Source organism: Raphanus sativus, unplaced genomic scaffold (genome assembly GCF_000801105.2).
Source record: "Raphanus sativus cultivar WK10039 unplaced genomic scaffold, ASM80110v3 Scaffold0235, whole genome shotgun sequence".
In the NCBI taxonomy this organism is placed as follows: domain Eukaryota; kingdom Viridiplantae; phylum Streptophyta; class Magnoliopsida; order Brassicales; family Brassicaceae; genus Raphanus; species Raphanus sativus.
Genome location: NW_026615555.1, coordinates 1 through 50,736, shown reverse-complemented (window position 1 = coordinate 50,736; position 50,736 = coordinate 1). Strand labels below are relative to the sequence as shown.

Here is a 50,736-nt window from a genome sequence, read left to right as displayed (position 1 = left end):
ATAATTATTTAGATATCTATAGATTTTTAGTTATACACCTCCTCATTTTATTGATGTGGTTACTTAAGCACTTAACATTTGATATATTTCATTTACCTTCATCATTATTATATGTTACTACATTATTCCAACTAATATATCTATACTATTAAAGCAAGATCCTATTTTCAAAATTTTGGATTCTGCCTTTGGGTTTTTATCATATTTACAAGACAATACTATTTTCTTTTTTAAATATTTGGATCGTGCATAGAATTATTTAACAATTTCGTGATCAAATATGAATATATACCTGAAATTAAAAAGAGATTATGTTTTTATAATAACCATTTATTCATTTTCTTCAAACTACATTATAAAAAATTCAACCAAGTTTTAAGAATCACACATTTATTCAATTTCATATAATATTAATAAGTATATGAATAATTTAATCAATTTTTAAAAAATATTATCAGATTTTCTGAGTTTTTATCGGATCAATTGGTATCAGGTCACGGGTTTATAGCAAGTTTTTGTTTTTACTGAGTTTATCGATTTTTTAATTAAATTTTTTTTCATAAAATACAAATCTAATTATATACGGATCGCCAGATATATCAGTTCAACTATATATCTGATCACGGTTTTGTAGTAAGTTTTTGTTTTTACTGATATTGGAAGTTTTCAAGGCTCCCAAGTCAAATGATAGTATAAAAGATTGTCGAACCACAGAGAACTAGAGATCTATAGCACTAAGAATACACAAACTCTCCTAATCTAAGCAAACGAGAAGATGATGATGGTAGCAAACTACGGTCCTAGAAATATAAACAAGGTGATCTCAAATCCAAACTAGAAACAAATGCAAGAACTCAATCAAATGCTAAGGTGGACTCATGGGACTAGGGACTTGATTTTGGGTGACTAAGATCCAAGCTAGAGTGGCAAGCTATCAATCAAACACTTTCCTTATGCCTAAACACAACACTAAACAAGCTCTATCTCTAGATGAATGTTCTTTTGCTAAAGCAACTCAAGCATCTAATCTCTTAGGTTGAATGTTACTAAAGCAAACATGGAGAACAAGCTTAATAGCAATCTTAGCCTCTTTAACAACAAATCTCTTTGGCAAAGTAGACTAAAAGCATTGAAGAGTTGGTTCAGACATTTCATCATACACCTTTCGGGCAGGAAATGTCTAGGGATCTATTTTAGTATGATCAAGACTAAAATAGCATTGAGAACCCTCAACAAGCAAAGAAATAAGTAGATCTAACATTAAACACTCTAGATCTTCATTAATCACCCTTAATCACCCTAGCCCATGAATCCAAAATGTGTCTACTCCCTAATCTCCATGATAAACCTCAAATCCATATGAGATTCAAGGCTAATCATGTTAATGATTAAGAGAAACAAGATATAAGATGAAGATTCCAAATTCCTTAGAATGATAAAAGATTCAAGCTTTTACAAGATGAGGCAAAGTCTAGAGAGAAAATGAGATGATTACAAAGATTAGGTCTACAAAGTATTTATAGTAGCTAGAAACATAAGGATAAAAGAGTAAAAACAAGTCTGATAAACTCTCAAATGCTAACTATGAAAATGGTCGCAACTGCCTTTTGGCGCTGACAAAAAGCCGTTGAGGAGTGCAGAAACCCGCTGGGATATGCACACCGGCTTCTCGTCACGTTCACCAAGCCGCTGCAACATCTCGAAGTCGGGCAGGGAGGGTCGATTTTCTCCAGCGGTCTGGTGAAGCCGCTGCACCAAAAGCCGCTCCAACACTTAGAATTTTCAGCAGAACTTCTGCACCGGCTTCTCGTCAGGACGCCAGGCCGCTGGGTGACGCTAGGCCGCTGGGTGATGTGCATCGGCTTCCTGCAAGGTCAAAATGCCGCTGCCTGTCACATGAAGCCGCTGGGACACTTGGTCATCACACCATGAACTCGAAAAACACCAATCTTGCCTCCAATCCACCTCCAATTGCTCCAAAGTCACCATTTGGCATCTCCATCACCTGATAAGAACAAATGCAATGCAATGCAAACTAAACAAGTCTAAATGCTATCCTAGATGATCAAAATGCATGATAAATGAATGATAAAATCTATTAAAAACACAAGATATCAACTCCCCCAAACTTGTCCTTTACTTGTCCACAAGTAAACTTTCAAGAACTTATTTGGAGAAGAGGTTTGAAAATGAGAGCTTATAACCAAAAGAAACACTTTCTAGCCTTCAACTTGACATCCTAAGGAAAATATAGCAAATAGCATGAGCAAGAATTTTTATTACACTCTAGCTTCTCAAGACCTATCCATACTCCTATACTTCTACACAAGTTGCAATGCTTATCCATCAACAAGCTCTTTAGACCAACTCTCACATTCATTTATACAAACACATAAGGTGAATACTTGCAAATGGGCACATGATCCTAATCATTTGGCTTGGTGAACAAAGTGGTCAAATGTGAATGAAAACAATGGCTCAAATAAATCATTTCAAAGTGGCAATCACTCAAGAACAAGGAGCTTGATCATTATGCAAAATTTATCTAAGACCAGGAGCAATTTATGCATACATAGATCCATTCTCATCATTCTACCCTTTCCTAAGTGATATAACAAGCTTCACCCCTATTCACATTCATCCCAATACCCAAAGTAACCCACTTTATCACACTCACCTCATGAACTCTTTAACAAAACCATCTAAGGATCTTTTATTAACTTTCCACAACTCTTAGCTCTATCTACCTTCCCACCATCTTATTGATTCATCATTTTGTATTTTTTTTTTTTTATATTGGGGGAAGGTTCAAATAGACTAAATCTAGAGATTTCTTATTTTTGATCCTTAGTGGCTTCTTTTCTCAACTTTTTGATCATCTTTCTCATCTTTCTTTTCTCCCAAACCCAAGATAACAAACTTTAGAATAAACAAACCCACTAACCATCCTAGATGCTAACTCAAATGAGGATCCTATGCTAGCAAGAGATGAGAACAAATCTATGTCGCTCCCAATACTCTCAAGATTTTGCACATGACAAGCTATCAAAAAGAAGGCCTCACTCAAGCAAATCAATGTTGGTCTCAAAGAATGGCTAAGGGTTTAGGGGTAGGAGAGTTCCATTTGGGTTAACAAAGGATAATGAATGGAATAAGATAACCCAAATGCGTATGAGATCCATGATCAAGTATGCAAGTGCCCATATGCAAGAGAGATTAAGTTCATTAAGTTCAAGTTCAAATTGGAGTTGGCTTTCAAGAGCAATGCCAATATCAAGCAAGCAACATGTTTCAAGAAGAGAGTTCAAGGCTCGAAACTTACAAGCTCTTTTAAGAGATGCTCAAGCTATTTGATATGTTTAACTAAGGTGTCAAATTGAGTTCTAGACATGTGCTCTTTACAAGGTTTCTCCCAATGCATGAATGCAATATAAATGCTTCTAGAATTTTTTTTTTTTTATGCAAATAAGTATGCAATGCAATGCATGAGACTCATGACAAGAAAACAAAACAAAAAACAATGTGAGATAGTAGACTCTCCCCCAAACTTACTTCACACAGTCCCTTGTGTGAGAGTAAGCTCAAAGAAGAGATCTAAGGGAAGGAAATAAACATGATAACTAATTATTTACAAGGGTAGAGTGGCACATACTTGGAGTTTATTGTCTGAATTGGGTGGTAGAGGACCCTTGGCCTCTTGTTTGTTGCACCGGTAAACATAGGCTGAAGTGGAAATGAAGACTTCTCTTATCTAGAGATACACCCAACCTGAAAATCTCAACCATACTTATTAAACAACTTAAAAGAAAGAAAGATAAAAAAAAATATATACAATGGATAAACATGGGACTTCCTCCCAAGTGAGCTTGTTTTAAGTCTCTAGCTTGACTTTGTGTGCATGCTAATCATAGGTATCAAAAGGCTGAGCCAATGCACCTTTGGTCCTTCTCCTACAAGAACAAGAAACCAAGTGCGCAAAGGAGCACACTACTGTCCATAGAAAATAGACAGATTTTTCATCAAAGAGCTTCACTATAGATGAATCATGAAATATGAGATGCTCTTTGATGTTTAAATAGGCATGAGAATCAAATGCATTTGGTGGAAAGATAAAGTCAACTACTGGTTCAAACGAGGTTTTAACAAAGTAGTCAACTCTATCTCCATCAACTGAATAAAACACAATGTTCACATTCTCATGATTATTTTTGACAAGGGGGTTTTCTATCTCAAGCAAGAGCTTATCCACATCAAGCTCATCCCCTGTATCAGCAAGAGAAAGAAGAGGTCTAGGTTCATTAAGAATCAAAAACTCAGATTCGAGATCAAATGAAGCACATAGATAGCTCTTGTCAAAACAAACTTCAATATGATCTCTAGCAAGCTTTTCTATTCTCAACTCATCTAGCTTCCTAGTTTCACATATCAGATCAAGACATTCATTGATGAGCACAAGAGAATCATGATCATGGGCAATGTTTTCACCACAAGGCGAGCATATTTTCTCAAATTGAAGTTCTAAAATGGAAATTTCTATACCTTCCAGCTGGAGTGGTGGAGCCCAATCCATTACCTCTTTAAGGTCATAGGCAACATTAAACTCATACTTTGTAACCTCCCTTCCTTCAAGCTCTGCTCGATCCTTAATAAGCTCCAACCGGATCCTTCGTGCTAGGGATGTCTTTGCCGAACCTGGGTACTCCTTCTGAAGCTCATATAACATCACAAGTTGTGCTGGTGTGAGTATACTTGCATCAAAGTCATCTTGAATGTGATATTCAAATGTGTCTTCCTCTTCTTGTGGCTCCCCATGGTAACTTGAAGCCATCTCTACAAATAAAAAAAGCTAGAAGAAAAGGTTAGTAACTGTACAAAAGCAAAACAAAGCAAGAAAATAAAGCTTAGTCTCAAGAAAGATTGAAATCCTAATGATAAATCTACTAGTTCCCCGGCAACGGCGCCAATTTGATATTGGAAGTTTTCAAGGCTCCCAAGTCAAATGATAGTATAAAAGATTGTCGAACCACAGAGAACTAGAGATCTATAGCACTAAGAATACACAAACTCTCCTAATCTAAGCAAACGAGAAGATGATGATGGTAGCAAACTACGGTCCTAGAAATATAAACAAGGTGATCTCAAATCCAAACTAGAAACAAATGCAAGAACTCAATCAAATGCTAAGGTGGACTCATGGGACTAGGGACTTGATTTTGGGTGACTAAGATCCAAGCTAGAGTGGCAAGCTATCAATCAAACACTTTCCTTATGCCTAAACACAACACTAAACAAGCTCTATCTCTAGATGAATGTTCTTTTGCTAAAGCAACTCAAGCATCTAATCTCTTAGGTTGAATGTTACTAAAGCAAACATGGAGAACAAGCTTAATAGCAATCTTAGCCTCTTTAACAACAAATCTCTTTGGCAAAGTAGACTAAAAGCATTGAAGAGTTGGTTCAGACATTTCATCATACACCTTTCGGGCAGGAAATGTCTAGGGATCTATTTTAGTATGATCAAGACTAAAATAGCATTGAGAACCCTCAACAAGCAAAGAAATAAGTAGATCTAACATTAAACACTCTAGATCTTCATTAATCACCCTTAATCACCCTAGCCCATGAATCCAAAATGTGTCTACTCCCTAATCTCCATGATAAACCTCAAATCCATATGAGATTCAAGGCTAATCATGTTAATGATTAAGAGAAACAAGATATAAGATGAAGATTCCAAATTCCTTAGAATGATAAAAGATTCAAGCTTTTACAAGATGAGGCAAAGTCTAGAGAGAAAATGAGATGATTACAAAGATTAGGTCTACAAAGTATTTATAGTAGCTAGAAACATAAGGATAAAAGAGTAAAAACAAGTCTGATAAACTCTCAAATGCTAACTATGAAAATGGTCGCAACTGCCTTTTGGCGCTGACAAAAAGCCGTTGAGGAGTGCAGAAACCCGCTGGGATATGCACACCGGCTTCTCGTCACGTTCACCAAGCCGCTGCAACATCTCGAAGTCGGGCAGGGAGGGTCGATTTTCTCCAGCGGTCTGGTGAAGCCGCTGCACCAAAAGCCGCTCCAACACTTAGAATTTTCAGCAGAACTTCTGCACCGGCTTCTCGTCAGGACGCCAGGCCGCTGGGTGACGCTAGGCCGCTGGGTGATGTGCATCGGCTTCCTGCAAGGTCAAAATGCCGCTGCCTGTCACATGAAGCCGCTGGGACACTTGGTCATCACACCATGAACTCGAAAAACACCAATCTTGCCTCCAATCCACCTCCAATTGCTCCAAAGTCACCATTTGGCATCTCCATCACCTGATAAGAACAAATGCAATGCAATGCAAACTAAACAAGTCTAAATGCTATCCTAGATGATCAAAATGCATGATAAATGAATGATAAAATCTATTAAAAACACAAGATATCATTTACTGAGTTCATCGATTATTCAATTAAAGATCTTTTTCATAAAATACAAATCTCATTATATACGGATCGCCAGATATATCAGTTCAACTATAAGTCAAAGTCGAATATAAAAACACTACTTTAAACTCAAACATTATATTAGAACAAATTCTAAATTATAATTTTTCCAATCAAAGAGTTTTAAATTCATGTAATTTTTTTCTCGAAACCGTCAACAAAGAAAATATCTGCGCTTTTTAAATCGCGGATCAAAGTCTAGTAACCTAGATTAAAAGAGATCATTTTATTTTTTTGTCGGCTCGTACGATTATTGTTGGTATCATTAATTTTATAGTCTCGTAAGAACATCTATGATTTAACTTAATTAAGAACAACTGCAATTAGGAATCCAATAGTGGAGTTCTTAATAGAGCATGTCAAAAAAAATAACAAAAAAATGGAAGAAGTATGAAAGAGAAACATTTTTTTTTGTAGAATATCTCAGTGAGAACTTTGAAATATTCTCTTAAAAATATAAGTCATGTGTCAACATATAATTTTTTTTATCTTGTTAAACAGAATAAAATCTAAGTATGTTCTATAATAAATGTAATAAAAAAAATGTTATTTGTATTTAAGACATTTGAAGATACTACCCATTGAAATTGCTCTAAAGGCATGTGCATCAGTCATATTTTGAAAGCAGCTCTAGCTATTAATATTAATAAAAGAATAAACAGTAAATGAATGAGTGATGAAAAAGGAAGAGCATGCTCTCGATTGAGAGCAGTGTTCAATGTTGGTAAGAAACTACAAAGCTATTGGTACAATTTTATTTTTCTTTATAAAGTTCAATTTTTCAATCAAATAATGAATTTAATAATGCGAGATCCCACACTTACGAGAAACTGAACGATGATGGTGTTCTAAACTCCCAACTTAATTAGGGGGCTTATTGAATCAAATATTGTACATTACTTATTAGTACAATTTACGTTTTCCTTTTAAAGTTTAATTTTTCAATCAAATAATGAATTTAATAATGTGAGATACACACTTATGAGAAACTGAACGATGATGGTGTTCTAAACTCCCAAATTAATTAGGAGGTTTATTGAATCAATCATTTGAGAGAATTCAAGATTTGAATATATCCAAAAATATGAGATTTGAGTACATCTTACAAAAAATTGTTACAAGTTTTATGGGGTTTTGAAGAAATTTTAGAGTTTTTGAAAAAAAAAAACTTTTAAATTTAAAACTTATGTTGATATTTTTCTTTTTATGAAACATGTAAATATATATATTTTTTAAAATTGATTTTATAATTCTTATTTTTTTTTCATTTCAAATAGTTTGTTTTTAAAAAAAAATTGAAGTAAATTTTTTTATTTTTTGAAAAAGTTTCAAATACCATCATAGAATGTGATATTTCGATCATTGTTTTTCACTATAAAATATAATCCAAATCCTACCAAGTTCCATTGATAAATTTTATTGACAAAATCCATATTTTTTAATAAGTTAGAATTTGGAACAATTTATACAAATGACTAATCCAATAAACTTAAATTTCATATAGAATTTGCAATGTTACATGCAATAAGAGAAGATTTGAAAAGAATGTCCTCTCAAATATTTAATCCAATAAAACCCTTTAGATTTTAGACTATGTTATATGTCATCTTAATAAACTCGCAACTCTCAAAACATGTATATTGGTGGTGTCTACAAATAGAATAGCAGTCTAATTAAGTAATATTAGTGTTTCGTTATAATTTTCTTATTCAATACATTTTTAATATTTAACTAAAACATAAATTATTTATTGATAAACATGTGACAAGAAAAATATAATTTGTCGCCATGATTCTACATTTAGCAGCGGAAATGCTGTGAATTCTTATAAATATATTTCTGAAACTAAAAACCCGCTAAATCCAACATGATATATTGATCACGTATATATGATATAAATATGATCACATATATATGATATAAAGAAAATATGTTGAGTTCTATCACCATGGCAGTGCCACTAGAAAACATTAACAGATTGGTCAACTTGGCGGGAAGGTTTAAAGCAAAACATTAGGAATATATTATATTACAATTTACACCAACTATACATACTTTGTTTTAAGAAAAGAAAAAACATATACATGATTATGTAATTGAATTTGATTAGCTTTCGTTGGGTATAAGATTGTTTATGCGATACGTACATTCTTCATTAATTAGAACGTACCTATAACCTATGCACCAGCACAACCTACAACATGTTCTATTACCAGCAACATGTTCTATTACCAGGGGCGAAGCCAGAAGTTTCATTCCATGGTGCATTATTAATAAACCAAAACATAAAAAGAAGAGAAAGCAAACATGAAAAACTATGGGTGCATTATATGCATAACATGATTTTAATCATTTTATCTAACAAATTTAAATAGTTTTTCATAACCGCGAGTTAGTGCTCAGGTGTTATGAAGTGTTTCAGGATCTAAGAAACCTCAATTTGAATCCATTGCAACTTAAATTATCCTGACTCGTGGACATACAAATAATAACAAATGTTTTCTGCCGATTAGAAATTTGGAAAAGAATCCATTTCTAGATTTCATTTCCCCTTAAAAATTAGTCTATGTTTCAGCCTTTGATACTCTCACGTTAAACAAAAAATAAAGCTCTAATAGTTTTAACCACAAAATTTTAAACTTTAAAGCACCTCCAATGGAGCTCTTCCCATTCCCATTGGAGTTCTTAATATATGTATTATGTATATATATGTATATGTATATATTATAAATATGGTACCCATTACCCATAACCTCTACCTTCACCCCTAGCTATTACTTAAACTCATTTGTGTCTCAAGTTGTGTTTGTGTATGTTCCTCGTCATTTGAACACACCTACACGTTCCACAAATTCATTTAGCTCCTTAATCCTTATATATATATATATGCAGAAGGACGTTATTATTCCACAACGATGCGTCTTAGGCGCTAGATCTCATGTGAATATCATTTATGCTTCAATTATATTTAAAAAACTAATCCGTAAGACTTTCACTTTATTTCGCTGGTTTTAATTCTTTATCGCATCAATGATTGCATTTTCTAGGTAATCATATAAGCAAAACCTATATTGAACGTCAAAAATAGTGGACAACAAATGACCATGATATCATTCTTTATAACGAATGTATAATAAAATTTGGTTTAGTGTACCATCTATCTTATTAAAATAGGAACATTACAACTTTTTCTAGGTGGATTTTAAAAAAATAGACATCATATATTTAAATTAAATGTTTCATTCTTTATATATAATACGTACCATAGTCTAACTTTACATTGATGTATTTCCTTAAATACAGTTCTTTTTTTGTCCATATTCCATATATGATTTTTACATTTATTATAGGTCAATTTAAATAAAATATATACTAAGAATACTAAAAATATTAATCGTTCTATAATTACCCTATACAATTCATTTTAAATTGATCAGTATATTTTCATTGGCCGTATTAATTTTATTAGTACGAATAACATTAGGTAGATAAATCATAAACACATACATAAATATATGATTATTCTTATAACTACGTTGGGCCTAATCTACTTTCTAAAAAAAATAACACATAGCTTCATATATTGTTTAGAATATAGTAATATTGTATAGTATTATACTTATACAATAATACTAAAAATAAACCAAACTGAAATATAATATATATCGAAAATGCTTTGAACCATTACACACAAAATATATTAGACCTCAGAGATAAAATTCACTTTGAAATTACGTAATAATTATTTTAAAAAATTAAATTTCGTAATGTACAAAAACATAAGTTTTATATAAAATTTTGTGTTACAATAAAAAGACACAACTCGCGCTTGCAAAGTGTTATTTTTACATACGAAAGACAGTTTTGATATTGTTTTTTAAACACAAAATTGAATTATACAAACTCGATACTATATAAAACTAAACAATATAGAATACATTTTAAAAATAAAACACGTGCGGGTGTGCATATGTTTATATATATATAAATATATTATATTACACATATTTTCATATAAATAATACCCCAATGTAAGTTTTTTATGATAAATGTTGAAAATACAAAATATATAGCACTATATATTTTAAATAATATAGAAAAAATCTACTTTACGTTATCATAAAATTTAAAAATCAAATTTAGTAATTAAACACATTGCTTATTTAAACATATTAGTATACATTATTATTTACCAAAATTTTATATTAACACACATTACGATCATGTATAACATTTAGTAAAAACAAAGATAAAAAAAAATTAACTCCCGCTCGGTCGAGCGGGTCATGATCTAGTAAGGTCTTAATATCGAAACACAAATAAATAGTATATGTGCATATAGATTAACTATCATTTATTTGGCATGTCTCAAAAGGAACTACGTATATGTGAGTTAGTTGTATTAAGAAAATACAATAATTCAAATTACCTTTTCGGGAAACTATGCCTGTCCGTACGAGCTCCGGTATGGCTTCAATCATACGGTAAGCAGCGAACATCACCGGCCAGAACCCGGCGACAGGAACACCACACTGATCAGCCACTCTTATAGCCCACGAAGCCAATAAATCGACTACAACACAAGCCACACCCATGTCTTCTTGTAGAAGGATCCGTTCGAGTTGAGACGGCATGATGTTCTCCATCGACTTCTCTATGGAGAAGAAGTCCGAGGGAGGTGCATCTGGATGTTCTTGACCGTCAGATATGGCCAGAAACGTGATTCCAAGATCATCGTTAGTCGTCGAGATCCGACGGTGGATAGACTCAGGAGTCATAACGACAGGGGAGAAGCCACGGCTGAGGAAGGCTGATGCGAGGTGGAGCATCGGGGTGACATGGCCTTGCGCCGGGTAAGGGATGAATATTATCTTTGGCTTTTGTGTTTCTTTCATATCTTTTTCTTGCCTTAGAATTTTGATATTTTCTTCCTATATTTTTGGAGTTGTGATAATTGATATATACTGCTAAATCTATGTGAATTCGGGTTATTAGAAGATTATTAATTTAATTATTGCAAACCATGCATGTGCTATTGACTGGACCAATCTGTAAATTTGTATGCAAAATATATATCAGAGTACTTCTCATAAAATGAAGGTGTGTTCTCATAACTTTTGCAAAGTATATAAGTAACTATTTAGAAAGCAAGACTCGTACAGGTTTCTAAGGAAGCTTTTGTTTTCTAAGGAAGGAAGCTTTTGCATTCCACTTATTGAAGAAAAAACTCTTGTATTCCAGTTGTTGGGCTGTTGCATGTACAGTGCTCATTTAGTTCATATATTATATCTTTAGCGACATGTTTTTCCCGTTTACGGTATGGACCACCGTTCTATCTTTGTGTACGATATATGTATACACAAAGTAAGAATATACGGTGGCTGGCGGTAGCTGCCAAAAGAAAAAGAAAAATTCTGTTTACATTAAAAATGAGTATTTGTATGAAATGGAAATCATGCACTAAATCGAATATACAAACATCAAGTGAAGTCAAAATAGTGGCGCCTGTGAAGTCAACAATCCTCAATAAACATAGAGAAGTGGAGGGCATGTTGTTTCCAGTGATCCAAAAAGATCTCAAAGTATATGTCGAATCTTCCTAATTATTTTGATTTACAAAAGTAAACTGTTTATTAAAATATTTATGAAAATAATTAACATTCATAGCAAAAGAATTAAATTAATTAAAATATAAAGTTGCACTGTGCATATCTAGACATATTTGTAATATTTGTATGGTCGATTTGTTTACTAAAAATATGTCTGATTTGTTTACAGAAGTAAAATAAATATTTGATTTGCTAAAAAATCTTGTAAAGTAGCTGGCTAGATATGTTTATTAAATATACGTATTTTAAAAATAAAAGGTTTAAATTTAATTTTTATGACTTCAAATGAAATGAATAGTGATGATTGATGACTGTTCTGGCCATTTATGTTGTCATCACAATATGATTAATTCGAAATATGATTGGCTGGATAAACTTTGGATTAAATTGAACAACATGTGTTTTAGTTCGGATATTTGGTTAAACTTTATAGTTATGGTAATTCTCTCAAATAACTTTTTTAAAAGTTTTTTTCACAAAACAACATTAGAAAAGTAAAACGATCAAAATAACACATTTTTATTTTAAAATTTTTAATTTTAATTTTAAAATTTTTAATTTTAATTTTAAATTTTTTGAAATTTGAAACTCATATCCAAAACTCACCTCTTAACTCTAAACCATAACTTTAAATTAGTTAATCCAAAAGTATAAATACATATTATACACTTTAATATAACCTCATTTGGTCATTTTTTTTTAGAGTTATTTTGTGAAAATAAACTAAAAATAACTATTAAAGAGAATTTCTCTTATAAATTATCCGAGTGGTATTTTAAAACCAAATTTTCTAGATCTAATTTCATTCGTGATATTCCTGACATACATATTTCAATCAAAAACATGATTTTTTTAATTGCACATGATAAAAGACAGCCGTGCATGGGGTGTAGTTACGTACTCATGAATTATATTAACGTGCCATGACTTAAAGGTAGATGTCAGGTCAATAACGTCCAAGATTTAGGGTTGACCGGTTTTTCTAGTACCATCCGCAAACGCAGCTTTTGCGGTTGATAACGGTTGACAGCATTTCAAAACAATCATACAAACCATTATAAATTGCTTCAAACCGCTCCGAACTTCTTAAAATCAAAAGCTGGTTCCAACTAGCGTTTGCGGTTGCGGACGGTTGTGGTTGGATAAAAAAATACTAAACTATTTTTTCTAAATATTTTAAAATTTAAAATTTAAAACTAAAAATGAAAATATTATAAATAAAAATATATACACATTTTCATATATTAATTTAAATTCACAAACAATATAATATTTTTATAAAAACTTTAAAGTAGCTATTCATCATAATTTTCAAATGTTAATATAAATACATCTATAAAGATATACACATATAAAAGAAAGAAACAAATATTCTTTAAAAGTTCTTATATAAATCTTCATAAAAATATATTAAAATTATAAATTTCAACTACTTAAAAATTTAAAAAATAAACTTAATATTAATATTAATCATATTATATTAATAATTATTATATTTTATCACAATAGTATGTTTTTATATTTTTATAATATTATATATGTTTATATTAATAATTTATTATTAAACCGCTACAATATCTCATAATCAACCAGTCACAAACGTCCCACAAACGCAACAATTTTTAAACGTTACGCCTGTCATTCAAAATGCCATATAACGTTTGAAACCGCAACTATCCGCACCCGCAAACTCCCGTATCCGCGACCGCAACTGCTGCGTTTGAACCAGTCAGGCCTTAGTAGGTCAACAAGCAAAACTAGTTAATGTTCTGCATATTAATTGATAGAAAATAGTTAATATTAATAACTAAAATTACAAAGATTAAGAGTTGATTAGCTGGATTAAGAGTTGGAAAGCTGTTGAAGAAGGAGATTCATATATAGTAGAAGATCGATATGCTTGCCCCTGCTGATTCCTGATTTCTGAATTCTTTAAAGGTTCCACGCGGTGAGTTTTAAAGACCGATCCATCTCGATTTATATTGTCATATTGATAAAGAATTATTTGAACCTGCTCGTATATTCGTTGGAAAAAAACATTCTTTTTTTTTTGAAAGAAATATTTTTTGGAAGAAATATGTTCTGCCCAAAATCAAGAAATGGTTTCCACTGTTAAAATTTTTTATATAGAAAAGATGTGTATCGTGCTTGTATCTCATTGTATAATGTATTAAGGGAAATTAGTATGTCTACCAAAGAATTATATGCTATTTAACATACTACCAAAAGACAACTTTAGAGACACTGTTCATTATTTTCTTAGACACTGCTACCCCTATGTCGTTTCATCTCGGCGTAAGAACACAAAATCTAAAAAGAAAGATATGAAGTACATAGTTATGGATTTTGTCAGTACTTACTCCTAAAAAGATTCTAATAGATTTACTAAATCTCCCTCTTCTCTCATAATTAATATCTTCTCTTTCTCTAAGATATTTCATCCGCAAACTTCAATCTTTCTTCTATTTTTCTCATCGTTAACATTAAAGTACATAACCAAACCCCATTTTCTTCAAAATCAGTAACTAAATGGAAGGAGAAGAACTCTCAGCATCACATCTCCCCATCCTTGAAAGGATTTTCGCGGTGGGGCACAAACCCGTCGGCGTTAGGGTAACTCCATACCACAACTCCTTCCCATTCAGTGACTGCGTGCGGCAACTGTTGTGGTGGTGACTTCACTTGCTCATGCGTTTTGATTTCATCCAACCGGCGAGGAATTCATGAACTATTACTTGAAGAGAAAGATTTTGGGTAAAACTGTAAACCTCAATGCAATTAGGATTATTGATATTTACAAGCATGAGTCTTGGAACTTTTTTTTCTCTTTCTTCTTTTTAACGTATCTTGGTTTGGATTTTTCTGTGAGAGAGAGAAGATGCTAAGACAATTCCTGGTCATCCCATCTTCTCAATGGCCAAGAAAATACTTGCTCAGATGCAAGTATAGTCTTAATGTAAAATTTCTCATATGGGTTTGTGTTTATTTTGTTAACTGATCCATTTTAGACTTTTTAATGTTGTAAGATATTGGATCTGTGTTCGGAAACTTTGTTGCGTCTTATGTAAGTCTGTGGATATAATGAAACTTAACTGTCCAAGTTTTAATGTAAATTGCTACTATTGAACATAACCTTTTACTCTTAATAGGTATCCTATGTGTCAGCTACCATTTTCTATTTTACTATTAGATTCTTATTATGTATCTTCTGCATATATAACACTGTCTAATATCTCCGAGTTTTACTCTCAAGTTGTTATCCATGTTAGCAAATAAAATATTGTCTATCATTTTATATGTATGGCTAAACTAAAATTCAAATTGACATCATTTCAGGAATGATAGTTTTGAATCCTTTATAACCGGCTATATATGTTTTACACAATCTAAGATTTAATATATACATTCATGATATATTGTAGCCGTCTACTACTTCAACTAATAAAAATGATAGGCTGAAACTTTTTGCTAGATTTAATATGTATGACCAAGTTAAAATTCAAATAACCATTACTTTCAATAATAAAATACTTGAATCATATATTACCGGCTAAAACTCCTCTATGCACACGCTAAGATTTAATATATACATACATGCTATATTGTAACCGGCTAAGTTATCATATTATCATAGCATAGCTCTTTGATATATCATATTAGCTCTTCAATACGAATTAGTGGAACTTCTCAAGCTCATCTCCAAACTTGTTTAACAAGATTAGTTCACTATGTCACTGAACAAAGTATAAGACAACTAACTATGATCTTTGTGTTAGTTCACATCTTGTCACTGATAAGTAAATGAATATTTTTGTAAGAAAATTAACAAGCCAAAAGGGAAAGCAAGCCATGATAAAATTTCTTATAACCAGTTTTTGTAAAAACCATCTCTCATCGATTTCAAGAAATTTTCATTGCTAATTCCATATTTTTCTGAAAAAATGAAGTTCGATATATGGCTAAAGTTTGAGTTTAATCACGCTTGTAAAAGCTTGGGAATAATTTCTTACGAAAGTTTAAATGATATAGGCAACAAACTTGTACAATAAGTCAATTTTATTACTTGATAACATATTTCATCATTGGTTACAAAAACATTTAACAAGCTAAATGGTAAAACAAACGATGCTAACATTTCTTATAACCGGTTTTTTAAAGCAATGCCTCTTGGGTTACAAGAAATTTTATCAATCCAATAATAAAAATAACCAGCTAACCTTTTCCGTAACCGAGGACACACCCAAAAGATATTCTTGTAACTAAATGGTATATCCAACCAACCAGAACTTTCCAATTCGATCATGTGAAGAAGAAGAAGATTACAGTTAAAGAGATGTATATAAGTTTACTTAAAATTTGAAGCTTTTGCCTTTTGTTAGAACCAGTAGGTTGTCCTCTCATCTTTTTAACAGTAGGCAAGATTCCTTTCCGCCGGAGCCACCACCGTCTCCACTAGTTTGACTAACGGTGAAAAAAAGTCCAAGAAGAAAACACAGTGGCGTTTCGCTATTTTCTGGTCTGTATTTTCTAGATTTACCTCTTATCTACTTCACACGCTCACTTCCAGTCACAGGCATGTTCATGTTCAAGCCACCGGCTGAGTTTTGTTGGTACGGTTGCTCGTGGGATTGTAGACAGCGGTCTCGTCGGCGCCTGTTAAAGCCAAATATATGTTCTGAGAATATGTAAAATCAGAGAATGATGGCCACGGATTGACCTATGTATTGTATGTCTTCGTTTATTGAGGTAAGTTTAGCAAATCAAAACCAAATCTATGCATAATCTATCCAAATCTAAATAAATCTTTTTGTCAGCCTAGCCTAGAGTTGTACGTCACCTAGTTTTTGAAAACCTATTCGACATTTAATAAGGTCAGTTTAGACTTTAAACATAAGTTTTCAGTCTCACGCGCACTGAAGTTATACTGTTCTTGGCATTGCCCAAATTTAGCCATTTTCCATTGTTTTTAAGCAAATTATCCCATATATTAAACGAATTAAAGTGTTAGGTAAGCAACGGTAGCACGAAACAAATATATACCAATATCTAGAATGAGAACCCGACCATGTATTCAAGAAAACTACTTTATTTGACCCCCTAAATTACTACATTATTTTATTTAGTAAAATTAGCTAAATCTAGTCCATTAAAACTGTCCCAACTCCCAACACTATATTCTTAGAGCATCCTTATCTAGGATTTCTTAAAGTGGGATTTTTAGGAAAATATAAAAAACTGTTTTTTAGTTTTTAACTAAAAAATTAAGAAATTGTTCCGCCCTAAAAAATCCCGGATAATGATACTTTTAAAGATTATCGTATCTTTTTTTAATCGTATTCACAAACAATTCCAACATGTTGCATCCCAAATTATTAATAGGGCTATTTGTGAAATAACCAATAAATAATCTTTTAGAAAAAGTTAATTTTGCAAAGTAACGTACTCGCACTTCTTGTGCGACAATAAGAAGATATTTCAAGAAGTCTATTTATTACAAAATTTTTCAAGAAGTCTTTTATGAATTTTCTTAATTTTTATAAAATTTTAATCAATTGCCAGACTAACTTAATTATCAGAAAATACTTCTAAAGAAGTTTTTAAAATAAATTTTGACAATTCTATTGTTCATTCATGTGTATACATCAATTTCAGACCTCATAAATTTTATATCTTTATTGTTTATAGTGATGAGGTTAACAATATTCTTGTTTAATTAGTAGTCTGCTATAATAAATCTTCTGAAGATGGTGTCTTATGTTTGCTAATGTCTTTTAATACTATTTTCTGCAGATTGGTTCAATTAAAAAAGTTTACTATATAAGTTTGATGCATAAATATTTTGCTTCAGATATTTAAATTGATGTATTTTTTGTGTTTGAAATTTTGTGATAATAAAAGTGTGAAATATTTGAAATTTTTTTATGTTGAACTTGTATCAAATGCTATTTTATTATATTTTTTTTGTATAATAACTATAACTTGTTATCATCATTATTATCATCCAAATTACCCAGAATTGGTAGGGGCAAATACATAAGACTCTCCTTTAAGCTGCACAATTATAATCTTAATAAAATAATATACAATGAAGACAATAGTTTATCGTTAAAAGTTAGAATTTGAAGGAATGAGTAAAGCATACTCTAAGCGAGAACTAAATTTTTTTAGTCAATACAACCACGATTTATAAGACTTCACCGAAAAAGTTTACTAAACTAATATTTAAGTGGGAAACTAAAATTTTTAATGAAATTTAAATGTGAATTTATAAGTCTTCTAATTCGCAGTCAAATTTCATTAAAACTTTAATTTTTCCACTTAAATATTAGTTTAACAGACTTTTTCGGTGAAATCTACTCGAGAGGTATATTAATGAAATCTGATATATAGTTTTTAAATCTCAAAAAAATACATTTCAAAAATGTTTAAAATGGTTTAAAACATAGAAATTTCAAAATAGAATTTCAAGCTTAATATATATATATATTTGAGTCTAACACACACAAAAGTATAATTTATATTGTTTGAAACTAAAAATTTACAACTAAAACAATAACAAGATATAAAATCACAATGAATTTAAATTTGGATTTTTTTTTGTTTTAACACTCACAAGATAAATTTGGAGACAAAGGTAAATCATGATAAATAAAATTTTAAGCTAAACTAATAAGTAAAAAATCACATTAATTTGAATCTATAATTTTATTCTGATTTAACACACAAGATACTCAAAATAATTGGTGAAAGATATAAGTTACCAATCTTGACAGTTGCATAGAAGAATTCTCCAGAAGCATACAATAGCATTACAATCTGGCATACTTCTGAATAAGTTTGATAATGAAGTCCATAGTCCGACATATTTTTCTCAGATCTAAAAACATACATATCCAACAATGGCTTCAAAATAGAGAAATTTATTTATGATTAAATAATAACTAAAACAATTACATTAGGTTGTTTATTCAAATTTAACACACATAAATACATATTTAAAATTGAGAAATTGCATCTCATACACTAAATTTTTTTCCTAATTAAACGAATACCCTAAATCCCACACCATGATACATTCCTCCATAGACACAAACTTTTCACATCATATACATTTTCTTAATTTCATCATTCTTTTAGTATTTTAAACCAATTCACTCTTTAATTTCATCATTCTTTAGGAGGAGAAGATGAAACCATGGAGTGAAAAACCTGTAAAAACAAGATAAATTTGTGAGAAAGACATGAAACAATTATATGAGAAATTAATATAAATTTTGGTGTCTTCAAGTTCTAAGAGTATAGTGAGAATTTGGAGAGTTTTAAAGCAGAAACATTATATTATTCTGCAGCCATTTGAAATAAATTGAGAGAATATATTAATTTTCTTTGCATAAAGAGATAAAAATAATAATTTGGTTAAAAATAATTTGGCAGTTCATTGCAGTTTAGAAGATTTTTGAATTTGTCTCCTAACTCTAAACTTACCTTATATTTGACTGCTAATGCATAATTTCTCGAGAAGTCAAATAGTTTAACTAGATAGCAACAAATATTTCGTAAACATATAATCAAGTTATAAAATATTTAGTATGTACCAAACTAAACATTTATATATGAAATTAAATTTTAAAAGAAATTTAAAAGTCCAAAATATAACTCTAAAAATATCAATACTTCAAGAACATATACTCTAAGAATATCAACATTACTAGAAAATATATCACCAAACCCTAACCAACAGACAATAATGACTCACAATTTATATTTACTCATCTATATGACAATAATTTAATTTATTTTTATTAATTTACATTATTTATATTTTTTTTATTTGCATGAATTTAATTTATTCTCTATCAAAATATTTCTTTCAAAATTTGAATAAATTTTAAATACAGGAGTGAACTTTTTGAGAATTGTTTTCATAAAAAGTTTCATATGGTTTATAACCGTAAAAACATATATGGATTTTTGTCTAGTCATATGGAAAATCTATAATTTCACTACTTTTAGTTTAATTTTCGCATTTGATTAAACTTATCGAATTTATTTACATTTAAATTTCATTTTGGGGTCATTTTTCGTAAATAGCCATATCTTATTAGATGGATATATTAAATTGTTGAGAATTCTGAAATATGGCAGTAAAATAGTTTGATATATAGGTAGGTGAAATTATAATAATTACCTGTATAATAAATTATTATTATTATTTTATTCTACTTAAATAAAATATATAAGTGAAAATATTCATTCTAGGAACATCCACATTGCAAATATCTAAGAGATATCAAAAACCCAAACAAATAAAAAAGAATGGAGAGAGAAGGACGAAGCATTTTTGCATTAGAAATTCCGGATGTCCGTAACTCTACGAATCAAGACAAATACTAATATGCAATATTTATATTCGTGAGAAATAAAGTAAATCACAAATACTAATATTTTTAAGAACATATATCTGATCCTGATCTTTTATATGCATATATATAAGTATATTTAAATAACTATATATAAACTATATAATTATTATATTTATGTGAATTTAAAAATATTTAATATTGGCTATTTAGTTATTAAATTTTATATAATAAATATTGTTTGTTATAAATAAAATTATTTATATTATTTGATTTTTTTTACTTTTTATCTTTATTATGTGATAATCATATTTTTTATTTTTTATGAAGTAAAACTGATAATCCGTACGAATAACTGAAATAACAACAAATATTCAAACCTTCAGATACTTGAAATCTCACGAATCGAAACTGATAGTATTTGTGTGGGACAGAGTAGATCACGGTTAGTCGATTTTTTTTGAATATCCTGTATGTTTCCATGCCTAACTATCATTTATAAGAAACAACAAAGTCATCGGCTGAGCACAATCATAATTTTTATTTTTTATGAAGGAAAACTGATAATCCGTGCAAATAACTGAAATAGCAACAAATATTCAAACCTTCGAATACTTGAAATCTCACGAATCGAAACTGATAAAAAATGTAAGTATATGTATGGGACAGAGTAGATCACAGATAGTCGATTTTTTTTTTTGGATATCCTGTATGTTTCCATGCCTAACTATCATTTATAAGAAGCAACAAAGTCATCGGCTGAGCACAAAAAAGTCATCGATTGATGTCCCAACTTTCAAATCCACTATAAATAAGATGACTCGTATGTTTGTCTGTTTACTCTGCAAATTTTTATCAATACCACAAAATTAAATGAGAATTAGATTCAAGCTAAAGTTTGTCAATCAAAATGATATCACCTCGTCTCCTTATTTTGAAATTGCGTCAGGCCCACGCCACCTTAGATTTTTAACTAATATACATACTTAATAATTATTTAGAGGACTTCTAAACAAATACAGTATAAAACTGCAATTGGAAAATTTTATACCTTTTACACAGATATAGTGATATCTCAACCATCTTTAATGAATGATATTCCTGCATATATATATAGCTGTCGCAAAATCGAAATTGAGCTCTACTACGTAGATTATAATGTTATAGTTAATTTTTTTTTTGTAACTTTAATGTTATAGTTAATATTCCTTTCAATTTCAAAGACTTAATATTCGAATCTTGTAATACTTTATAAATTTTAAACAGGTTACGCGTAATTGTATGGACCATAGCAGAATTTAGTAAATTAATGAGTTAGGTGTTTATTGTTCACACACGGCGTTGTTAGTACATTATTTGGTTGTCTCAGACATAAAATGCCATATATATATAAATAATTATTCACATTTGATGAAAATATCAAATACAAATATTAGAACACCAATTTCATAAATTTGTATAAAATAATTTCGATGAAAAATATATATAATTATAAATGATCAACCACAAATCAACATAAACGCAAACACAGTATTTTTTTTTCTTTTTTTGCAACACACACAGTAAATTTCATAACTCCTGAGTTTTTTCTTTGATAATTCGAGGGTGTTCGGCGGACTGTGACCCAACCGACTAGTCCTTTGGGTTTTAGCATCATGTCATTTTCAAACATATATAGTAGTAAAGAAACTACTATTAGAAAAAAAACTCATGAGTTTTCAAACATATAGCATCATGTCGAACGCTGGATCATATAATAGTAACTAAAGAAACTACTATTAAAACTTCAAAACTTTTTTTTTTTGTAACTAGCAAAACTTCAAAACTTGAAAAACCTTCATAATATATATCACTTTTATTAAGTCATGTAAGATTCTATAATACATAAATTGAATTCAACCACTCCTCTCCAATAATCTCAACAAGTCCACACCTGCTATTGTCGTCCGCGTCTTCATAACCTCTAGCTATTTATATAGAGAAATTCTTGGGTTCACCCCTATAGTGAACCTTTAGGTTCACCCAAACAATAGGATTTCGTCATTTCATATTCGGTATCTTTTAAGAAAGGAAACAAAATATTATCAAGTTTTATTATATTTTTAAAATAAAAAATAATAGTAGTCGTAAAAAAAATTATATTTAAAATACCGTCAACAAAACAATAAACCATAAACTTTAAATCATAAACCCTAAATCCATGGTAAACTCTTGGATAAATCTTTTTAGGTTTTTTTTAAAAAAATACTTTTTTAACACAATCAGCAAATTGGGTAAAACTTAAACTCTAGGATTTAGAATTTAAACTCTAGGATTTAAAACACTAAACCTTAAACTCTAAATACTAAACCCTTGGGTAAACCCTTGGATAAATTTTAAACTCTAGAATTTAGAATTTATCCAAGTGTTTTGGATTTACCAAGAGTTTAGGGTTTATCCAAGAGTTTAGGGTTTACCCAATGGTTTAGGATTTAGGGTTTAGGGTTTAGTATTTGGTTGACGGTATTAAAAATATTTTTTTTTAAATATGTTTTTGTTTACAATTAATATTATTTTTTATTTTTAATCTGAAAATATAATATAATTTGACAATATTTTATTTTCTTTTTCAAAAGATACCGAATATAAAATAACGAAATCCTATTGGTTGGGTGAACCTAAATGTTCACTCTAGGGGTGAACCCAAGAATTTTTCATTTATATATATACATCACCAACCCTTGACAACTATTTTCTTATAAGACACATAATATTCGTCCTCTTTAAATTAAAACCACAACACTCGATCTCTTCTTCATAATCCTCAGCTCCTCACAGCTTATCATTAAATTAAAATGAATCAACCCGATCACAGCACATATTCAGGTAATCCTCTTCTGAAGTCAAAAATTTAATTCAAGATCGATATACGTAATTCCAACAGTTATTCCACAAACATTAATTAGTTGTATGCTTACTTATTTAATAATCTTGTTAGCCATAGTGGAAAAACCTCTACAGGGGCCGTACACAAGCCCTCCGCCTCTTGGTTATCCGACCAGAGATGCTATGTTGGGTGATCCTAAGGCGGCCGCAGTGGAGACAAAGTATAAAGGAGATGGGTTTTGGAAAGGATGGTATATATATTCTTTCAATTTTCTTGTATACGATTACGTTGATCAATCTATTGCAAAATATTCAAATAATTAAAATATGGACTGTTACGTACGTTAAAGAAATGTTGTGTGTTTTAGGTTTTCAGAAACTGTTGCTATTTTAAACAAACTCATGCATGTTACATAAAATTCTGAAGAGAAAAAATGGACAACTAATCTAAGTGGTCTTGTCTTTGGCAGTTGTGCTGCTATCTGCTGTTGTTGTGTTCTGGACGCATGCTTCTGAGACTTCGGAGTTTATGATTTCATGCACATTATTGCTCAATAAAAAGAAGTTTGTAGCTGTTTTACTTAATTACTCTATGTGGAATATACTCTGTGGATGGTTGTCGTTGTTCTGTTTCAGGTATATTAATAAGTGATTGTATTATATATCAAAGTGAATTTGGTTTGTCGAACTGTATCCATAGAACAGGTCAAAATTAGTACCAAATGGATGTGACACGATTCCTCACGCAATTGTCAATAAATTAAACGAGGATTGGGAATGGCTAACCCACATCGAATAATTAAGTTGTTGAAGTTCTTTGCTTTGGCGTTGTAGAACCGGCCCTTAGATTTTAGGAGCTATAGGCAATTTAGTAAAAAGTTCTCTTACTTCTTTTTAAAAATTGGAGATCTATATGTATGTAAATTAGGGGTCTATGTCTATGTAATTTTTTTCAAAAAATTTTGGAAGAGGGGTTTGAGATGAATATTTCATTCGACTTTGCCAATGACCGGTTCTTGCCCTCTCTCATTCAACTCACGGCCAAGCTTCTCTTTTTTGTTCCTCTCTTGAACACACTCTCTTTTGTACTCACTCACTCTCTATGTTTCTTTTTTTTTAAAAATAAAAACTCTTATCTGTTTCTTTACTTGTGAATCATCACCACACAAGCACACACACTCTCTACACTCTCACGCTTCTCTATATTATTAAAAGAAGAGAGCAAGCGGTGTATGTCTAAAATGTTATTTCTCCGAATCTTTTCTTTTTTTTAAGAATTGGATGTCTTTTCACTTGCATAATTATAGTAGTTTTACTCTAACTACTATACACTTGCTTACTTGCAACTCTAGGCTCAACAACTCTCACTTGAATCTTACTTCTACTAACCAGTCTTAACAACTCTCACTAATTCTTCTTAGCTAAGCTTTTTTTTTTAACACTTCACTCATCCTCGATAGCTTGGCCAACTAGTATCTTTTCTTATTAACTTAATTATTTGTGACTAAAGTCACATCTCAACTTTACCTTTCTTGTTCTTAGTTGGCTCCTGCCTTTTCTTCTCTTTCTTGAGTGGTAAGCTATCTCTTTCTTCCACTTCTTCCGTCTTCTTCTATGACTCTTTGGCCACTTCTTATTGTTCGTCTTCTTGAATGGCAAGCTTCCTAGCTTCCACTTCTTTTGTAATTTTTAATCAAAGGTTCAATTCCAACACAAGTTAATTCAACCAGAAAAATAAAAGTAAGACTTAAAAATCACATGGTGAAACAAAATCAGTATATAAAAAATTAAAGATTATTACATGAATAAGATGATGTTTGAAACAAAACTAACATTATATAGTTCTGAACTTATTATGAAGTTTGAACTTAGTTTTTGTAAACCAGAAAATAGTTTTTTTTAACGCCAAAACATTGTTTTATTGCACGAAATCATTTGTGGAGGAAGAAAACTTGCACGGATATGATAAATTGATTTGATTCCTACTCCTTTGGTAACCAACCAGAAAAACCTTTATCAACCCAACACCTTTTAATCCTCTAAGCCCAGCCCATGTTATATGGGCCGAATCAGATTAATTTCATTTCCTTAGGGTTTTCTTCACAGCACACACTATAAATAACCAAAAACCTAATCCTCTCCGCCGGAAAGAGGGAGCTTGGGAGAGAGAGAAGAAGCCATGGTTAAGTTCCTAAAGCAGAACAAAGCGGTGATCCTCCTCCAAGGCCGTTACGCCGGCAAGAAGGCGGTGATCATCCGCTCCTTCGACGACGGGAACCGCGAGCGACCATACGGACACTGCCTCGTCGCAGGACTCAAGAAGTACCCGAGCAAGGTGATCCGCAAGGACTCAGCCAAGAAGACGGCGAAGAAGTCGAGGGTCAAGTGCTTCATCAAGGTCGTGAACTACCAGCATCTGATGCCTACTCGCTACACATTGGACGTGGATCTGAAGGAGGTGGCGACTCTCGAGGCTCTGTCTTCGAAGGATAAGAAGGTGGCGGCTCTTAAGGAGGCCAAGGCTAAGCTCGAGGAGAGGTTCAAGACTGGGAAGAACAGGTGGTTCTTCACCAAACTCAGGTTTTGAGAAGTTTTATCGTTTTTTTCTGTAATGGAATCTACAGTATGCTTTTTGTAGTTTGTCGGAACATGTTTTGGATGGTTTAAGACTTATGGTTTGATATTTGATTCTTGGAATTTTTGTTCTTTTATTACGATCATTTGCTATGTTTTTGCTTTAGTTAATATATCTTCACTGGTTTAGTAATTTAGTTGGAAAAGCCCTAATCTGGTTTTTAGTTTTAGAAGTTATCGATTGATTGTTACTGGAATGGGGTTTCTTTGTAAAGCATGCTTAAGTTGTCACTCGTGAGGGTGTTGATTGATCTAATGGTCTTAGACATAAGAAGATGATCACCAACTGCTTTATGAAAAATGAACTTATCTTGTCCATTTTCCTCTATGACAGGAAACGTTTTTGATAAGTAAATATGTAATTAGTCAATGATAAATTATTTATGTCAATCACTTCCAAATGTTATGAGAAATGTTTTGAATTTCACAGGTTCAATAAATATTCAAATTAATCAACCTTGTGGATCTTGATCTTTCTAATTTCAATGACAACTTGCGTTCGGTATTTACAATTTCTCGGATATTTTAACCTTACTCAATTTGTAAACAACAATAGTGAGATAAGGCTCGGCAATAATCACTTGAGTTGAAAATTGCCAAACGCATATCTCAACAGCAGCCGTCAAAAGGACACAGAGTGTTGGAATTCCTGCCAAATCTGCAAGTAATGGTCCTCCACTGTAGTGAGTTATGGGGGTCAATACAGTATCCACCTAATGTTGCTTCTTTTTTGACATATCGCATAGTGCCTTTACGGGAATCTTTACCGTTAGGATTTCGAGGTGTATACGCACTCAAGGAGATTGTTCTGAACTGAAGTACATTGGTGACCATATATACCCATTGGCCTTGATGATCAAAGGAGGAGAGATGGAACCTGATCTTTCATGAAACAGATTCCGAGGAGAAATCCCTGAATAGGTTGCTCTACTCTCTAGTGAAAGCACTTGTGGTGCCATTTTGCATAGACTCTGATGCTCGAGAAACAGAGAACTAAAGTTGGATGATTTATTATGCATATAACTGAAAATGTGCATGTGCAAGATAAAGGCAAACAGTTCAAGAAGAGAGATAGGAGATTCTAGACAACAACTTTTGGTTTATTTGCTTCTCACTTCTTTTGCTGAGTCTTGAGTTCTTTTACCCTCTCTTCTGTAGCTTTCAGTGCTTCCCCGTAGATAGTTATCAACTGCAAAAATGATAAAACGCCCAATTAGAGAAAATTAAAGAGAGAGAGAGAGAGGGTTGGAAGATAACTGGTCACAAGAAAATGTCTCAAGAAAATCGTAAATTCACCTCATCGATCTCTTCAGGTGAGATAATGAGCGGTGGAGACATCATTATGCTATCTCCTGCAACGCGGACTAACATCCCGCGCTTCTGGCACTCGGCTCCAAAGTATGCGCCAACACCTGGTAACATCAGTTGAAAATGGTGTAGGGACTTAAGTAAGATAATGAGTTTAGGAGAGGAGATACTTTTTGTTTAGTCATGAGAGAGAGAGAGAGACTTTACCCCATTCTGGTGGAAATGGTTCGTTTGGTGACTTGTTGTCTGTAAATTCAGTCCCGAGTATCAAACCAGTTCCCCTTATCTGAAAAAACATCACAAAATGCCTGAATGTTTAATCAAATACTTCAAAACAAAAGCCGGTGAGTAAACTATACCTCTCCAATAATAGGACTAGTCTTGGCAAAGGCTTTAAGACCATCTTGAAACCTTGGGGCAACTGTGGCAACGTGCTCTGGCGTGTTCCTCTCTCTGTAATATGAAATATTAACGTCAAAAAAACGATGATAAAGAAGAGAGAAAATTAATAATCAACTATGTGAAAGATTTTGAGCTTTTGGCAAATTGCAGTTTTAAACACAGTATACTTGAATGAACTAGCAAAGTGACAAACTTACTTGTATATCTTTAACGCTTCAATTGCTACAGCACATGAAACTGGATGACCAGAATAAGTAAATCCATGCGAGAAAGCACCTGAAAATACCAAAAATGGTTTGAAGATCAGAACATTGGATTGTAACCACGTTGAGCATAACTAAAAACGTACCTAGCTTGTTGCTTTGAGAATAAATGACATCTGCTACTTCTTGACTCATAAGAATGGCTCCAATCGGCATATATGCTGAAGACAATGCCTGCATATGTATTTTAACATTTACCAAACGTCCGGGGAAAGTTGTAAATAGAGATAGAAGGCTACTAATCAGTCTCACCTTAGCTAAGGACACAAGATCTGGCTTGATGTTGTATTTGTCACAGCCAAACATGGTCCCGAGCCTTCCGAATGCACATATGACCTTAAAAGGCCAAACAAAATACAAATGGTTAACGAGATCTTTTCTTCTTGATCGATTTTGGAGTCATGGTTTAGTTAGATATGCACATACTTCATCTGCGATGAACAGGATATCATACTTCTTAACAACAGCTTGAATCTGCAGTACAGAAAGAGACCAATATTCTTGGTAGTTAGTACCAAGAAACAGCATAATCATTGGATAAATGTACCAGCAAAGTTTATGGATATGACCTTTTCAAAGTATGTAGCAGGTGGAGGTATCACACCACCAGCACCCATGACTGGTTCAGCGATAAAAGCACCAATCTAAGTAAGAAGACATTTTGTGTTAGATTGAGATGCTAACATCATCTTTAGCGATTATAAAGATGGCAATTTTTCGTAAGTAATGAATTGAATGTTTACTGTTTCTGGTCCCTCTTTAATGATGAGATCCTCTAAATTCTTGGCTAATCTGGTTGAGAACTCCTCTTCCGTTTCACCTATACAAACGATCCCAAGGTTAGAATCAAAGATTACTTTTACTTGTAAATTGGAAGCGAGAGTCACTCATACCTGGAAGATGAAAACGCCAGTAGTGAGGGCAATCTGTGTGTAGCACAAATGGTGCTGGTAAATCAAAGTTTTGGTGCAGAGCTGGAAGGCTGGAAAATAAAACGGATTACATTTGTTAAGTAAGAAAAGAATCTTTGGCACTTCTTCTAAAAGAGGTACTATATATTTGATCTTACCCGGACAAACTTGCTGATATTAGAGTGGAGCCATGGTACCTGAAAATCACAACACAGCACTTATAAGCAACTTCAGTTGTTATAAACACAAAACGACAAAGCAAATATCCTTTTCTCACGATTTCTTTCTTGCGATAAACTTTTTCTTCTCAGGCCTTCCAAGTGCGTTATTGTAGTACCAAACAAGCTTGACCTGCATATACATCACATGAGATTTTAAGAGCTAATCTTATATGTCAACTGCTTAGGAAATAGAACGGTGTATAGTTATGGAAACCTGGGTATCATTGGCCTCTGATCCACTGTTTGTAAAAAAAGCTTTGGCCATTTTGTTAGCAGTGAACATGTCTAGAAGATCCTTGGCAAGATCCTGTTTTGCAGGAAAAGATATCAACAGTGATCAAATTCTCTTTTTTATTAACCTATCAAGTATACTGCCCTCCCTGAGTGTAGAAAACACATTATGACAATGACACCAATAAGGAAAATTATGAGAGTACCAGAGAAGGCTTAGTAGTACGGTTCCAGAAGGAGTGATAAAAGGGCAAGGTTTTCAACTGCTCCACGGCAGCAGAAACAAGCCGTGGCTCATTTCCTCCTACAAGAATTTGGGGGCATAATGATTAGATCCATGAATGTACAAAGAGAAACATCAAGTCATATAATTCAGTAAGGAAAATGAGGAATAATACCCAAGGCAGTACACCAAAGACCAGCGAGAGAATCAAGATACTTTTTGCCATGGTCATCATACACATAACTTCCCTGTAAGAAGAACAAAAGGAAAAGAATGTAACACTCTAACATTGACGAATGTATTAATCAAAAAAAAGAAAAGAAGGAAGGGTGACCTCGGATTTAGCAATGATCAAGGGATGTAAATCAGCACTCTGCCACCCAGCTGTAAAAGGTGCCAGCATATCATGCCCTTTAGACCTGCTTAGAAACATTATCTCATCTCCACTATTCATCACAAGCTCATAATAAAGCCTTTTAGTAATTTACAGAAAATCAAGAAGCATGAAACTGACCCAACTATGGTTTGCTTCTGGGGTGAAGCCTCTGTAGTAAAGATCCTCGAACCAGACGTGTATTGTGAAGCAGCATACCTGCTCTGCAAAGTAACCTGCCATATAAGAGAAAGGAAGATAATATTATCATTAAGAGGTTTGAGCCGAGAAAGATGGATCACAATCACTTTTTTTTAAGTTGGTCTATAAAAGAAAATTCCTTACAAGATCACTGTTTGGGTTATTTATTATATAAATTAATGAAAAAGGTTCCCTGATTACTGGAGAATCCCCAAAAAAAAGAAAAGAATACTCCTTTTTTTTCATCAAGATCCATGTCAAAGGATGGGAATATCAATTTGGAGATTCGAAAAAAAAGACAGTTTAACATTCATCTGAATACTGAACTACTAATAACTAAGTCGATGATATCGAGATCAGAGAACCTGAGAGGAACGAGCCATCCGTCGGAGGCTGTTGATCACTGCCATTTCTCCTTAAGACAGAAGAAACAGAGAGTGATGATCAGAGAAGATGTAATCTGTCGAATGAGATGAGAGTGAACGTTTTTATTTTGAGATTGGTTTTTAAAGAGATCATCTTCTTATTATTATAACACACATCTTTGAGTTCCATTTGATTTTGAACTATGACGTGTCATTGAGTCATTATTGTTTTACATTATTTTAGTGTTTTTTGTTCACACAAAATTTAATTTTGGCAGCCATCATATAACGCACCAACTAGGCCAACTGGTAGATAAATTATATAAGTACATTTCAAATTTGGTTACATTATATAAAATAAAGTTAGTACGAGAAAATTAATTATGATTTCATACGGTGGAGAGGTAAAGGATAAACTGTAGTGATTGGTTACCTTCTTTAACATATGCACCAAAAGATTACGGATTGAACCATAATTACTACTTTCACTACAAATGAGTCACATTCATATCTCAGATGACAACAACAGGTCACATCAGATTAACACCTTTCTCATTCAATTATTATTATTGTTTATATAGTATAAATGCATGCATTAAACATACAAAAATCGCTGACAAAAAAAATAAATATCTGAAAAGTAAACTGCTTGCCGTTTTACCACGGCGCAATGTAGCACCTCACGACTGCTTGCAATCATTCATTCATGCATTCGTATCTGAAGAGAGGAGAGGGAAAACGATAAAAAAAAAAAAGAATCATTTTTTTTGACAAGTCAAGTCCTATCTGTAATAATCCTTCACATACTTGAGAGTTAAAGAGATAGAAGATCAGTGACTGAAGAGTGAAGAAAGATCACTCAGTCACTCACACACCGCCGGTAAAGTTTCTAACTTTGCTTCTTCTCCTCTGTTCCTTGATCAGTTGTCCTCTTTTGATTACAAAGCTTCCTTATTTCTTCCTATAAATAGTTGTTGTTGTAACTGTTGCTTTTAAATTTGCTTACTGATCAAAACCCAGAAAGAAAGTTTGTTTCTTTTTAAGTAATTCAGTTGGTAAAATGCAATCCTGCAGGTTGTTGTTGTTCTCAGCTTGGTGATACAATGGGTGCTTCTGGGAGATGGATTAAAGCATTGGTTAGTTTCAATAAGTCAAGGTCTTCTAACAAGGATGATCATGTAATATGCTCTCACACTGATATGATGCCTATCTTGGTTTAAATATTGTCTATAACCTCCATTTATTTTTTTGTATTTGTTGCATATAATGTTTGTTGAATTGGTTAAGGTGAAGGTTGCAAGCAAAAGCCGGTTTAGGAGAAAACATTCAGTTGATTTAGATGCTGAGAAGCAGCTTCATGAAGATGGATTTGAAGATTCATATGCGCATAGTGTGATAGATGATACTGGAGTCTCTACTTCAACTTCACTACAATCATATAAAGAGCAAAGTAAGGAACATTATGCTGCAACACGCATTCAAACAGCTTTTCGAGGCTTTCTGGTATGTGTTTTCGCCTCGTTTGTGTTGTTTTTTTTTTTTTTTTGAATATTTTCGTTTGTGTTGTTGTCATTTGCTATTACCCTTTTCACTTCTACTCTATGGCTTTTTCACTATACTGAGAAAGAGATTGTACGTTTTCTCAGGCTAGAAGAGCTTTACGAGCGTTGAAGGGATTGGTTAGACTTCAAGCTCTTGTTAGAGGACACGCTGTGAGAAAACAAGCAGCTGCGACGCTTCGGTGCATGCAAGCGTTAGTGAGAGTCCAGGCTCGTGTACGGGCTAGACGTGTTCGCCTCGCCTTGGAGAGTGAAACGCGTCAGAAACTACAGCAACAGCTAGCAGATGAAGCCCGAGTTCGAGAAATTGAGGTGACATGTCACCTACTTGTCTCAGTTATTTTTCTTGAGAAGAACTACGGTCATGTTAACTGTGTGTTATCATCATCTTCAACTCTCAGGAAGGTTGGTGCGATAGCATTGGTTCTGTTGAACAGATCCAAGCAAAGCTGATAAAGAGGCAGGAAGCTGCAGCTAAGCGTGAGAGGGCTATGGCTTATGCTTTGACTCACCAGGTTTACTTCACAACCTCTATGCTATTAAGAAATATTTGTTTAGAGTTTACTCATAACATGCCTGAATAGTCTGTCTCATTCTCATGGGACTAATCTTCAATCAAACACTATGATAGATATTTTCTTTCTTTATTTTTTTTATCTTCTTTACCTTATCTCAAGTCTCAACCCTTTTGATAGTTTCCGGTGCTGTTGTTCTTTGTGGCTTTAAAAGGATCTTTCTTTCTCTTACATATAAGTTGCGCTCTTGTAGTGGCAAGCAGGGACTAGGCAGTTATCTGCGGCGTACAATGGCTTTCAACCTGACAAAAACAACTGGGGATGGAACTGGTTGGAAAGATGGATGGTTGTCCGTCCATGGGAGAACCGGTTTCTTGATAGTTACCTCATGGAGGATGCGCAATTAGTAGGATCTCAGTCAGTGGAAAACTCACGCCAACGTCTCAAAAAGTAGCAGTTGAAGACAACTCTGCCCAAAACCAGAGAAGACGCAACTCCGACCCAATAAAACAGAGGCTTCCATAGAGCCCTTTGCTAGAATATATGTGAATCGTCACCTCAAGTCCCTCTCCCCTCGTCCCTGTACATACACAGCTTCTCTGATAAAGAGAACACACAAAAACATGGGAGAATGAACCGTGCTGATCAGGCTCTTGCCAATGTGTGTATATATATATATATATATATATATAGTACGTTATTTTGTATAAGTATTAATTTTTTAAAAAGAGTAATTACACTATCATAATAAGTTATTACATAGCTGATGATCTCTCAGCAAAGTGAAAGATACATCAAAGTGCAGGGGCAAACACTGGAAGCTGGTGTGAGGTGGAATCTCTTATGTATCTTGCATCTTGATGATGAAGTGTCGATGCCAATCTTTCTTGTCTTTCTCTTACTAAGCCCCCTTCACTTCTCTGGTTATTTCTTGTCGGTATATTAACCAGAGGTCCTCCAAAGAAGATAGAGTCACCTGTATATACCAGTCTTCTCTCGCCTTGCTGCAGAAGAGGAAGATGAGCCTTTAGCGCTGATGATACAGAAGATGGATCTTGAGGTGGAAGAATGGTTCTTGGATTCCTACTGCGGACTTCAGGCATTGTCGTTACAAGAGCTGATGAAACGTATCTCCCGGCTTCAGGATCCCAAACAACTGATGATGTCTTTCTCACATCTCTCGGAAGAGAAGTTGAAGGAGCAGAGAGAAACAAGTGTCCTCTGTGCATGTGATGTGTTGTTGTTGCAGAGAAGCGATGTCCACTTACTGTAGAATATTGAGGGAGAGGAGCAAGTTTGACTGACTCTTCATGAACATGTCTTGGACTACTTTGACTTGGTGCAGCAAGCGAGTTTCTAGAGAGAGATGACTTTAAATCATTGTTCCGTATCTCTTTCCTTGCAGCCACTTGTGCATCTGTGCTTATGACACTAACCGTGCCAATGGAACTAAGTTCATAATCAGGTAAATGGGGATTGTCTATTGGTCTTAGGACAGATGAAGATGCTCTGGCTCTAGCAGCTGCCCTTGCAGCTTCATTTGCGTCCAGCTTCGCTAGCTTCCATGCACTACGTCTGACTGGTCTTTTGGGAGCCTTGATGCCTTTCTCTGCTGCATCTGGATCCACGGTTGACGGGACCATGTGAGAGTCTAGTTGGGGAATGACTTCATCCTGAAATAGAAATAACAAGTGTTGAACTGGTGTAAGTCCAATACATGAACCTCCACCTTTAAAGGTTACATATAGGGACTGATTCCATAGATGATATACTCTTTGGAGTTTACCTGATTATCAAACACTCTAGGTGGAGTGCACCAGACTCCCTTTTTGTATGATAGACCGAGAGAGCTTCCACCACTAAAGCCGGTTGTGGCGGACCCGGTTGGAGAGTAGAGCACACTCTGAATCTCCTCGTCAACAGATACTCCAGCTGGAGCTTCGCTCATGGCTCTCATTGCCAGTAAATAATCATATGTTGTAAGTCCCTACCCGGATAAGAAAAAGACAACGCTCACATTGATTATATTGGAACATTGCCATCAGCAAAAACTATAAACAACATAATAAACATAGCTTCTAGAGCACCTTTTTAATGAGCAACGTGTGGAAAAAGAGAAGATGGCTCAGATGATAACATGCCGGAATGGTAACAACAGTGCAAACACCCTTAACATAGCTTGCCAGAGAGACAAACATTAGGAACAAAACACCACAGGAGCTTGTTATATATTATCAATTATGCCAAAAAGCAACGAATGCTTACAACAACTGCCGCAAGAGGTGCTCGAGAGAAGCCGCTTCCGAGTCTATTGACAATTTCTGTCTCCATTCTCTTCTTATCAGCAAATACACGCACAATCACTGCAACTCCCACTGCTGCTTCAATAATGAGCTGATGAGGTTGAAAAGTATAACATATATCTATTATTAACGGTTTAAGTGAAAAGAAAAATATGTTCATTAAGAAAGCTTAATTACATACCCAAAGAAGGGTGGCAGTCATCAGCGATACAAAACTCATGTAGTTTTTGCGGCCGACACAATTGTTAAGCCACTGTATCATCATCCATTTAATTCCCCCAAGACAAGAGTTAGTAACCTAGCTGCAAGAAGAAAAGAACATCAGATAGAAAGTTTTACCTTGCAATGGTGATCGAACCCAACAACACATTTGTCACAGCTCCTACAATGCTTGCTGGATTTATGTACCTGTGACTCAGAACAACAAGTCTTACTTACACATCTAAAGTCTAAAGAGCATACGTACATACACAACAATAGGGACTTGATGTATCTTTCTGAATCTTGTAACTATGTTATTATTATTACTATTAATATACCTCAGAATTGCAAAACCTACAATATAAACCCACTCTGCTATTTCCCTGTTCTTCTTCCTGTTTCCAGCAGTCATCAAGAACAAACGCACAACAGAGGATAGCCAGAGGATTATAGCAAGATTTTCTAGTAACCGAGTCCACTCTTTCATCATCTCCCACAGAACCTCTGACACTAGAGTTTATTGCTAAGGTAGAACTCATTGAGACACCTGAACTAGGACAAGACCGCAACTGACTGCCAGTTTCATTAAAGTCCCTGGAGATATCTCTGGCCGATAAGGGATGAGGCAAGTCAAATATCGACATATCTGCAGGATTAATAGAAGTACACCGAACATAGAGAACGAATACAAGAAGAGCCTGCAGATACGCATAATCCATCAAACACACAAGAAGAGCTTTATGGAAGTATAAAGCTTGAACATACCACCGGAGAGTAGACACCGATCAAAACGTGTTCCCAAACGCGTCCTCCGGCGAAAGGAGCGAAGAAAGCATAGTAAGCGACCACCAACAAGCAAAACACGGTAACACCAATCACCTGACAACCAAAATCATCGAACTAGTAACTATCGTCGATCGAAACATGCAGAAGTGAGTCCGATTCATTTCAGTGGAGTACTACTACCTGAAGAGTGTCAGCGGGAAGTTGCCAGCCATGTCTCCTCGCCATAGCTTCTGTAGCAGCGACAAGAACAATCGAAACTCTTAGTCACGTCACGACTGAGAAAATGGCAGTCTTTCTCTGACTGTGGCAGGTTTAGTCATAATTAAGTCTGACGCAGTTATATTATATGAGGAGTTGAGGACTAACTCGTAGACTAATAATACTAGTGGCATAGCCCCCGCGCAAGCGCGGGGTTGGATATGTTGTCGATGCGTTGTGTGGTTTTGTGTTTCTGAATTTGTATTTTTTTACGTTAACATTTGTTTTTTTGGGTTAACTATAATGTTGATGAATGAATCATTGGAAGTGAAACAGTTTGATTAGGTTGATACTAAAATGATAGTTGAATTGATATATGTAGATAGTCATACTTCTCGAATGCAGATAATGCATATATCATTTTCGTCGCTCTAGGTGTGTAATGAGTAGATCGATGTTATCTATTGCTTTAGTATTTTGATTGTAGTCTATAATGATTAAAGTAACTTGAAGATTAGTAGAGAAGATATTGTTGTGCTCTCTTATTAAAGTTAGTCAAATATGGGTTAGTCTCTTGATTAAGGAATGTTGTGGACTTGCTCCAAGATTTTGTTTGGTGTGAGAGATGATAAGAAAGAAGTGGCTCGTTAATATGTCTGTGTTATTTGTGAAAGGATATGGTGTTATAGATATGTTCTATTGACGGTTGGTATTTGGAGTTATTTTCCAAAAAAAAAATTACGTTTTTGTTAAGGACCAATTATTTAGAGGCAGTAGTTTTTGGAGTTAACGGTTTGTTATTTATTTCCTGTTTTTGATTATGTTTAATTGTTATTTTCAGTAGTTAAATTTTTCAGTATTTAATTGTTTGTTTATATGTGTTGATATTTTTAGATCTTAAGTTTAAAAATTGGTTTTAGCAAAAAAAAAAAGTTTTAAAATTGGGTGTAGTAGTAAATTCAGTGTTACGTGCTTCTAGTGTCTGTGTTTGTACTAATGAATGAGTATCTCATGTTTGTAATCAAAATCAACCACATTTGAAATCGCAACAACAGATCAGAAAACTACTTACTCTTCAAAGAATTACTCTTCATTTTTCCATTTGGTGATAGTTTTTAAAGCAGTAAGCCGTACGTACGAAGCATTACCTTTTAGAAGTTTATACCGACAATTTTATCTATCTTGAATACATTTTAAAAATAAAATAAAAGACCACTACTAAGCTTAGATTCAAGTAAAACCCGTCAAAGTTTCTGTAATATTCAGAAACAGAGATAAAATATCCGACGATAAAGGATAAACATCCACAGTTTTTGATGGGAAGCAAAGCTAGTAGCAGTTTTAAAAAACATACATAACCCTACGTCATCTTCACTGACCTTGTCTTTGAGAATCGCTAAACAAAACAGAGCAGGCATTTAGTCTTTAAAGCATATACTCTGCAGTTAATCATTAGTCAGGAGTTTCAATAGCAGCAACCCGTGCGTATCAAGCATTCCTTTTACAGTGGATTAAATTTAAAAGTAAAATAATAAATCATTGCTAAGTTTATAATCTAGTAAAACCCGTCAAAGATTCACTAATATTCTGAAACAGAGATAATTTATCCGAACAGAGGAAAAATGAAGAAGGAAAACCATAAAAAGTTGATAATGGGAAACAAAGCTAGTAGCAGTTTAAAAAAAAGATAGATAAGACGCTTGACGGGCCGATAGGATTTGTTATTTCCGCCCACACACGGGGGAGCTTGCGTTTCTTCTGAGCGTCTGAAATCTCCGGACCATCTGCTGCAGCACATTCCTCACACCGATCTCGTCTCCCAAAAAAAGATAGGTAGACAGTTACATTCCTGTCGTGGAAACAATAAGTAGACACTGTAAACTAATTTTAGAAGCAAAACGCAACAATCAATTAATCAACTATCAACAGTAGGTTGGAGTCATGTTCAAGGCTAAAGCTAACATGAAGACATTATGAAGCTCTACATAGATGTTACACAACTTGATATCCTAACTATATTTTGAAAGAGTCAGAGATAACGTACCGTTCTGGTGGTAGCTGCATTGTTCTTGAGATCGGACCCCTGCACAGAGTGTATTTCACTCACAGCATCTGCAGTAAAATAAAAGATGATTATAAATTTATCGTTTTTCATATATGAAGAAACGAAAAGCTTGTTCGAGTAAAAAAAAATTACAGAAACTAAAAGCTTGTTTAAAAAAAAACCAAAAAAAAAATTATAAACAATATGAACCTGTTCATCGAGGAGGAGAAGCGTTATCCTCATAAACTCTCCGTCCCAGAATCCGATGAGACGACCGACGGTCTGAGCAGATCTGCCTAGACGAAGAGTGTTGAATGTGGAGTAGGCGACGGCAGTGTGAGCACCTGATGAAGCCATTTTCACACCGGAGTTTAGAGACGTAAACGAAGGGGAAAAGCAGAGAAGTAAAGTTCAGAAACAAATAAAATTCACCATAGACGACATGGATATATAGGAGGATGGAGAATCCGTTAGAGGAAGAGAAATCGCGACGTCGGCAGAGATCGGGCGTAGAGTCACTAAGATCGAGAAATAAAACCAAATGTCGGAAGAGGAATCGACTGAAAAGAAGGATGACAAAGAAGGCAACGGGTGACCTGATTTCTGACGGCGCACACCAAAGTCGCCAAAGTCGAAGCCCAGGAAGTCGAAGCCCATTAAAACCATAATGAACCTATAAGAAACACGTTTTCAGAAAAAAATAAAATAAATAAAGGTGAGTGGGGCCCACAAAAACGCTGATGTGGCAGCAAGGGAGAGCCTCAACTGCCCCATTATATAATAGATTATACAAAATGACTCTGTGGCATTTTAATATTTTTTATATCTTAAATTAGCTACTTTTAATTTTTGTAAGTGGAAATCTTCGAGAAATTTTAGCGGTAAACTTTTGAATTTTTTTTTTTGCTAAATGTAAACTTTTGACATTAAAATGTATGAATTATAAATTTTATTTTTAGTGGAGTGATATGTAAGAAACAAATAAAATTGTTAAATGTAAATTTTTATAGAAAAAACAAAACTTTTCATTGTACATAATAATTATATATTTTATTAACATAATAGTTTTAAACATATTGTAAATATATGTTTCTATATGTATATTTTGAAAAACTCAAAATATAAACTAAATTTTGTTAGTTACAAAGTTCTTTTAAGAAAAAGCATATCGTAAATAAAACTGAAAAAAAATTATAAAGAAAGATATTATAAATTTCCATAATTCTCAAATAAATAGTAGAGTTCTAGAATGCTCTAAATACTGTAAGTTTTCGAGTTCTTAATTCGAGTTCGTTTAAACTGTTCTATAGATATATATGCAATACAAACTAAATATATGCTATTGACTGTACAAATGCCCATAAGAAGATATGTTTGGGAAATCCATATGTAGTTTTTGTTGTTTAAATAATTTAAACAAAAGTACAATCTTAACCGTTCATGGACCAACCATTAAAAGGCTAAGTCTGTTAGACTATATATTATTCATGATGCCATTAGTCACGCTTCATCTAAATTACCAAGGAAGTATTGGCACGCGCAACGCGTGCGCCGTGGGGAAATAATGGAACACAGTAGAGTAGAATGGTTTGAAACTTTGAATGTTTGTGCCGAATTGGTTTATCCATTTTAATAATTAAAATTACGATTGGTGTAAAAAGCTCTATTTTTTATCCACACTACATCACAACTGATATTAACACAAAATTCTGTATACATACATATATATATATATATTCATATTTTTCATTACTACTAGAATCGCATCATAGTTATTATGCATTTACCATTCAAAACTTTTGACTGTGTAAACTACTGATGTTTTATGATATTTTATAATTATTTAAAATTAGTTTAAATCTAATTATTTTTTATTTTCAATTTTTATCGTATTTGCACTCTATACCTATACAATTTACCATATTTAGTGATCTACCATAAATCCAGTTTTTCCCCACAATTTTGCTCACTCCATCATCACTTTTTCCCTCAAAGTTTTACTGTGTTAGGCAAATCCCTAATATCCAACTTCTTTTAGTATTTTGTCCTAAAATTAGTTAAACGAGATTTAACTTGCATATTCGCTAGAAAAGAATATATATATATATATATATATATATATATATATGAGTTTATATAACTAAAGTGAAATTTAGTTATTTAAATCTAATTATGTTTTTCAAGTTTCTTTAAGGTTTACCGTTAAATATTAACTATTTACTCTTAAAAAAATTATTTGGTCTAAAATTAGATAAACGAGATTTAACTTGCATATTCGCTAGAAAAGTTATATTTCTCTAAATGAGTTTATGTAACTAAAGTGAAATTTAGTTTTACTTTCAACAATTCACTAATTAAATAAATACATTTAATTTGTTCTCATATTAAATTTATTATATTTTATCTATTTTAGTTATTAAATTATTTGTTTTTCCTAATATAAGTTGTTTCAAAGTGTTTTTGTTTGTCATCGACTTTTACGTTTCAAAGTGTTTTATTGTTTAAAATAGAAATAGTTAAAAGTTCAATGTAAATATTATATTTATTAAATATATTATGACCAACTAAATTAAATAAGTTTTGTAATTAGTTGAATTATATATTAAATGATACTTAAAATCATTTCTTAATATTATTGTTTTTATCTAAACAACTTACATTCTGAAACATATGAAATATATAAATTATATGGTTTCTCTCGTTTTCAATACAAATAAAAATTTCAAAGTTATTTAAAGTGAATGTCACAAGTTCTATATCCAAAATGTCTAAAGTCTAAATTTTGTTTTGTCTTTATTTCAAATATATATTTTACTTTACGTGTGTGTATATATGCGTGTGTGTGTAAAACTAATTTATACAAGTTTTATGGATCAAACGTATAATACATAAAATGTAACTTTTATTAATTTGTTATTGATCTATCATAAATGTTATATATCACAAATCAAACAAACATCCATAGAGACACATGTTTGTACAACCATTCATTTTTTTATTATCAAAAGTTTCATATGTATATTTTACTAAAAAAATATCCGTACAGATGCACGAATCAATCTCTAATTATATTTTACTCATTTTTTTTGGGAAACATTCCATTTAAACAAAGTGGTTGTAGTTTATGATTGCCCATAACTTACATTCATATCTCTCATGGTAGAATGTAACCACAAGAATGTTATTACTTATTTAGACTAATAATATTGAAATAATTAGTTGAAGTATAATAATAAGTATAACACAATATATTTTGCTATATGTCACCATTCAAACAATATTCAACATTACTTATTTTATAATAACTGAATTTGTTACACAATATACTTTTTATACAAATGATATTTAACTGTATTATCTAGTTTTTTTGTCCGCAATACAAAATAAATTATTTCTAAAAAAACAATATACATATCATATTTACTAGATATCACCATTTAAACAATATTTGTTATATATTAACCGAATTTATTATATAAGGTAACATTTTTCAGCTACAAACTACAGTTAAACAATGTTGTATTATCAAATACATGCACCGCCTAATAAATAGTTAAACGATGTCGTATTATCTAATCTGTTTATCCAATACAGCTTAATAAATAGTGAAACGATGTCGTATTATCTAATGCACGCATCACCTAATAAATAGTTAAACGATGTCGTATTATCTAATCCGCTTATCCGGCACAGCTTAATAAATTGGCACCATACCCACCACACCAAACATGGTGCTGCTTTTAGACAGAAAAAAAACCCTAGAAACCAAAGAAAAACAGAAGCAATCGTGCCTCCTCCTCCTCCGACCACTCGCTTCCTCAGATCGCGTGAACGTCACTCGATTTATCTCTTCTCTCCCTTATCATTCGCAGATCGAAAACCCCAACTCGCACCGATCAGCGCGTGCCTCCTCCTCCTCGCAACGAGATTTCAGATTGGTGGTTTCCGATTCTCCGCCTTGTTTCTCCAACCTCCACTTCTCTTCTCCTCCGTACGAAGGTAACTCCATCTCATTTTCTCACAGTGAACCGCTCTCGTCGTCTCGATTAAATCCGCAATTAGATTCTGTATCAAAAAAAAACATGCCTTGATTATGTAATAATAACGAATCACTACTTTATTTTAGAAACAAATGTAATTTTGACCTAAACTAAACGCAAATTGTCACAGTAGCTTTGCCATGGACATAGATCTTCATCTACACTCAGGTGAACTCTGCAAAGAAGATGACAACAACAATGTCTTGCACAATTCAGACATTGGTAGTAAGATCGAGGAGGACGATGTCGTTATGGGTGTCACAACCTCTGAGTTGGTCGACTACACAGAAAGTATAAACTTGAGCCGCTCAACGGCATGGAGTTCGATTCACACGGCGAAGCCTACGCCTTCTACCAAGAGTACTCACGTGCCATAGGGTTCAACACGGCGATACAGAACAGTCGCAGGTCCAAGACCACTAGGGAGTTTATAGACGCTAAGTTCGCTTGCTCTAGGTACGGTACCAAGAGAGAGTACGATAACAAGTCTTTTAACCGTCCGCGAGCTAGGCAGAGCAGCAACAAGCAGGACCATCATAATATGTCTGGTGGTGGTGGTGGGAGGAGGGCTTGCGCGAAGACTGATTGTAAAGCTAGCATGCATGTTAAGAGACGGTCTAACGGGAAATGGGTGGTTCACAGCTTTGTCAGGGAGCATAACCACGAGCTTGTGCCAGCTCAGGCTGTGACTGAGCAGGCGAGGAGGATATACGCTGCTATGGCTAAGCAGTTCGCTGAGTATAAGCTCTGTGATGCGAAGAGTTCTCACGAGAAAGGTCGGTCGGGAGTTGAGACAGGGGATTTCAAGACTCTGCTTGAGTTCTTGGAGAGGATGCAGGGTTTGAGTTCGAACTTTTATTACGCGGTGGATCTCGGAGATGACCAGCGTGTGAAGAATGTGTTTTGGGTTGATGCGAAGAGCAGGGGCGGTTATGTTAGTTTTTGTGATGTTGTTTCTTTAGACACGACTTACGTGAGAAGCAAGTACAAGACGCCGCTTGCTATTTTCGTCGGTGTGAATCAGCATTATCAGTATATGGTTCTTGGATGTGCTTTGCTATCCGACGAGAGTGCGGTTACCTTCTCTTGGTTGATGGAGACTTGGCTGAAGGCGATGGGTGGACAAGCTCCGAAGGTTTTGATCACTGAGCAAGATTCTGTAATGAACTCTGTTGTGTCTGTAGTCTTCCCTAACACTCGGCATTGCTTTTTCCTTTGGCATGTGCTGAGTAAGGTCTCTGAGAATCTCGGTCACAAGGAAGATTTTACGCAGAAGTTCGAGAAGTGTGTTTATAAGTCATGGAAGGAGGAAGACTTTGCGAGGAGATGGTGGAAGATTCTTGCTAAGTTCGGCCTCAAGGAAGATCAGTCGATGCAGTCTTTATACGAAGACCGGAGGAAATGGGCGCCGACCTACATGAGTGATGTTCTTTTGGCGGGGATGTCCACACCTCAGAGAGCTGACAGTGTCAACGCTTTCTTAGACAAGTACTTGCACAAGAAGACCAGCGTACAAGAGTTTGTGAAACTATACGATACGATTCTGCAAGATAGATTCGAGGAAGAAGCCAAGGCTGAGTCCGAGACGTGGAACAAGCAGCCGACGTTGAAGTCTCCGTCACCGTTTGAGAAGAGTGTCTCCGAAGTCTACACTCCCGCCGTGTTCAAGAAGTTCCAGGTGGAAGTTTTGGGCGCGATCGCGTGTAGTCCGAGGGAGGAGAACCGAGACGCGACGTGCTCTACTTTTAGAGTTCAGGATTTCGAGAACAGCCAGGAGTTTGTTGTGACATGGAACCAGGCCAAGGCGGAAGTCTTTTGCATCTGTCGGTTGTTTGAGTATAAAGGCTATCTATGCAGACACACGCTCAACGTTCTTCAGTGCTGTCATCTCTCTTCCATCCCCTCGCAGTACGTACTGAAACGGTGGACGAAAGACGCGAAGAGCCGGCAGTTTTCATCAGGAGAGCCGCCTCAGCAGTTGCAGACGAGGCTGCAGCGGTACAACGACTTATGCCAGAGAGCGTTGAAGCTGAGCGAAGAGGCGTCATGCTCTCAGGAGAGTTACAACGTTGCGTTCCTTGCGGTTGAAGAAGCTTTGAGAAACTGTGCTGGTGTTAATACTTCCGGGAGAAGTGTTCCAGATGTGGTCAGCTCACCAACTCAAGGTCTGGTTTCTGTGGAGGAGGATAACCAGAGCAGAGGCGCAGGAGGCAAGGCGAGCAAGAAAAAGAATCCAACGAAGAAGAGAAAAGTAGCTTTCTTGTTTTAAAATCTCTGCTTGCAATACAAGTTGGGAGTTTTATGATCCTGACCACGGATTTGCAGGTGAACTCAGAGCAGGAGGTTATGCCGCCAGTTGCAGCGCCAGAGAGCTTGCAACAGATGGTCTGTCCTTTTGTTGATATGTCGTATCAATCACCTGTTAAACTAAAGTCCCCTAAGTATTTGATAATTTGTGTGTGCAGGATAAGTTGAATCCAAGGACAGTTGGCATTGAAGGTTATTACGGAGCACAGCAGAGTGTGCAAAATATGGTAAACTATGCACACAAAACAAATGTTATCTATTCTCTTATATGTGTATGCAGTTTGTGGTGTGATTATGTGTGTTTACAGGTTCAGCTGGACTTAATGGGTGGGGCAAATCGCGATAACTTCTATGGGAATCAACAAACAATTCAAGGATTGGTATGAAAAATCCGACCATCAACACCTATCTGTGTAACTAGTTTCTGCTCTTTTTATTTTGGATCATTAACTTTGGATTTTTAAAGAAAAATCCCAACTGGTTTTCTGTAGCGACAGTTGAACTCAATAGCACCAAGCTACGACGGTTACTACACTGCTCAGCCAGGCATCCATGGACAGGTACCTTACTTATTCTTGGCTCTTTCTCTTTCAAGAGCCTTGTTAAAAATCTTTTACCAATTTAAATTTGATCATTCTCTACTTTGTTCTTTCTTAGGGAGTAGATTTCTTCCGTCCTCCCAACTTTCCTTACGATATCCGGGTAAATTTTCATTCTAATTACATATTTATCTCTCTCTTTTTTTTTCATGTTCGGATCTACTACTACTGGTCAATCTCTGTTCATGGAAACATGTCATTTACTGTGACAGGATGATCCTAATGTGAGGACTACCCAGTTGCATGAGGACGCGTCTAGACACTCATAAACCAAACTGTGGCCTAAGGGCGATCAAATCTGAAAGAGCTAAAATCTCTGCAGAACAGAAGCCAGCGTGTACTAGAAGAAGCTCATTTGGCAATCAGTTTTTTTTTTTTGGAACAGAACAGAGAGCATTCTCTGTTTTATCAGCTCAAGTGTTAAAAATCGGATGTTGTATTGTTAATATTGTTTTCTGTTTGTACTTGATATGATCCCCAAGCTTGATCATTGACTTTTAGAGAGAGAGAGAGAGAGCAGTGTTTAGAGGATATTTCTCTGTTTATATAAATTTCGTTAATTCTTTTGATCAAGTTTCTTAAATTTGTAGTATCATATTAGTTCTGGTTTTGGATCAAGATTTAGGTTCTTAAATCTTGTTAATTCTTTTTTAATATTTCTTTCTAGTATCATACTAGTTCTGATTTTGAATCACAAACAAGATGGTACTGTGGTTTGCTATACGATCCTAATTAGGCATGGAAAATAAATCAGGAATTGAAAACCGAATTTGAATCGAATCAAATCGAAAGTGAAACTGAGATCGAATTGGAACTAGAAACTTTATCAGTTCAAGTTTGGTTTTTGATTCTTGATTTATATGCCGTTTAAGTTCTAATTCGGTTTATGGAAATTTAGTTAATTTCTGACATTGTGATCCTAACTAGAAACACCAAAGTAACAAAATCAACTGATTTTCATAAATAACTAAACAGTTCTATATATCTAAAAACAAAAATTCAAAAACAAAAAAAAAAAATCGAATGAACCAAATCGTAAACAGAATTCCTAAACCTAATCCCAATGCAAATGACACATTACCTTCCACATGCTATTAATGCCCATGCGATGAAAGGCATTTATAAAGTGACATACGAAATTGATTTTGGAGTGATTGATCAAAGTTGGTTTTGAGTTCAGTTCAGTAGAATCAAAAGTTATTCTTGTTTGGGAAAATCTTCCATCCTAAATCTTTCGACGATTCCAGGAGTGTAATCGAGTAATAGGTGTGGATTTGCATCAGGGTCGATCTAGAGAAAGCCTGTAATATAGTATTTGATTGAGATTATATATTTTCTTCAATTAAAGAGAACTTTGTTTACATTTGTATGTAAATATAATTATAATTCTTTTGATTATAGTAACATGGATGGTTAATCGCCACAAAGTGGTGGGGAGAACAGGAGAAGCTTCACTAATGCACTCATTGACCTAAATCAAAGCTTAACTGTGTTTGATGACGCCGGAGGATCTTCCCTTCCATGTTAGTGTGGGTATGGTTGTGTCATGTTTTTTTTTTTTTTTGAATGAAAAAATCAATTTTTACTGATCCATAGTTTGGAAACTGGGTTATTAAGGTACAAAATACCAACTTTACCACTAAACAAATGTGATTTAGACGTCGTGTTTTTCCTCTCTCTTATATATTTCACATGTGGCGTTCAAAAATTATATATATTCATGGGGGACTACATCTGTTTTAACTGGATTCTAAAAGGGAAAATTTGCATTTATGCCTATACGAGAGGCTCCAATTGGAAACTTACCTCTCTAAAAGATTCACTGTTTCCGGAGACCAAAAACACCCCTATTCCTATATTACCTACATGGCATTAGGTCTGGCATAAAGCCTGCAATTCCACTTGCATCTACTGTTTGGAATGACAAATGATCACCTTCTTATTCTTATGAGTTTTCTTCTCGTTTTCTTTCATGTCTTGTTTCATCTCTTTTTTTTTTTTCTTTTTTTCTTCACATACGAAACAATTTTTAATATTTCACACTCATTTCACTTTTGATTTTACCATCTATTTCATATAAGGATTCAATTTTTTTTAGAGACATGTTCATTAAAACATTTACAGTGTTGATTTTTTTGTGATTTTTTTTTATTTAAAAATCGAGACTAGCCACTGCGTTTGGGCTTCTTTTTCACCTGCGGACAGCGCGATGTATGCGTCGATGGCTCGAGCTCAGCCTTCGTCGTCCTCCAAATCAGCCTCACCCGAACAGGTGGTTGAAAAAGCTTGATGACCAACTATGGCTGGTCTTCAAATTTTGCCTCTTTTGTTCTATTTTACCTCAACACTTAGGAATTTGATGTATAAGTCACACAAGTTCATACGTGATCTTCTAGTAAAATTCTCACTATGATTGTCTAAATTGAAATAAGTTTATGCATTTTATAGATAATGTTATTTTAATGTTAACAAATCTTGTAGCATATTACAAAATTTGTTAACTCACTAACATATATTCGTAACATATTACCAAATTTTTAACATGTTAACAAATTTTGTATCTTGTTATAATTTTGTTAACTCGGCAAACATATTGTAAAAATGTTGGTGGTCAAATTATTGATGAATTATAATGTAGTTCTATCATAAACTTAGTAAAAAATGATGTTATTTTAATGTTAACAAATTGTGTACCATGTTAGCGAGATTATAGTTGATGTTATTTTACAGTTGACAAATTTTGTATCATGTTACAATCTTTGTTAACTCGCTAACATATTTTGTAACATGTTAACAAATTTTGTATCATGTTACAATCTTTGTTAATTCGCTAACATATTTTGTAACATGTTAACAAATTTTTGTATTTTTTTTCAAAATTTGCTAACTCTCTAATATATTTTGTAACATGTTTAGTGATTAATTTTCCCGTTTATTTATGGATTAATATTGTAAATGGCAAGAATGAAAAAAAAAAAAAAAACTATAACAAATAAAGAGATGAGATATGAAAAGAGAGTGCGAAGAAATTGAATAAAAAATAAAGTTTCAAATCTATAGGAAAATAATAATAATAAAAGTTTAAAATAGAAAGCAAAAGAATATTGTGAGGGGAACAAGGATTGCAATGTGCAGAGAGCCAGAGAGTGTCAGAGAAAAAAGACCACATGAGAATAAGAGAGAAAGAGGATATTTCGGTCAAACGAAAAGCAAGATTGTGTCATATGAAGTTGAAACGTCCATCCATAGACAATGCAAATATTGGTCATTTATATGGGTAGTTCACCAATTGTCCCATTCTAAAATTAAATATGGTGTGATTTTATTTCTAGTAAAACTGCATAAAAATACAAATTCACAAAATCTTGGTGTTTTTATGTATAGTGTTTACACCCAATATATTATATACTCAATAATTTACAAAGTGAGTAGCTTTATAATAGTTAACATTATACTACATAGAAAATCAAAATTTAAAAATATTATATAAAATATTATTTATTATTCAACTCCTACATATTATTTACAAAACTATGTTAACAATATTTTAGTACATAAAAACAATAACTCAAGGTTTTCATGGATCCATGGACCAAAATTATTGTTTTGAATTTTTAAAGAATTTTTTTTTCAAAACAATTAAACTATTTACAAGTGTTAAATATATTACTTATGACACCACATAAAACAAAAATTAAAATATACTTTTTGATAAAATTTATTTTGTTTTAATATTTTTGCATTATTATTATAAAAAGGTTGACTTTTAATATTATAGACTTTTGTAGTTGCACAAGTACATATATGGATTTTAATATTATATCTTTCATAATAAGTATCGTTTAAGATTTATGCACATAAATTAAGAAAATTGCTAAATTTTCTATTTTATCCCTATTTGATATAGTTTTTATTTGTGTTATTATTAATATCTGATTAAAATAAAACAGTAAAAATAGAAAATTGTTTAAAATATACATTGAAAATGTAAAATAATGTTAATAATAAAATAAAATTTAAAATTTAAATCTAAAACAATATTTAATATAAATTTAGAGAAAACATACTTTTGCAGCTGCCATAAGTACAACCATATATATATATAAAATATATATATATATATAAATATGGAAAGGAACAACATGTATATAATTATATATATATATAAATATGGAAAGGACAACATGTGATCTTTTCCAAAACTATCTATTGCATATTTGAATTGATTGATGCATAATTCTAACACAAGCAGAACGATGATGTAGTTCCCTATTGCATAGCATATGTCAGAATCATATTATGGTTTTCTTGAAAATTCTTACTAGTTTCCTCTTTCCTCTTTGGTCGTCGTCTTGTTTAATCATTCGAACTCGAAGTCATCTACCACCGTCAATTAGTTTTTTCCTGTCAAATTAGTTGTGTCCATTTTCTTCCTAATAAACTGTGTAAATAATATATAAAATTAATATAAAAATTGATATAAAGTTGTATAATTATTAAAAAGTACAACTAAACAGTATTTCTAAAATTTGTTGATATATAAAAGAAGCTAATAATATTTCGTTAAAAATTATATTTTAAAAAACAATTGAAAAAATTGAAAATCATTTTAGTAATAAAATTTATAGTTATAAAAACTAGAAATACATAATATTTCAAAATTATAAATATTATTATATTTCTATTATTATGTTATTTACGTCATTATTGAATTGATTTATTTTTATAATGATGTATAATTTACTGTCATTTCAAAATAATTACAAAAAATATAAATAAGTATTAAATGTAATTATCTATATCACTTTTATCCTTTAGGTGTTTCATCATTTTTAGTATATCATGTCATATTTATTTAGTAAAAGTGATGATAAAAAGATAAATGTCAAATTATTTTTCAAATAAAATGTCTAGAGGACTATATCTATTATAAAACACTAGTGGTAATTTTCCTTCCTTAGCTTATCACCACGATGGATTTCAGTAATCGAAATCTTAATTAATTAATATAGTATGCAAGAGTGAAGAAAGTATCTATCTGACACACTAGGACATGCCTTGAAACTTCTTATGAAATTTAGTAAGACAGACAGTTTCCTATACATCATGGTTAAATTGGGGTTTTTAAAATACGTAATATAAGAACGGTATCTTAACTTTTAATTAAGAAAAATTAAGAACTATCTCTTAAATATTTAAACAACCATGCAATAAACATGGCATGCTATTAGCTGCATGTCCTTGATTTTACTTCTCTGGGGAAACAATCTTGAATTTATGTATGATGTTTTTTTTGTACACTAATTTATGTATGATGTTGGTGACCTTATAATGTTATTAAGTATCGTATACGAAAAGTATTTCTTTTGAAACTATTTTTAGTGGATATTCATAATCTACTAATCGTTTCGCTGATTAAAACGGTCTACAGGCATACGGGTAGGCTATAGGTTGAACAAAATTGTCGGTGTAACCTATTCTGCTATACGTCTAATTTATTAAGATTATTTTTAAAATATGTACATTCAATGTAGTACTAGTGTATATATAAAACAAATTTCATCTCGTTACCAAGTGGTGCTGTATAATACGGCTATTGCACTGAGAGGCAACACAATATGAATATTATAACGTTTTGGTTAGGAAGAACGTAGAGGACATATGTCGTCGTCAGCTTTGTGACGATTATGAGTGAGGGACTTGTTTACTATTTTAAAATAATAATAA

General features: G+C 33.1%; 6 protein-coding genes across 7 annotated transcripts; 4 read left to right on the top strand and 2 right to left on the bottom strand.

Annotated features, from left to right (window-relative positions):
* The first annotated feature begins 23,204 nt into the window (after positions 1–23,204).
* On the top strand, positions 23,205–24,007 carry LOC108830568 (protein CYSTEINE-RICH TRANSMEMBRANE MODULE 9). Of its 2 annotated transcripts, none has more exons than XM_018604169.2 (3): positions 23,205–23,325; positions 23,438–23,576; positions 23,796–24,007. In XM_018604169.2, exons 1-3 carry the CDS (start codon positions 23,295–23,297, stop codon positions 23,839–23,841), a joined length of 216 nt encoding a protein of 71 aa, XP_018459671.1. In that variant the 5' UTR covers positions 23,205–23,294; the 3' UTR covers positions 23,842–24,007. The 2 variants fall into 2 exon arrangements, with proteins under 2 accessions (XP_018459671.1, XP_018459672.1); XM_018604170.2 differs by having other exon boundaries at positions 23,213–23,325; positions 23,444–23,576.
* A 1,454-nt stretch (positions 24,008–25,461) lies between these two features.
* On the top strand, positions 25,462–26,036 carry LOC108830560 (60S ribosomal protein L27-3). Its single transcript, XM_018604162.2, has one exon. The coding sequence runs from the start codon at positions 25,505–25,507 to the stop codon at positions 25,910–25,912; it is 408 nt and encodes a 135-aa protein (XP_018459664.1). The 5' UTR covers positions 25,462–25,504; the 3' UTR covers positions 25,913–26,036.
* A 911-nt stretch (positions 26,037–26,947) lies between these two features.
* Positions 26,948–30,614, bottom strand: LOC108833499 (gamma-aminobutyrate transaminase POP2, mitochondrial). Its single transcript, XM_056996466.1, has 19 exons — positions 30,458–30,614; positions 30,033–30,127; positions 29,853–29,937; positions 29,694–29,766; positions 29,502–29,599; positions 29,279–29,371; positions 29,121–29,194; positions 29,002–29,040; positions 28,826–28,914; positions 28,676–28,752; positions 28,502–28,576; positions 28,359–28,406; positions 28,185–28,268; positions 28,019–28,106; positions 27,867–27,945; positions 27,627–27,720; positions 27,475–27,553; positions 27,256–27,371; positions 26,948–27,148 (listed from the first exon to the last, which is right to left on the bottom strand). The coding sequence occupies exons 1-19, from the start codon at positions 30,500–30,502 to the stop codon at positions 27,071–27,073; spliced, it is 1,509 nt and encodes a 502-aa protein (XP_056852446.1). The 5' UTR covers positions 30,503–30,614; the 3' UTR covers positions 26,948–27,070.
* Positions 30,615–31,106: 492 nt separating this feature from the next.
* LOC108833501 (protein IQ-DOMAIN 5) lies at positions 31,107–33,293 on the top strand. The gene is made up of 6 exons (XM_018606920.2): positions 31,107–31,337; positions 31,532–31,635; positions 31,745–31,960; positions 32,104–32,328; positions 32,418–32,531; positions 32,785–33,293. The coding sequence occupies exons 2-6, from the start codon at positions 31,561–31,563 to the stop codon at positions 32,983–32,985; spliced, it is 831 nt and encodes a 276-aa protein (XP_018462422.1). The 5' UTR covers positions 31,107–31,337; positions 31,532–31,560; the 3' UTR covers positions 32,986–33,293.
* A 32-nt stretch (positions 33,294–33,325) lies between these two features.
* LOC108833500 (probable protein S-acyltransferase 20) lies at positions 33,326–39,043 on the bottom strand. Its single transcript, XM_056996467.1, is given in 13 exon segments — positions 33,326–34,204; positions 34,318–34,518; positions 34,619–34,699; positions 34,797–34,925; positions 35,016–35,087; positions 35,174–35,242; positions 35,374–35,759; positions 35,762–35,791; positions 35,794–35,914; positions 36,002–37,868; positions 38,064–38,131; positions 38,274–38,407; positions 38,496–39,043. Coding segments are annotated over 10 exon segments (2,013 nt in total). The 5' UTR covers positions 36,047–37,868; positions 38,064–38,131; positions 38,274–38,407; positions 38,496–39,043.
* Positions 39,044–41,832: 2,789 nt separating this feature from the next.
* On the top strand, positions 41,833–45,529 carry LOC130501627 (protein FAR-RED ELONGATED HYPOCOTYL 3-like). The gene is given in 9 exon segments (XM_056996468.1): positions 41,833–42,062; positions 42,234–42,400; positions 42,403–44,354; positions 44,429–44,488; positions 44,569–44,637; positions 44,719–44,790; positions 44,902–44,970; positions 45,068–45,112; positions 45,222–45,529. Coding segments are annotated over 8 exon segments (2,481 nt in total). The 5' UTR covers positions 41,833–42,062; positions 42,234–42,243; the 3' UTR covers positions 45,279–45,529.
* The last annotated feature ends 5,207 nt before the right edge of the window (positions 45,530–50,736 follow it).

Coding starts and splice junctions, on each gene's coding strand:
- LOC108830568 (XM_018604169.2), top strand. CDS start 23,295: ATGAATCAACCCGATCACAGCACATATTCAG. Junction 23,326..23,437: donor CGATCACAGCACATATTCAG/GTAATCCTCTTC, acceptor TAATCTTGTTAG/CCATAGTGGAAAAACCTCTA. Junction 23,577..23,795: donor GATGGGTTTTGGAAAGGATG/GTATATATATTC, acceptor TGTCTTTGGCAG/TTGTGCTGCTATCTGCTGTT.
- LOC108830560 (XM_018604162.2), top strand. CDS start 25,505: ATGGTTAAGTTCCTAAAGCAGAACAAAGCGGTGATCCTCCTCCAAGGC.
- LOC108833499 (XM_056996466.1), bottom strand. CDS start 30,502: ATGGCAGTGATCAACAGCCTCCGACGGATGGCTCGTTCCTCTCAG. Junction 29,938..30,032: donor CAGAAGCAAACCATAGTTGG/GTCAGTTTCATG, acceptor GTTTCTAAGCAG/GTCTAAAGGGCATGATATGC. Junction 27,721..27,866: donor GAAGCGTTAAAGATATACAA/GTAAGTTTGTCA, acceptor TTCATATTACAG/AGAGAGGAACACGCCAGAGC.
- LOC108833501 (XM_018606920.2), top strand. CDS start 31,561: ATGGGTGCTTCTGGGAGATGGATTAAAGCATTGGTTAGTTTCAATAAG. Junction 31,636..31,744: donor CTTCTAACAAGGATGATCAT/GTAATATGCTCT, acceptor GAATTGGTTAAG/GTGAAGGTTGCAAGCAAAAG. Junction 31,961..32,103: donor CAGCTTTTCGAGGCTTTCTG/GTATGTGTTTTC, acceptor ACGTTTTCTCAG/GCTAGAAGAGCTTTACGAGC.